This window comes from Pongo abelii, chromosome Y (genome assembly GCF_028885655.2).
Source record: "Pongo abelii isolate AG06213 chromosome Y, NHGRI_mPonAbe1-v2.0_pri, whole genome shotgun sequence".
In the NCBI taxonomy this organism is placed as follows: domain Eukaryota; kingdom Metazoa; phylum Chordata; class Mammalia; order Primates; family Hominidae; genus Pongo; species Pongo abelii.
Window position 1 is genome coordinate 67,295,687 of NC_072009.2, and position 72,089 is coordinate 67,367,775.

Here is a 72,089-nt window from a genome sequence, read left to right on the forward strand (position 1 = left end):
CACTCACCTCTGTCATCATCAGAATCCCACAAGCTCCCATAGACATCCACATAGACCATTGGAACAGACTAGTGTATTAGAAACTAAGTCCACATGCCTTCAGCCATCACATCTTTCACAAAGTTGACAAAAGCAAGCCATGGGAAAAATACTTTTTATTTAATAAATTATGCGGGGATAACTGGCTAGTCATATGCAGTAGAGTAAAACTAGACCCCCATATTTCAGCAAATACAAAAATTAGCTTAAGATGGATTAAAGAGTTAAATTGAATATCTCAAGCTATAAAATGCCTAGAAAATTACCTAGGAAAGACTTTTCTTGATAATGGCCTTGGCAAATAATTTATGGCTTAGTCCTCCAAAGCAATTGCAACTAAAACAAAAATTGACAAGTGGGATTTAATTAAACTGAAAAACTTTTGCATAACAAGAGAAAGTATAAAAGTAGTAAAGAGAAAACCCACAGAATGAAAGAAAATGTTCACAAACTACACATCTAACAGAGGTCTATTATTCAGAAACTATAAGGAACTTAAACAAATCAACAAGCAAGCAGCAAGTAACTCCATTAAAAATTGGGCAACAGCACATGAACAGACACTTCTCAAAAGAAGACATACACACAAGCACCCAACAAACATATGTAAAAGTGCTCATCATCACTATTTATTTGAGAAATGCAAATCAAAACCGAAATGAAATACCATTCCACACCAGACACAATGGCTTTTTTTTGAAATGTCAAAAGAAAAACACATTTCAGTGACGATTTAGAGAATAGAGAACACTCATACACTTTCTGAAGGAATGTAAATTAGTTCAGCCACTGTGGAAAGCAGGTTTGGAATTTCTTAAAGAACTGAGAGTTGAGCTACCATTCAACCCAGTAACCCCATTACTGGGTATATATCCGAAAGAAAATAAATATCTCCCAAAAAGACACATGTAGCCATATTTTTATCACAACACTATTCACAATCACAAAGACATAGACTTAACCCAGGCGTCCAGCAGTGGTGATCTGGATAAAGACTCATGAAATACTATACAGCCATAAAAAATTATGCCATTTGAAACAACATGGATGCATTGTTTCCAGCAAGCTAATGCAGAAGCAAAAACAAAATACCGCATTTTCTCTCTCATAAGTGGGAGCTAAATGCTGGGTACAGATGGTCATAATACAGAGGGGCAGGAGTGGCCGGGACTGGTGGCTCACGCCTGTAATCCCAACACTTTGGGAGGCCAAGGTGAGCGGATCACCCGACGTCAGTTGTTTGAGACCAGCTTGGCCAATGTGGTGAAACCCCGCCTCTAATGGAAACAGAAAAATTAACTGGGCATGGTGGCTGGCGCCTGTAATCCCAGCTACTCGGGGGTCTGAGGCGGAGAGTCGCTTGAATACGGGGGGCGGAGGTTGTAGTGAGCCAAGATCGCGCCACATCACTCCAGCCTGGGAGACGGAGCAAAACTCTGTCTCAAAAACCAACAAAGAAACAAACAAACAAAAAACAAAGAGGGAGGAGGGAGGGAATACAGATTGATTAAAACTATCGATTGGTTAGTGTCCTCTCTACATTGGTAATGAATTCATTCACTTAATTCAAAATTCATCCATTCAATTCATAATTCAGTTCCCCCTGAGAAAATAATATTCACTTGTCATTAAAATCTCTCTGTATCTTACTGATTTCAGATTGAAGTTAAATTTCACCTTAATAATAGAAACAAAAGAACTAGTTAAACTGACAAAAACTAGTAAACGTTTGTTCAAATTTACTGACAGAGTCGTGGGTTCTTCATATAATAGTAACATTCTACCAGTTTTAAGTAAAATAAATAAGGAAACAATCTTAATTCCATCGCCTACCGGGAGGGACGTGCCCCCGCTCCCAGGTGAGTGGGACCCTGCGCTCTGGGCGGGTTGCGCCGCAGCCTCTGGCACCTCTTGTTGGCAGCCTCCCCATTGCAGGCACAGGGCAGGCATTGGGGGGCGGGAAGCTAGCCAGGCCCAGGCGATTCCTTTGCCAGGGGCTGGGCAGGTGCAGAGAGGGGTGGAGCGGTGCTGCCCGGGGCGAGGGAGCCTCCAGCTCTGGACGGTTCGCCGCCTCTGCCTCAGGAGGGCGCTGCAGGAGCTGGGTGGGGAAGGGGAGGGACGAGGGGACGCAGGCCAGGCCACGTGGCCCCTTAGACCTGGTGATGCAGGAGAGGCTGTGGGAGACCAGAGAGGACCCGGAGCAGAAACCGGGAACTGATACCTCTGGCTGAATATTTGTCTTCTTGCGGAAGTTTGAAAGTCAGTTATTTCGTTAAAGTTTAATTTTATTATAAAAATAACAACTATTAAAAATTCCCTGTAGACACTGGAATGATAAATTTTGGTACAGTTTCAGCATAACAATCTTTGGAGATTTTAGATATTCTAATTATTCAAATTGCGGCCATGCTTCAAAATATATGCCGTATATTTTTATGGCATCCACCCCTGTGTCCCTGTGTCCCTGTGTCCCGCATCTGCCTCTGTGTCCCTGCTGGCTCAGGAAACGAGCTTCTTCCTCCTTCTGCAGACTCGGATCAAGCTGTCCTCCCTCCGGCGCCTGAGGCAGTCACGGGGACAGCCTGCCCTCGAATAGCCCGAGAAAGCCCGGCCTGTGCCCTGTGCTCGGCGTGCTGTCCTGGCTCGTACCCCTCAGAGCCCCTCACAAAGCAGTGTGACAGGTGTGGAAGGACCCAGCACCAGGCAGCGGTGAGCGGATGGATGCTCCAGGGATGTGGGGCTGCTGGCAGTCAAGAACCCAATGCCAAATTCCATGGCATAATTTTGGATATTTTTCCCTTATATTTTTGTGTAAGGCTTTCAGACTTACACATTTTGAGTTTTTAAAAAAATATAGAATAAACTACAATTCTGACTTCCATACTTTACCTGTTGATAGCAAGTCTTCATAAAGTTTTTTGTTAAAGGGGGCTATTCTCTCTCCATAGGTTGGCCTTTGCACCCTTGTTGAAGATCATTTTGACCATATATACAAGGCTTTTGTGGAGAGAGGTGTCTCTATTATTTACTATGTCCACAAGTCTTGATTTAATACATTTCTTTTTAGTTTTTCTCCTTTTTACTTTTTGAGACAGGTTCTCTGTCATCCATGCTGGTGTGCACTGGTGCGCCCATGGCTCACTGCAGCCTTGCTCTCCCAGGCTTAAACAATCCTCTCACCTCAGCCTCTGGAATAGCTGAGACTACAGGTTCATGTCACATTGCCAGGTTAATTTTAATTTTTATTTTAATAGCGATGGGTGTTCTCACTATGATGCCCAGTGTGGTTTGAACTCCTGGGTTCAAGGAATCCTCCTACCTCAGCCTCACAAAGAGCTGAGGTTACACGTGTAAGTCATAGAACCTGGCCTCAAAATACCACATTTGAAAAGCGTTCAACAGCACTGCAATTAGTTTTTGATTTAAAAATTGTGAGGGCTCCCCACTTGACATTCTTTTACAAGTTTAATTGCCTATTTTCAGTCTTGAGATTTCATAGGTTTTAGAATTTTGTATTTCTGCAAGTAAATATTGTTATGATTTATATAGTTATTGCATTTAATCTGTTGTTGATTTCATTAGTATAGACTAAAGAAAATTGTTTTCTAATTTATGAATATGGGACATCTTTTCAATTATCTAATCTATAAACATAGAATATCTTCCCCATTGTTTGTGACTTTTCTTCAGCAACATCTTACAACTTCTAGCATACTAGTCTTACATCTCTTTGCTTGTTTATTCCAAAGTATATTCTTCTTAATGCTGTTTTCAATGGAATTTTAAAAACTTGGATTGTACATTGTAATGAAGAGAAACACTTAATTTTGTATTCTGCAATTTTGCTAAATGCAACTATTAGCTCTAACAGGTATTGTTTTCAGCATATAGGATTTTTTATATCTAACATCATATCATAAGTCAGAGGTAATTTTACTTCTTCCTTTAGAATGTGGATCTTTTCTTTCTTTCGTTGCCTAGTTGTTTTGCCAGGACCTTCACTGCTATTTTTGAGTAGATGTGGCAACAGTGAATATCTTGCCTTATTATTAATCTTAGAGGATAAACTTTCCACACTTCAGAATTCAGTATAATATTAGTGATGATTGTTTCTGCTTTTTTGGTTTTGTTGTTGTTTTTGTTTTTTTGAGATAGGATCTTGCTCTGTCACCCAGGCTGGAGTGCAGTGGCATGATCTGGGCTCACTGCAACCTCCACCTCCCGAGTTCAAGCTGGTCTCATGCCTCAGCCTCCCTGATAGCTGGGACAGCAGGCATACACCACAACGTCCAGCTAATGTTAACATTTTTTGTAGAGAGAGGGATTCACCATGTTGGTCAGGCTGGTCTGGAACTCCTGACCTAAAATCATCTACCCTCCTCAGCCACCCAAACTTTTGAGACTATAGGCATGAGTTGTTGAACCCAGTTGGTGATGAGTTATTTACATATCTTTTGTTATGTTAGTTTCCTTTTATTTCTAGTTTATTGAGTGTTTTTTTATGTTGAAAAGATGATTAGTATTGTCAATTGACTTTTTTGCATTATTTGAGATGCTTGTGTGGTTTATATCTTTTAATCTGTTAATATGATAAATTAAATTGATTGATTTAAACTCTTATTCCAATATGGCCAAATAGGAAGAGCTCTGGTCTGCAGCTCCCAGTGTGATCAATGGAAGATGGGTGATTTCTGCATTTCCAACTGAGGTACCTGATTCATCTCATTGGGACTGGTTGGACAGTGAGTTCATCCCATGGAGGGTGAGCTGAAGCAGGGGAGGGCATCAACTCACCCAGTAAGTGCAAGGGGTTTGGGGGATTTTTCTTTCCTAGCCAAGGGAAGGCATGACAGACAGTACCTGGAAAAACAAGACACTCTCACCCAAATACTGCACTTTTCACACAGTCTTAGCACCTGGCAGACCAGGAGATTCTCTCCTGTGCCTGGTTCATTGGGTCCCACACCCATACAGCCTTGCTCACTGCTAGCACAGCAGTCTGAGATTAAGCTTCATGCTGCAGGTATGTGGAGCTGAATCCGCAATTTTTGAGGCTTCAGTAGGGAAACAAAGTGGCCAGGAAGCTTGAAAGCGTAGAGCCACTCACAGCTCAGCAAAGCCTACTGCCTTTATAAACTCCACCTCTGTGGGCAGGGCATAGCTGAATAAAAGGTAGCAGAAACTTCTGCAGACTTAAACATCCCATCTGACAGCTCTGAAGAGAGCAGTGGTTCTCCTGGCATGGTGTTTGAGCTCTGAGAATGGACATACTGACTCCTCAAGTGGGTCCCTGAACCCCATGTAGCCTAACTAGGAGACACCTCTTAGTAAGGGCCAACAGACACCTCATACAGGTGAGAGACCCACTTCACTGAAGCTTCCAGGGAAGGATCAAGCAGCAGAATTTGCTGTTCTGCAGCCTCCTCTGTTGATACCCAGGCAAACAGGGTCTGAAGTGGACCTCCAGCAAACTCCAACAGACCTGCAGCTGAGGGACCTGACTGTTAGAAGGAAAACTAACAAACAGAAAGGAATAGCAGCAGCATAAACAAAAAGGACTTCCACATCAAAACCTCATGTGTAGGTTACCAACATCAAAGACCAAAGGTAGATAAAACCACAAAGATGGGAAGAAACCAGAGCAGAAAAGCAGAAAATCCTAAAAACCAGAGCATTTCTTTTCCTCCAAAGGATTGCAGCTCCTCACCAGCAACGGAACAAAGCTGGAGGGAGAATGACTTTGACGAGTTGACAGAAGGAGGCTTCAGAAAGCTGGTAATAACAAACTTCTCCGAGCTAAAGGAGCATGTTTGAACACATCGCAAGGAAGCTAAAAACCTTAAAAAAAGGTCAGACAATGGCTAACTAGAATAAGCAGTGTAGAGAATACCTTAAATGACCTTATGGAGCTGATAACCATGGCACAAGAATTGTGTGACACATGCACAATCTTCAATAGCTGATTCAATCCAGTGGAAGAAAGGATATCAGTGATTGAAGATCAAATTAATAAAATAAAGTGAGAGGAAAAGTTTAGAGTAAAAAGAGTGAAAAGAAACGAACAAAGTCTCCAGGAAAAATGGGACTATGTGAAAACACCAAATCTAAGTTTGCTTGGTGTATCTAAATGTGACAGAGAGAACGGAACCAAGTTGGAAAGCGCTCCTTAGGATATTATTCAGGAGAATTTTCCCAACGTAGCAAGGCCGGCCAACCTTCAAATTCAGGAAATACAGAGAACACCACAAAGATACTTGGATAAGAGCAACCCCAAGATATTAATTGTTAAATTCACCATGGTTGAAATGAAGGAAAAAATGTTAATGGCAGCCAGAGAGAAAGGTCGGGTTATCCACAAGTGGAAACCCATCAGACTAACAGCAGATCTCTCAGCAGAAACCCTAGAAGCCAGAAGAGAGTGGGGACCAATATTCAACATTCTTAAGGAAAAGAATTTTCAGCCCAGAATTTCATATCCAGCTAAACTAAGCTTCATAAGTGAAGGAGAAATAAAATCCTTTACAGACAAGCAAGTTCTGAGAGATTTTGACATCACCTGGCCTGCCTTAAAAGAGCTCCTGAAGGAAGCACTAAGCATGGAAAGGAACTACTGGTACCAGCCACTGCCAAAAAAAAATGCCAAATTGTAAAGACCATCGATACTATGAAGAAGCTGCATCAATTAACGGGAAAAACAGTGAGTTAACATAACAATGACAGGATCAAATTCACACATAACATTATTGACCTGAAATGTAAATGGTCTAAATGCCTCAATAAAAAGACATAGACTGTCAAATTGGATAAAGAGTCAAGACCCATCAGAGTGCTGTATTCAGGAGACCCATCTCCCATGCAGAGACACACATAGGCTCAAAATAAAGGGATGGAGGAAGATCGACCAAGCAAATGGAAAGCAAAACAAATTAAAAATTAAAAAAAATCAGGGATTGCAATCTTAGTCTCTGATAAAACAGAATTTAAACCAACAAAGATCAAAAGACGCAAAGAAGGCCATCACATAATAGTAAAAGGATCAATTCAGCAAGAAGAGCTAACTACCCTAAATATATATGCACCCAGTATAGGAGCACCCAGATTCATAAAGTAAGTCCTCAGATACCTACAAACAGACTTAGACTCCCACACAATAATAATGGGAGATTTTAACACTCCACTGTCAATATTAGATAGATCAATAAGACAGAAGGATAACAAGGATATCCAGGACTTGAACTCAGCTCTGCAACAAGCTGACCTAATAGAAATCTACAGAACTCTCCACCCCATATCAACAGAATAAACATTCTTCTCAGCACCACATCGCACTTATTCTAAAATTGGTCACATAATTGGAAGTAAGCACTCCTCATCAAATGTAAAAGAATAGATGTCACAACAAACAGTCTCTCAGATCACAGTGCAATCAAATTAGAACTTAGAATTAAGAAACTCACTCAAAACGGCACAAATACATGGAAACAGAACAACCTGCTCCTGAATGGCTACTGGGGAAATAAGGAAATGAAGGCAAAAATAAAGATGTTCCTTGAAACCAGTGAGAACAAAGAGAAAAACACCAGAATCTCTGGGACACATCTAAAGCAGTGTGTAGAGGGAAATTTATAGTACTAAATGCCCACAAGAGAAAGGAGGAAAGATCTAAAATAAACAGCCCCACATCACAATAAAAAGAACTAGAGAAACAAAAGAAAACCCATTCAAAAGTAAGCAAAAGGCAAGAAAGATCAGAGCAGAACGAAAGGAGATAGAGACACAAAAAACCCTTAAAAAAATTCAATGAATTTAGAAGCTGATTTTTTGAAACTATCAACAAAATTGATAGACCACTAGCAAGACTAATAAAGAGGAAAAAAGACAAGAATCAAATAGACACAATAAAAAAAGATAAATGGTATATCATCACTGATCCCACAGAAATAAAAAATACCATCAGAGAATACTATAAACTCCTCTACACAAATAAACTAGAAAATCTAGAAGAAATGGATAAATTCCTGGACACATACACTCTCCCAAGATTAAACCAGGAAGAAGTTGAATCTCTGCATAGACCAATAACAGGCTCTAAAATTGAGGCAATAATTAATAGCATACCAACAAAAGAATATCCAGGACCAGATGGATTCACAGCTGAATCCTACCAGAGGTATAAAAAGGAGCTGGAACCATACCATTCCTTCTGAAACTATTCCAGTCATTAGAAAAATAGGAAATCCTCCCTAATTCATTTTATGGGACCAGTATCATCCTGATACTAAACCCTGGCAGAGACAAAACAAAAAAAAGAGAATTTTAGATCAATATCCTTGATGAACATCAATGAGAAAATCCTCAATAAAATACTGGCAAATGGAATCCAGCAACACAACAAAAAGCTTATGCACCATGATCAAGTAGTCTTCATCCCTGGAATGCAAAGCGGGTGCAACGTACACAAATTAATAAATTTAATCCATCACACAAACAAAATCAATGACAAAAACCACGTGACTATCTCCATAGATATAGAAAAGGCCTTGGACAAAATTCAACAGTCTTTCCTGCTAAAAACTCTCAAGAAACTACATATTGATGAAATGTATCTCAAAATAATAAGAGCTATTTATGACAAACCCACAGCCAATATCATACTAAATCAGTAAAACTGGAACCATTCTCTTTCAAAAATGACACAAGACAAGAATGATTTCTCTCATCTCTCCTATTCAAAATAGTGTTGCAAATTCTGGCCAGGGCAATCAGGCAAGAGAAAGAAACAGAGATATTCAATTAGGAAGTCAAATTATCTCGTTTGCAGATGACATGATTGTATATTTAGAAAACTTCATTGTCTCAGCCCAAAATCTCCTTAAGCTGATAAGCGACTTTAGCAAAGTCTCAAGATAAGAAATCAATATGCAAAAATCACGAGCATTTCTATACACCAATAACAGACAAACAGAGAGGCAAATCATGAGTCAACTCCCATTCACAATTGCTACAAAGAGAATAAAATACCTTGGAATATATCTTACAAGGGATGTGAAGGACCTCTTCAAGGAAAACTACAAATCACTGCTCAATGAAATAAAAGAGGACACAAACAAACGGAAGAACATTCCATGCTCATGGATAGAAAGAATCAATATTGTGAAAATGGTCATACTGCCCTAGGTAATTTACAGATTCAATGCCATCCCCATCAAGCTACCAATGACTCTCTTCACAGAATTGGAAAATACTACTTTAAAGTTCATATGGAACCAAAAAAGAGCCCATATCGCCAAGACAATCTAAGCAAAAAGAACAAAGCTGGAGGCATCATACTACCTGACTTCAATCTATACTTCAAGGCTACAGTGACCAAATAGCATGGTACTGATATCAAAACAGATCTATAGACCAATGGAACAGAACAGAGGCCTCAGAAATAACACCACACATCTACAACCATCTGATCTTTGACAAACCTGACAAAAACAAGCAATGGAGAAAGGATTCCCTATTTAATAAATTGTGCTGAGAAAACTGGCTAGCCATATGTAGAAAGCTGAAACTGGATTCCTTCCTTACACCTTATACACACATTAATTCAACAGGGATTAAAGACTTAAATGTTAGGCCTAAAACCATAAAAACCCTAGAAGAAATTCTAAGTTACACCATTCAGGATATAGGAATGGGCAAAGATTTCATGACTAAAACTCCAAAAGCAATGGCAACAAAAGCCAGAATAGACAAATCAGATCTAATTAAACTAAAGCGCTTCTGCACAGCAAGAGAAACTACCAACAGCGTGAACAGACAACCTACAGAATGGGAGAAAATTGTTGGCAATCTATCCATCTGACAAAAGGCTAATATCCAGAATCTTCAAAAAAAACTTAAACAAATTTACAAGAAAAAAACACCATCGAAAAGTGGGCAAAGGATATGGACAGACAATTCTCAAAAGAAGACATCTACGCAGCCAACAGACACATGAGAAAATGCTCATCATCATTGGTCATCAGAGAAATGCAAATCAAAACCACAATGATATACAATCTCATGCCAGTTATAATGGCGATTATTTGAAAGTCAGGAAACAACAGATGCTGGAGAGGATGTGGAAAAATAGGAAGGCTTTTACACTGTTGGTGGGATTTTAAATTAGTTCCACCATTGTGGAAGACAGTGTGGCCATTCCTCCAGGATCTAGAACTAGAAATACCATCTGACCCAGCGATCTCATCACTGGTATATACCCAAAGGATTATAAATCATGCCGCTATAAAGACATGCACACGTATGTTTATTGCAGCACTATTCACAATAGCAAAGACTTGGAACCAACCCAAATGTCCATCAATGATAGAACTGATTAAGAAAATTCAGCAAGTATCTACCATGGAATAGTACACAGCCATAAAAACGGATGAGTTTTTGTCCTTTGCGGGGACTTGGATGAAGCCGGAAACCATCATTTTCAGCAAACGATCACAAGGACAGATAACCAAACACCATATTTTCTCACTCATAGATGGGAATTTACCAATGAGAACACTTGGACACAAGGCAGGTAACATCACACAACGGGGCCTGTCAGGTGCTGGAAGGGCTAGAGGAGAGATAGCAGTAGGAGAAATATCTAATGTAAATGATAAGTTGATGGGTGCAGCAAAACAACATGGCACATGTAAACCTATGTAACAAACCCGCACGTTGTCCACATGTACCCTAGAACTTAAAGTATAATAAAAAAATAAAAAACAATTAGTTGATTTACATGTGTTGAACAATACTTACATTGGAGAGATAACTCCTTCTTCATCACGGTGTATAATCCTTGCAATATGTTATTGAATTTTGTGTTCTAATGTTCTGAGGAGAATTTTTACATCAATAGTCAAAAGGAAAATTGATTTGTAGTTGTATTTTTTTTTCCTTAGTGTCTTTGTGGGGTTCGGTGTTGTGTTAATGCTGGGCTCATACAATAAGTTGGAAATTGTTTTCTCTTTTTCATTTTTCTGAAGTAGTTTAAGAAGGGTTGGTGTTAACCCTGCTTTAACATTTTGAAAAAAATAATTTAATGAAGTGATCCGTGCCTGGGCTTTTTGAGGGGAGGTTGTTGTTACTACTTATATGCCTATTCAGATCTTTTTATGGTTTATTTTTAGTATAATCTATATTTCTAGACATTTGTCTATATCTCTTAGCTTATCACATTTTTTAGCGTATACTTGGAATTAAACTTTTATAATCTCTGCTTTTCCTACTTTTGTGGCATCAGTAGTAATAGCTCCTCTTTTATTTCTGAATTTAATTATTTGAGATAACTTCTTTTTTCTTTTAATCTGTCAGTTTTCTTAATCTTTTCAATAAAACCAAACTTTAATTAATTTTTCTATGGCTTTTAATTGTTATTTATTTATAACTGCTGAAATTTTATTGTTTACTTATGTTTGGTTACATTTACTGGTTGATTTAGATGGATTTTTTTAATGTACACATTTACTACTACAATTGAATACAAGCTTTAGATGCATTAAATAATTTTGTTATGCTTTGTCTCGTTATGTTGAAATTTTCTGTGTGATTTCTTCTTTAACCCATAATGTTGTTTAGGAGCATGTTACTTGATTTTTATGTATTTGCAAATTTTTAAATTTTTCTTCTGGTATTCACTTCTAGTTCCATTCCATTTTAGTTGTAAATGATATTTTGTATGATTTTAATTTTCTTGAATTGATTTTTTGTGGTCCGATTTGTGATATAGTCTCAAGAATGTTCCATGTGTGCAGCAGAAGCATGTTCATTCTGTTGTTGAGAAGACCCTTTCTAAAATTCTGCTGGATTTGGTTGAATAACTCCCTGCTCAATCCTCTGTCTTCATTTGGTCTGCCAGGTTGCCCTCTCCGTTATTAAAATCTCCTATCATTTTGGTGGTGGTCTCTATTCCTCCCTTTATTTTTATTTATAATTTTGTTTTTTACACAGACGAAGTGTTGCTATCTTGTCCAGGTTAGTCTCAACTCCTTGGCTCAAGCCATCCTCCTGCCTCAGCCCCCGCCAAGAGGCAGGGATTGCAAGCATGCGTGATCCACTGTACTCAGGCTATTTCTCCTTTTAATTCTGTAATTATTTGTGTTATGTGTATGGAATAGTTGCTGATACATGTGCACATTTTAATTATGATGTCTTCTTGGAGATTTATTTTTATTATATAATGTCCTTGTTTGTCTTTATGACAGTTTTTGCTTAAAGTCTAATCATCTAATGTAAGGGTGATCAACATTTTTATACTTTGGTTGCTATTTAGGATGATTTGGTTACCATATAGAATATAATTTTCCATCCCTGCATTTTCAATCCATGTTTATGCTTAAATAAACAGAATTTATTTGATTTTATATTTTTAGTTTTATAAACAGCTTATAAACAGAATTTATTTGATTTTATATTTTTATTTTTTCAGTGACCTTGTGTCTGTTATTGGAGAATTTAACATTGTTACCTATAAGGTTATTATTTGCAGTTAAGGAGTTACTATCGCCATTTTGTTAATTGTATTGTGTTTCTTTTGTAGTTCTTTTATTTATTTATTTTATTTCTTGTTGTCTTCCTTTTTGTCTAATTAATTTTTGTACTAATATGTTTTTATTTATTTTTCTTTTGTATACATTCTACATGTATTATCTTTGTGATTACTATACAGATTACATGAAACGTCTCAAAGTTATAACAATCTAGTTTAATCTGATGTTATCTCCAGTAGCATATAAAAACTCCAGTCTTTCACATGACTGTCTTTCCCAACACACACGTTGTTCTTGATGTCACAAATTAGGCCTTTTCATATGATGTATTCTTTAACATACATATAAAATATTTTTGTGTATTTTGTGTCAAATTCCATAAGGGAATTAAAATTACTTACCAACATCACAATAATACAGGATGCCATATTTCTCTATATATTTGCTTTACAGTAGAGTTTTATATTATTGTATGGCTTTTTGGTACTCTCATTTTTTAATTTCAAAGGACCTTCTGGTATTTCTTGAACAATCCTAGTGGTCATAAACTGCTTCGGCTTCAGTTTATCTGAAAAAATCTTAATTTCACTTTCATGTTTCAATGAGAGTTTTCCCATATATAATGTTCTTGGTTGGTAATTTTTCTCTTTTTTTTTTTTGAACTTGAATATGTCATCCCACAATCTGAACTGCAAAATATCTTTAAATACATCTGTTGACAGTATTAGCAGGCCTAAATTGTATGTGTTTAATCTTTTTTCTCTTGAAATTTTTGAAGTTTTTTCTATGAGATATTTAACAGTTTTATATTGTGTCTCACTTTGGTTTTCTTTAAATTTATGCTGGTCAAAGTCCACTAAAGTTCTTGAGTGTGTTTGTCCATTTCTTTTTTCAAATTTGAGCAGTTTTTGTCCGTTAATTTTGTTTATTTATTTATTTTGAGATGGATTCTCTGTCTGTTGCCCAGACTAGAGTTCAGTGGTGTGTTCTCAGCTCATTGCAACCTCTGCCACCCGGGCTAGAGTGATTCTCTTGCCTTAGCCTCGCAAGTAGCTGGGACCAAAAGTGAGTGCTACCAGGCTTGCCTAATTTTTGTATTTTTGTATTTTTTTTAGTAGAGATGGGGTTTCACTATATTGCCAGGTGGATGTGAACTCTTGACCTCAAGTGATCCACCTGCCTTGGCCTCCCAAACTGCTGGGATTACAGGTATGAGATACCGTGATTGGCATGTCTTTTTTTTTTTTTTAATAACACACTTGGGACCTGTTATTTATTTCTTCTTGCCTATTTCTCCCTTTTGAAACAGCAATGTCTGTCCTTTGCCTTTCCCACCTTTGTATTTCAAAAACACATAACATGTTAGATTTCATAGATCCACAGCTAAAGAAAAATCTTGCATTAGAATGAATTATACCTTGACTTTCACCCATATGAGGTTTGGGCAAGACTTTGAAGTTAGATTTTAAAGTTGATTCTGGAGTGAGTTTAGAATTATAGAGTCTAGTAGATGGAATGATTGTATTTTGTGTGGAATTAAAAATGAATTGGGGACATGAGGCATGGTTTTCATGTTTTTGTTTCCCTTAAAACTTTATGTTTAAAATTAATCCCCAAAGCAGCAGTATTGGGAGGTGTGGTCTTTCGGGATGTGTTTAGGTCAGGAATGCTCTATCCTCATAAATAGATTACTGCTCTTATTAAAAAGTTTGATGAAGAAAGTTTGATCAACTACACATTACAACTTCTCTCCACCTCATATTAATTCATAGAGTAAAAAAAAAAGACCCATGGATTGTCTACCTATCTCCAGTCATTCACCTTTTTATAAAACTTAACCTAACACTGTAACAAGTGTGCAGATACAAATGTTCATATGTCATTGTCCATGATCTTGTGTAATTTAACAGAAGATATAAAAATAAACTAAAAAATTCCAGGAAACATGGCACTTATAACTGTTCAGGAAATGTGAAGATAATAAAAGCACAAAAGGAGGGGGCTTCAGTGGCATCATTGCATATTTGATGTTTATGGGAAGTGAAGGAAAGAGCAGGCTAGGAGGATGGTACACATGGGATTGCTAGGGATGACTCAGGACTTTTTGATTGAGGTAACCATGATGGTCAGCACTGAGGAGAGTGGTGGTCTTGGTTGACATAATCACAGAGATTTTCTAAGAAGAGACTTTGTTGTCCTGTTTGTTTTTCCAGATATGCATTTACTTTTCTGATAAAGGACACATCTTCAAATAATAGTGCCATAAAAGTGCTTTTTATTCCATAGAATTGGAATCTCTGTCATGTTCCTTCCTGTCTTCTGGATTTTTGCCTGCTTTTTGGGTTGCAGGCCCAGGTCCTGTGACCAGAGCATCCGTAACTAGGACTTCATCTACATAGTGATGCTCCTACCATGACAAACTTGTTCTCTACAGACATAGATTGGCAAGATGTTCTCTAGAGTGGCCTCAAATAGAAGCCCACTGTCTATCTTAACATGACAATGAGCAGCTTCTTCCCATGCACCACCTGCTCTTTGAGCATACTACAAGCCATTGCCATTAATCCCAGAACGTACTGGTTGGTGAATTTCAAACTCACTCATTTTAGTTATACACTATGTGTTGTCTTCCTCTCATGGATTCTCAACTTCTGTATTAGTAGTGACTGGCTCTACCCCACTAAAGCTAAACCAAATGTAACCTGGGCAAGAATTATTTTTCTTATTTACTCATTTATTACCAAATTTACTCTTTTATTTAATATAACACTTGGGATAATATTTTCTTTTATTCTTCCATAAATGTGCTTCATATGGATATATCACACATTGTGTATAGTTTGACACAGTGTTAATATAGTTTCGATCTATTTGGATGTTTGTACATTTATTTTATCTCAATATTTGTTCTCAGGAAGAGTATTTTTCTTCATAATCTAAAGTTTCAACAAATTTTAAATGTATTTTACTGAGGTAAATATACTCAGTTTACATTGCTTTTTTGTATTAAGGCACATTTTTCCTCAATCCTGAAAATAACTTTTGAAATATATGTAATTTTAAATTTACATGTCTTTCCCTCAGAACTTTGAAGACCATAATCAACTGGAATCTTGATCTTATTCACATGTTGAGAAATAGGTTTGTTTTCATTGCTTTATAATTAATTTGAATTTTATCTTAGATGGCTTTATGTGATTTTCTCTATTTTGGTATTATGCTTTTAACTATTGTATTTCTTTTAATAGTTATGCCTTTAAGCTATTATAATTAATTATTTTAATAATTACATATTTTTATTCTCTATTTGACATTCACTCCATTTTATTTATTTAAACTGGGACTTAAACTACATGACTTATTCTAGATTTTTATGTATTTCAATTTTTCATATTGTTTATTTGTTTTAACCCTATTCGGACTTCTAAATATTCACTTCATCCTACATTCTAATTCATAATTCCTTTTTTCATTTATGCAATTTTTCTATTTATTCTATCCTTTACATTGAAAATTTTTTTTACATCTAACATTTTTACCGAATTATTTTCATAATCTACTTTATTTTTTTCTTACTTTTAAAGTTTTCCTCTACTATATTTAATCATTATAACTACTTATGTAATTTCTACACTATATATGCAGTTTGAGGATTTATTAAGAGCTAATTGTACAGCCGTGTTTGGATTAGTATTTTGTTTCTGAATAACTTTGGTCTTGATGACTCTTACTTGGTATATTTTAAAAAGAATAGTAGATTTCATTTTATTATAAATGACTGACCTCAAGTGATGGGGTCATTGAAGATTCTTGGTCGAGGTATTTTATTCCAGTGAAAAGATATCTGTAATGTGAACAATGTTCCCTTTGCAGACACCTGAAATGATTAAGTCAATGTATTTGTCTAAATTGTCATGATTAAAACACAGGGTGTACATATGAACCAGTAACTAATATGAGTTTTGGTGTTAATTTCCAAATCAACCAAAGAGGAGAGATACCACCTCCACTAACTACTCTAACCTATTTTTTCTAAACTTTTGAAAATGTAAGGATTCTACCTTTAGATAGCATAGTCAGATCCAAATACTCCTGCATCTATGCTGCTGTGACATGATATTCACCAATCAGACATGTTCAATTCTAACAACCTGTGCTTCCATTATTAGCAATTCCGAAAGGTAGCATCAACTTCTAGTCTAATTTTTATTCTACAGCTGTGCTTCTTTATTCTTTCCTGAAAAATTAATTGTGGAGGTACCTGCCTTTGAAGTTTCTCTGCATATATGGTTATTTGAGTTTGAAAAGATAAGATTATCTAAATTTTTGCCAGAAATTCTGATACCCACATTATATCTTTGAAATCATTGGTTGTCACACTCCTGCTGACATGTGCATTTAGGAGAACTATATAAATGTCAGTGCTTTGCAGTCTCTGAGGGGTTGAAATAAACAATACCGGCCATCTTGGCCACTGAGGCTCGCATGTAGCTTTTCATTCCCAGTCCAGGCATCTAGATTCAGGGGCACTTTGCTGAGGGGCTTTTGGTCGAGGCTTTCTTCAGAAACTTTTGTTCAGATCCCTGTTTCTGGAGAAGAAATGGAGCTTTGATACATTTTATACATTTTATACATAAGAATTTTATACATTCTTATTAATACTCCATGCTTTTTACTTTTGCTCATATCATACATTCTCCTCTACGCACTCCTGCCCCCTTTTGTACAAAATTGCAGGCGTGTTTTTAATGAGGGGGCCACCTCGGCAGTGAGACAGTGCCATGTTTGTGCTGATCCATCTGACCCTTTCCTGGTGCTTTTCTATGAGGAAAAAATGGAACAATGAGGAGTCGGTGCTTCATCTGATTTTGCCTGTTGCTTACCACAATCACAGAAAGGAAGACAAAAAGGCTTAACTATTACTTTGATGTGGGCCACTTGATTTAATTTCCAACTCTGAAATCAAGCAGTTTAGCTCTTCCCAGCTCAGCTCAACTCTTGAAATTTCAAGGAAGAAATTCTGTTTTTATTGGTCTAAATTTTGTGTCATTTATATAGAAAAAAAGGTAATAAAATTGCATCATATATTTAAAAATTGAATGCCTTCTGTTTGGACATTGTACTGAAGAGAAAATTTGTGTAGCCTACTGGAATTACTCACGGTGAAGCTCCAAGTACTAATAATCAGAAAAATTAAGGAATCAAAATATAACTATTTCTCATAGCATTTCTTTTTTTATAAACTTTCTATTTTATTGTTTGTAATTTAAAAACTTTGTAGAAAATAGTTTAAAATTTTCAAAGTTAATACAAATTTAGTTTTAGAATTTCTGTTTGCATAAGTGTTGTAAGTAGCTAATACTAATTAATTATAATCATCAACTATTATCTAAGCTGTACATTAAAAAATGTGTTAATATTTGCTACTGCCTAAAATATAATACATATTTACATAATCTAAGTTACTAAAAATAATATAATTTTGCATAGTAACATACACACAGATAAATAATCAACATACACAGGTCTTTTTAAATTTTATTATTATTATACTTTAAGTCTTAGGGTACATGTGCACATTGTGCAGGATATTTACATATGTATACATGTGCCATTTAGCATTAGGTATATCTCCTAAAGCTAACCCTCTCCACTATCCCCACCCCACAGCAGGCCCCAGAGTGTGATGTTCCCCTTCCTGTGTCCATGTGTTCTCATTGTTCAATTCCCATATATAAGTGAGAATATACGGTGTTTGGTTTTTTGTTCTTGCGATATTTTACTGAGAATGATGATTTCCAACTTCACCCATGTCCCTACAAAGGACATGAACTCATCACATAGTATTCCATGGTGTATATGTGTCACATTTTCCTAATCCAGTCTATCATTGTTGGACATTTGGGTTGGTTCCAAGTCTTTGCTATTGTGGATAGTGCCACAATAAACATACGTGTGCATGTGTCTTTATAGCAGCATGATTTATAGTCCTTTGGGTATATACCCAGTAACGGGACAGCTGGGTCAAATGGTGTTTCTAGTTCTAGATCCCTGAGGAATCGCCACACTGACTTTCACAATGGTTGAACTAGTTTACAGTCCCACCAACAGTGTAAAAGTGTTCCTATTTCTCCACATCCTCTCCAGCACCTGTTGTTTCCTGACATTTTAATGATCGCCATTCTAACTGGTGTGAGATGGTATCTCATTGTGGTTTTGATTTGCATTTCTCTGATGGCCAGTGATGATGACCATTTTTACATGTTTTTTTGGCTACATAAATGTCTTCTTTTGAGAAGTGTCTGTTCATGTCCTTTGCTCACTTTTTGATGGGGTTGTTTGTTTTTTTCTTGTAAATTTGTTGGAGTTCATTGTAGATTGTTGATATTGGCCCTTTGTCAAATGAGTAGGTTGTGAAAATTTTCTCCCATTTTGTAGGTGCCTGTTCACTCTGATGGTAGCTTCTTTTGCTGTGCAGAAGCTCTTTAGTTTAATTAGATCCCATTTGTCAATTTTGGCTTTAGTTGCCATTGCTTTTGGTGTTTTAGACATGAAGTCCTTGCCCATGCCTATGTCCTGAATGGTAATGCCTAGGTTTTCTTCTAGGGTTTTTATGGTTTTAGGTCTAAAGTTTAGGTCTTTAATCCATCTTGAATTAATTTTTGTATAAGGTGTAAGGAAGGGATGCAGTTTCAGCTTTCTACATATGGCTAGTAGGTGTTCCCAGCACCATTTATTGAATAGGGAATCCTTTCCCCATTGCTTTTCTCAGGTTTGTCAAAGATCAGATAGTTGTAGATATGTGGCATTATTTCTGAGGGCTCTGTTCTGTTCCATTGATCTATATCTCTGTTTTGGTACCAGTACCATGCTGTTTTGGTTACTGTAGCATTGTAGTATAGTTTGAAGTCAGGTAGCGTGATGCCTCCAGCTTTGCTCTTTTGGCTTAGGATTGACTTGGCGATGCAGGCTCTTTTTTGGTTCCATATGAACTTTAAAGTAGTTTTTTCCAATTCTGTGAAGAAAGTCATTGGTAGCTTGATGGGGATGGCATTGAATGTCTAAATTACTTTGGGCAGTATGGCCATTTTCACGATATTGATTCTTCCTACCCACGAGCATGGAATGTTCTTCCATTTCTTTGTATCCTCTTTTATTTCATTGAACAGTGGTTTGCAGTTCTTTTTGAAGAGGTCCTTCACATCCCTTGTAAGTTGGATTCCTAGGTATTTTATACTCTTTGAAGCAATTGTGAATGGGAGTTCACTCATGATTTGGCTCTCTGTTTGTCTGTTATTGGTGTATGAGAATGTTTGTGATTTTTTACATTGATTTTGTATCCTGAAACCTTGCTGAAATTGCTTATCAGATTAAGGAGATTTTGGGCTGAGACCGTGGTTTTTCCAGATACACAATCATGTCCTCTGCAAACAGGGACAATTTGACTTCCTCTTTTCCTAATTGAATACCCTTTTTTTCCTTCTCCTGCCTAATTGCCCTGGCCAGAATTTCCAACACTATGTTGAATAGGAGTGGTGAGAGAGGGCATCCCTGTCTTGTGCCAGTTTTCAAAGGGAATGCTTCCAGTTTTTGCCCATTCAGTTTGATAATGGCTGTGGGTTTGTCATAGATAGCTCTTATTAATTTGATATAAGTCCCATCAATACCTAACTTATTGAGAATTTTAGCATGAAGCGTTGTTGAATTTTGTCAAAGGTCTTTTCTGCATCAGTTGAAATAATCATGTGGTTTTTTTCTTTGGTTCTGTTTCTATGCTATATTACATTTATTGATTTGCGTATATTGAACCACCCTTGCATCCCAGGAATGAAGCATACTTGATCATGGTGGATAAGCTTTTTGATGTGCTGCCGGATTTGGTTTGCCAGTATTTTATTGAGGATTTTTGCATCAATGTTCATCAAAGATATTAGTCTAAAGTTCTCTTTTTTGGTTGTGTCTCTGTCTGGCTTTGTTATCAGGATGATGCTGGCCTCATAAAATGAATTAGATAGGATTCACTCTTTTTCTATTGATTGGAATAATTTCAGAAGGAAGTGTACCAGTTCCTCCTTGTACCTCTGGTAGAATTCGGCTCTGAATCCATCTGGTCCTGTACTCTTTTTCGTTGGTAAGGAATTGATTTTTGCCACAATTTCAAAGCCTGTTATTGGTCTATTCAGAGACACAACTTATTTCTGGTTTAGTCTTGGCAGAGTGCATGTGTCGAGGAATTTATCCATTTTTTCTAGATTTTCTAGTTTATTTGCATAGAGCTGTTTGTATTATTCTCTGTTGGTAGTTTGTATTTCTGTGGGTTCGGTGGTGATATCCCCTTTATCATTTTTTATTGCGTCTATTTGATTCTTCTCTGTTTTCTTCTTTTTTTGTCTTGCTAGTGGTCTATCAATTTTGTTGATCCTTTCAAAAAACCAGCTCCTGGATTCATTAATTTTTTGAAGGGTTTTTTGTGTCTCTATTTCCTTCAGTTCTGCTCTGATTTTAGTTACTTTTTGCCTTCTGCTAGCTTTCGAATGTGTTTGCTCTTGCTTTTCTAGTTCTTTTAATTGTGATGTTAGGATGTCAATTTTGGATCTTTCTTGCTTTTTCTTGTAGGCATTTAGTGCTATAAATTTCCCTATACACACTGCTTTGAATGTGTCCCAGAGATTCTGTTATGTTGTGTATTTATTTTTTTTAAGGCAGAGTCTTGCTCTGTCGCCCAGGCTGGAGTACAGTGCCTCGATCTCAGTTCACTGCAACCTCCACCTCCCTGGTTCAAGTGATTCTCCTGCCTCAGCCTCCGGATTAGCTGGAATTACAGGCGCCTGCTACCACACCCAGGTAATTTTTGTATTTTTAGTAGAGATGAGGTTTCACCATGTTGGCCAGGCTTGTCTCAAACTCCTGACCTCAAGTGATCCACCCGCCTCAGCCTCCCAAAATGCTGGGATTACAGTTGTGAGCCACCATGCCCTGCCTCTTTCTTGTATTTGATGATGAAAATCTGTTATTGACAGGCACCTGGCCTGTTTCTTGTATTTTATAATGAAAATCTGTTATTGACAGTAAGAGGATACGGGCTCAGGTTAACAACAGGGTGTTAGAAAAGTAGCAGTAAAATTTGGTTCTCAAAACATTTGATGTCTTATTCCTTTATTTGAACATGAGTTTTGCTAATAAAAGGCCAGCCATTTTAAAACTTTGATTTTATTGTCATGTTTTCATTTTGAAATTCATCTTGTTGTTTGTACGAATTGGCAGCCGTATGAGGGAAATTTCAGTTTTGCATATTTTCAAATTATTTTCATTTTTACATCAGAGATTTTGAACAGATGCTATACGAAAGTATTCATTTATTTATTCAACAAAATTTTGTGCTGGTTATGTTGGAAGCACTTAGTGAACTTCATGCTGTACGTGCCTCAGATACTTTTGTGAATGTAATGGCAACATCAAAACCTTTGCCCTTATACACCTTATAAACCTTTCATTTCAAGGCATGTTGATGAGTGGGCATCTGTTATAACATACTTTCATGGTCATTTAATTAACCATTATTTGGGTGTACCTTTTATTAAAACTGATTTTTAAAAAGTGGAAAATACTTAACACATCTTCATCTTGCCCTTTTCCTTAACATATGTAGATCAAGGGAGTCACTGAGAATCAGTTTTAGGGATAGTTATAAAAATCTTAATTTGCAACTGTAACTTTGTCCTCAATGTAATAACTGGAAAAATAATTTACGTTTCAAAGGCTTTAATCTTTGTATTTCTTTGAAAAGGAAACTTCACCGAGGTTCTTTAAAAATTCTTGCTATGTCCTAGAGTAGAGACTGATAAGACTCATGGATATGGTCCTCTAATGGAACTGTACCACCTCAGTTCTCTGAGTGTCGCCCTCCTGTGGTGAAAATTAAAGCTTATTTTCATTTCATGTCTAGGATGTAGTATGTCCTTGTTGGGAAAAAATGATGTTTCTTGAGAAATAAGTGCCTTCAGTATCACTGTGTGTCACTTAATAAATATGACTAATATCTACTTTCACCAGTTGCTGCAATTTGATCCTTAAACAGCCATCTTTAAATTATACTTTTTCTTTGGTTAAAGTAATTATAATAGACATTAATTATTTTTACATACTTTTCTTATGTGGACAGCCATTCTTAGAACTGAAACATTCATATGTTTATATTACAAGTACAATTATTATTTATTATTATTAATGTCAGTAGCCAAATGTAATCAACTCTCTTCTTTTTACTTCCTTTTTTGAATCAAAATGTTACACTTATACAAGCAAGAGCAACAGCTCTACATCTGTATCACTGGAGTGCCTAGAAGATACAACAGGACAATTTACAAAATCAAATTTCCAGGAAGTCTTTGCACACACCTCTAGTACAAAAGATGCTTCAGAGACTAGAGGGTCAGAGGGCAAAGAGAGGAAAATTCAACTCCCAGTTCAGGTCAAAAGGGAAGAAAGCCTGGTGTTGAAAGAAATCCAAGAATGATTGTGTCTGCAACTCACTCCTTTCTGTAAAGTTTTCATGGCATTTTACTTAAAATATTTACTCTTATGATGGTCAATAATATGAATAGTTATGCTTTGTAACAGATTTATTCTTTACTTATAATTAATGGATCGTTCTAAGTTATTATATGTTTAGTTGCTATAGTAAGATGATATGAAAGATTTGTTGCCTGTTAAATGTTTCTGGGATCTTTACTTTATTTCTATATTATGATCTGTGCTTCCAAAGTTGAGCTGTAATTTTATTGTTTATTCAAAAGTAGAATAAAGCTTAAGTTTTGGGAGACAAATAAAAGCTAGAGTTTTCTTTTCAGCTCTATTGAACAGTCATTTATTTCTATAAATGTTCTTTATGTAGCTTTCCTAGTTCCACATTTAAAAAGATAAATATGGGGATCTACACAGGTCTCAGTAAATAATAATTCTTGATTAATAATGCATTTATTATAAAGTTTGAAGTTTAAAGTAGAATTTTTCTCAGCCTACATATCTTTTATAGTCAGGCTGCTACAATTATGTAATACCCAGTTAAATTTCAATTTCAGATAAAAGAGAATAATATTTTAGTATAAGCATGTCCCAAATATTGCATGGGATATACTTACACTGAAAAAAGTATTTGTTTATCTGAAATTTAAAATTAACTGGGCATGATATATTTTCTGTGGCAACCTGTTTTATAGAGAACAGAGTAAGTCAGCTAAATTTTATAATACTTAACCCTAACCTGGTGTTCTAAGTCTTTCTTTTTGTAATTATTATTATTATTTGGGGTCAGGGTCGTGCTCCATCACCCAGGCTGGAGTGCAGTGGCACAATCACAGTGCCCTGTAGCCTTGAGCCTCTGTTCTCCAGTGATTCTGGCACCTCTGCCTTTGCCTCCGAAGTAGCTAGTACCACAGGTACGTGGGCCCAGCTAATTTTTTTTTTTCTCATAGAGACAGTGTCTCAGGCTGGTCTGGAACTTCTGGGCTCAAGGAATCCTCCCACCTCTGCCTTCACTTCCCAAATAGCGGAGACCACAGACACATGCCACCACCATACCCAGCTTACTTTTTATCAGGTTGGTGCAAGAGTAATTGTGGGTTTTGCCATTGAAAGTAATGGCAAAACCCGCAATTACTTTTTGCACCACCCTAATAATTTTTTGTGGAGACAGTGTCTTGCCCTGTTGTCTAGGCTGGTTTCCAACTCCTGGGCTCCAGTGACCCTTCTGCCTTGGCCTCTAAAATTCTGGAATTACAGATGGGAGCCACTGCACCAAGCTACTTTGTATAATTGTTAACATAAACATAAATGTTTTGAGAAAGAGAAATGTCAAAATCATTGGAGGAAAATATATTGTAAAGTATACAATAGAAAAAATCAAACAAAATACAATAAATACAACAAAAAATTATCAAAATTTTCAGAGGAACAAAACAAAATCTAGTTTTACAATCTTCAGAATTCAATCCCATTATATCAAACATATAAAGAAACATATTCAAAGAAAAAGGCAATCAATAGCGACTGACCTCGAGATGACCCAGATGTTGGAATTAGTGTGGATTTTCAAAGTAGCTATTGTAATTCTTATTAAAATCAAAACCCCAAAAACCCTTAAAATAAATGGATAGGAAATCACAGCAGGGTAGAAGAAACTACAATAATAACAAAGGCTCAAGTGGAATTTCTAGAAGAGAGAAAGTTTTCAAAATTAAAAAATAATAATCAGTTGTGTTGAGGAGCAGCTTGGAGGTGGTAAAGGGTCAATGAACCTTAAAATACAATTGAAATGATTCAATCTGAAAAATGTGAGCAGTCATAGGTTGGGGTGAGGGAGCTTTTCCTTTGGTTAGTGTTTTTAGGTAATCTTGGTTTTGATAAGATTACTAGACTGATCCGTCAGGGGCTTGCTAAGCCAGAGTTTATCTTGGTTTCAGTAGTGCTTTAAACAAAACTCATATCCTTGTGTACAAGATGGAAGAAGAGTGGACCAGACGACAATATTTAGATGCAGTCATTCTTAACTTCCGTTGCTCTCCCAGTGGTCTAGCTGGGGTTTGTAAAAAGTGGAATGGGAGGAATAGGGAAGGAGCCCCCACCTACCCTCTCCCATGGTCCACTTGTCTTCCTTCACTAGTGGATAAAGTCCACGGGAACAGGCAAATTATTTTAAATCTGTATCTTCTGTTGTCAAGATCTGTAATCAGTTCTGCTCGCTGGACTGGGGACAGGAACCAAGGGAACATGGGGGTGAACGAGTTAACATGGACTCTAGGAACACACTGTGCCTACATGCAGAATGTTTGTGACAGGAAAGCCAGTCAGCAGGCAGATGGTCTCAGATACCAAGCTAGTGTTGGGAAGCAAGATTCAGTCTCTTGAAGGCGGTGTTCCTCATTGTGTGGTTTGTATCACTTGCTTCAGAATGACCTGGAGTACTTGTTAAAATGCAAACTTTGAGCCCAATCCTAGACCTCCTAAGCCTGCATCTCTACGGATGGATCTCAGTAGTCGATATTGGAAACGTGCAGGTCCCTAGGAGATGCTTATGCATATATATTTGAACTGTTGTGTTTAAGGGTTAGGGAGCTGACAGAAGCAAGGAATAGACCAAGCCCTTGGGTGGGAAGGCTCCATAACCTTGGCACTGTTAGCATTCTTGGCGGAACAGGATTATGCCACATGCTTTGCAGCATCCCTAGCCTCTACCCTCTAACACCGTATTCCAGTTGTGAAAACCAAAAATGTCCCCTGGGAGGCAAAATAGTCACCAGTTGGGAACCGGAACCTCTGCTTTGTGGGATCAGAGTGGTTACTTTGTTCCCAATCCAAGGATCAGAACACAAGATGAGAGAAAGTCCAGCTATTGGAAGTGGAGTGCCAAGTTGAAGCTAGACCTACAACAAAAGCTCCAAAAGCTCCTTTATAGGGCTGATCCCATGCCTCAGCTACCTAGCTTGTACAGATGCCATGTAACTCTAGATTTGGTGACAGAAGGAATTTAAAGGCTAGAACTAGATAGGGTCTTTCAGGTTAGGCCAGCACACAACGTGGACTTTTGACATCATCCAGATGCTTGAACCAACCTCAGTCCTGAGGCAGAATTTCCCGTGGCATCTGATACACGGCCTGGATTTGGAGCTCTCACTGGAATTAGATGCCATGGGAATATTGTGTTTAGGAACTCTGAAAGAGACAGGCTTCAACAAAGCAGACCTAAGCAACACGTAGCATCTGAACTTCTTTATTAGCTTCCATTTCAGCCCACGAGGACAAAAGCATCACATACATATCCACTGTGGCAAACCTGTCCTCAGTAGGGATTTTCCCCAGTACTACTCTCGCCTCTGTCCTGAGCCCACTTGCTTCTTTGTAATGTTTCCACTGTCTGTCCCACTCCCTAATAGATGATTTTTCCTCTCTGCCCAGCCCCCTAGTTCTGATATTTGGATTGTCTGTGATCTGGGTAGTACTTAGGAGGTAGAATCAAAGCCTTGTTGATTGGATTGGGAGTTTCTCACTTCCTATTAAAGGCACTGATTAAGCATCTATTGTATAAAGTAAAGTAAGATTATGATCCAGTAAGAAAGATTCCACAAGTAGCGCAGGAAGAATTGGTTTCTAGTACACTTCATGCTTCAGGACAGGAAATCCAGAAAAAAATTCTGTGGTACGTTAAATGTGTACTGTAAGTTTCATTTCCATATGAAAAACTGTAGTTAGCTAAAAAGTACATCCATGAAGAATCCTGATTAAACTTGCTTAATCCTGGTTAAACTAGCTACTAGCTAAACAACAATTTCACAACAACTCAAGAACTCTGTAAAAGCATTTCCTATGAATATTTTATTCAGAAAAAAACACAAAAAGATAAGGCAGAAACAAAAGTCCCAGTCATTTGCAGTATCTGTCCGTTTCAATTTGGCTCTCCTGTTAAAACAAAGAAAAATAGTAAAATTAATCTATGTAAAACATGCCATATATATTCAACTGCTAATAAATATAAAAAGCTTTAAAAATGTGTGCTCAATTTTGGTTACTGTGTTACCACAACACTTATATTAAAATATGTATACTTTTAAATTTGGTTTCTATAAAAAATGGATTCTAATCTTATAAAAGTTATTTCCTAATATTCAATAAATGTTGTCTAAGGGCTTTTTCAATCCAAATAGCAATTTTAATTATTCCAGAATTTAATGGTGCTCTAAATTTCCATTTAACAGGGTGAGAATGCTGTATTATTACAAGTGATAAAAGTTACAGGACATAGAGGTTATTCCGTTTTAGAGTCCACATCCTGATTATATTTTATAACCTCTTCTTGATTTCTTACAACTACATACATATTCATTTACTCAGCTGAAAAAAAATTCTTAACATTATTTACCAACTTTAGGTATGAACTCTACCAGCTAGTTAACAGGAAATATGTAATTAAACATTGCCTTTATCAAGTAATGTAAAAAAAGGGTAAGAGTAACTTTGGAACATATGACTTGAATGAGCGGCTGGTGATTATCCAAATCTGGCACTTAATTGATTTATACTTGTACACTCACAGCTAAACATCTCTGTTTTTCTACGTTGTAACTCTAGGACATTACTTGTCTACATAGGAAGAGTAATAAATATTAATAATGTGCTATGATAAACATCCTGTACTCTTCCAAATCTTACAAAAAAACTGCTTCAATTTCACTTGTTTAGCTTTTATACTTAGTTTTTTAATTGATCTATGCTTATTTTAAGGAACCTGAACTACTGTAACAGAATCCACATAATTTTTATATTAGTCAAACTGCTTCTCTCTAACTCTGGTTGTAATAGTTATAAAAAGATAATGATAAATTTATGAAGTAGATACAGTCAAACCTGAATTTCTTAAAGTATATACTTAGAATCGGTTACAATTTTTAGATATTCTTTCTTGACAGTCTTTTCCCAAACTCATGATATCCTCTCTAGGTAATATTGCCACACTCATAAATTAGAAATAAAGACAAAAATGTGAAAACTACAGTAATTTAAGAGAATACAGGTTTTCTACATGCCATTTCTATTGGCTACTGAAAATAGTGGAAATAAGTAAATAAATAGCTACCTGTCCAGAAGCATCTCATGCAAAAATCCATCTTTCTGAGCCTTTTTAAGAATTTTACTGTCTTCTTTAATTATTTTAACTTTGTGGTCTTGGAAGCTCTGAAATTTCTTTCTCCAAAGAAAATGTCTTCATTGAAAAATACCTCAAACTCTGATTATACATATTTACTATTAAATTTATAAATACTGTTAATTTCTTTTTCACTTATTAAAAAGTCTAATTATAGGCCAGGCACAGTGGGTCACACCTGCAATCCCAGCACTTTGGGAGGCCAAGGCAGGCAGATCACTCGAGGTCAGGAGTTCGAGAACAGCCTGGCCAACATGGTGAAACCCCATCTCCACTAAAAATACAAAAATTAGCAGAGCATAGTGGCGTGCGCCTGTAGTCCCAGCTACTCGGGAGGCTGAGAAAGGAGAATCACATGAACGTGGGAGGCGGAGGTTGCAATGAGCTGAGATCGTGGCACTGCACTCCAGTCTGGGGGACAGAGTGAGACTCCTTATTGAGGAAGAAAAAAAAAGTCTAACTGTATTTTTTTTAATAAGCTGGGGATTCTGAACAACAAAGACGACCTTCATGACCTCTCAAGAGCAGGGCCACTCATTGACTGGGTACCACAAGGCCCCACTTCTATTAGGGCATGCTGGCTGGAGTCCCCTGTGTCCTGGCCATAGCACAGACTTTGACTGGCATCATGCCCATTCTATGAATGAATAGAGAGATTGACTAACCCGAGTGACTAGCTTTGGGAGCTGGTAGGATGATTAGGAAAACTGAACCCTCCAGAAAAAAAAGCATTTAGCTCAGTGCTCTGTCCTAGAGGCTACATTGTGTTGCCTCTTCTTGTCCATCAGTTTTCATTTTTTCAGACAGGGTCTTGCTCTGTCACCCAGGCTGGAATGCAGTGGTGATCAGAGCTTACTGCAGCCTTGAACTCCTGGGCTCAAACAATCCTCCTGTCTCAGCCTCCCAAGTGGCTGGGCCTAGAGGCATGCACCACCATCCCCAGCTAATTAGGTAATTTATTTTGAAAGCACTTTGAGAAGCACTTCACTGTTAAATGTGTAGGTCTAAAAGGAAAAGCATACATACACATAATTGATTTCACATTGTTTTACATTTCCTTTGTCTTCTTCTGGAATGTCATCTTTTTTCTTGGTTTCTCTTTCAGCGCAGGATCTAATCTAGATATTGGAAAAGAGAATCCAATGGGTTATATGTTTATCTTCCACCTTCCCCACTTTACATATCACATAAGAACATCCGAGATGATTTCTTATGCAGAAGAAAAAATTAACTGAGCAACAATATTCAGAAAAAGACCGGTTCTGGCTATGTGTTTTTACTTCATATATATAATCTATATGAGTAAGTGCTATCACATGCTTCCTCCTCAGCCCTTGTGTCAGAAACACTACAGACAAAATTATTTCAGAAACATTTTATACATCAGATCCTGCTAGGCAATAAAGCAATCATTAATTTAATTTTGTCCTCCAAGTGAATACACTAGGATCAAATTATCCCTAGTAGACAAGTGTCATTTGGTCAGATTGAAAGCTCAATAGCTATTTTACATTGCACAGGCTATTACCAAACTATTAAAACTTTTAACATTACACAACTTGTTTTTAATTAATTGGAACCCACCTCTTTTAGTAGCTTCTTATGTCCTCCTAAGTTGGATAGATGTTTACTATCACATGTCATAAGTTAATTAATCTGCATTCAACAATTAGGATCACCCACAGAACAGGCAATGGGCAATGGTAAGGATTCATGTCTCCTAAGGGATCTCTGTGGCCAGAGTCCAGTTTCAGAGCTGCTTAGAAAGTGATGACAAATAACATGTTTGTGCCAATGACATCTTTGTGACAGTTTTGATTTGAGGGGTCCCAGACCTCAAAACATTCCCTGCTAGGGCCTGTAACACAATGCTACCTTTAGTAAGAGGGATCCGTGTTCTGGTAGATAAGGCAAGGTCCTAAAGGTGAAGGGCTGACAGAGATTAATTAGGACAGCCTGCAATTAAATGGTATGAAAAGAGTCCTAAATAATCACTGTTCAGAGCTTCCAAGTACTTGAGTAACCAAAGAGACCCAGAAAACTTTGTATTTCATCTGAAAATTGCTTTAAATAGTGAAAAATGCAATCTTTGTGTATCTTTGTGTCTTTGTATAAGTGCAAAGCACTGCACATATATTTGCAATTGTTGCCTTCAATAACACTTTTGTGATGATATCCAGATGAAAAAAATTTAAACATGATACAATAAAATATAAATAAATTAAATTAAATGCAAGTCACAAACCCATCTGCATTTCCTCAATGACCTGTTTCCTGAGAAGCAATGTGCTATGAAATACTGAGAGTGGCCTCTGGAGTCAGCTGAGCCTGGGTACACATCCTGTCTTACCACACCTTGAAATCACTGTGATTTCCATGAACTGACTGACAAAAACCACGAGGATGTAAGGAGGGTCAGAGGCTGTCTTCCTGTCTGTAAGGCTGAGGTCACATCCACCTGACAGGAGCATTATGGAAATTCAAGACTACAACGCATGTGCCGGATGCATGCAGTGAAAAAATATAGCATTTCACTTCTCTAACTGCAAGAAAATATCTACATTTTTGATTGAAATTGTTTGAGCTTCAGATTTGAAATTATCTGAAATCAAGACTATTCTAAAAAGAAAATCAAACATATGACCGGAAATCTAACATGAAGCACGTACAGAGAATTGAGAGATGCTTTTAAATTACACTGGCAGTAAAGAAAAATGTAACATAAATTTTTATGCTCTAATTATAAGAATGAAGGGCATTTTAGAAAAGGCATTTGCCACCTCTCTTAGAGCCTTCCACTCTGGCCCCCACAATGCCAGCAAATCTAGGTCAGACTGGATGCAACTTGTGATTCCCAACAGAGACAAACAAATCAAGGTTCACGATGCTCAGTACTGCGTTGGAATGCCAAGACACAGAAAAACCATGTGTCAAGAAGGGGGGAGTTATTCTTTAGACACATCCTGGTATATGTTTATCATTAAAGATCAGTGGCTTTTGTGAGTCTAAGAAATTAAGCCTTAAATGTTTTCATCAAATTCCAGTTAACTACCTGATTTATCTAGGTTATATTCACAGTATTATTTAGAATTTCACCTTGATATGAAGATGTCTGTTTAACTTTTACAATGATGTAAAACAAACAGTAGGATTAGGGAGGGCACAGGCCACTGGTGCAATGGATAACGTGTCTAACTACGGATGAGGGAATTTAGCCTGGAATAAGGAACTTTTATTTCCAGCTTAGTGAGGCACACACATTTTAAAAATAAAAATCATGTTTCATGTGATTCATGTTTCTCCTAATGCAAAGAAGACAGGTACTATTAATAAAAATATTTTTAAAATGTAAGGGCTAAGGCCCCAGAAGTTCTGCTATGATTTTTTGTTTCATAGAGTGATTATCATCACAGAAGCTCAAGCATTACATAAATACAAACGCTTATACCCCGACCTGGTAATTCTGCTTCTGGAAATTTATCTTCAGGTCCACCTGCACATCTACAAATTGATGCATATTCAATGTTATGTACTGCAGCACTGTTTATAAGAGCAAAAGACTGGAAACAGCCTAAATTTCCATCTATAAAAGACTTCATAAATTAAGGTACATCCCTAAAATGGAATATTATGTGGCTTTTAAAAAACAGAGAGAAAAAGAAAAGCAAGAAAAAGAGAAAATTTTGTACATTCAAACTAATAATAGAAAACTCTCCAAGATACAATTTTAAGGAAAAAAAATCAGAAGTTGAGAAGACTATAGAGGAGGCTGCCTTTAGTGTAAAAATATTGAAAATTATAAATGTATTCATATGTTTATAAAGAAATTTTAGAAGGCTATAAAAAAACAAAACAAAGGGAAAGAGGAACAGGAGCTAGGACACAGGTGAGTAAGAAGCATGGCAGGCATATGTCTTCATCTTCATATGCTTTTATTTAAAAATGTTGGATCACGTGTACATGTTATCTATTTTAAAAATTAGATTTTAAAATACAAGCAAGAAAACAAGAAAATGAAAGCTTAAAAAGAGCATGTGGAACTACCAGAAAAAAATACTAATCCATGGAGATAATGGCAAGTCAGCTCCTAGATGAACTGATTTCTCTACAACATTGTATAAACAAGCCATCAACTATGTGACTTATAATTAAAAATGAGTCTATTTGAAATAGCACATTAAAAAAGCTATTAACTAAACCTTTAATGTGACAGTAAATGATGATTTAACATTTTAAAGAGATACAGTCACATCGCATGTGTGAATGCAGTCATCCGTATAAAATGTCATCATTACCTTGATCATTTCTTCTTCTCCTGCTGTTTTACTTTTTGCTTCTATGTCTCCTGCTTCATTGCATCTAATAAAGCAGCTATTTGAGGCCAATAAAGCCATTTTCCCCTAAGTGAAACAAAATAACAAAATAGCCATGAGGATACTTCTTGTAGAAGAAACATTAAGTGTTTAGACTGAATTAATTTTTCCTCCCTGATTTAAAAATCACAGAAAAGAACTTAAGAGAAGAACGTAAAAAATATAATACAAGAACATATAGAAAAGGAAACCAAAATCACCTTTCATTTTACTATTCAAAGATTACCACAATAAACATTTGTATTGTATCTTCCTAGTAGGACTAAATTCTAATTAGATGAGGTAGGATTGCTTCCTTTCTAAAAGATCTACTGAAGATAAAACTGTTTAGTTCTGTTTGGAAAAATTAACTTTAAAGACAAGAACATAATTATGAATGCATACTCTATTAAAATATTAGCATTTTAAGTAAAATTTATTTTTTTCGGAATTAGAAAACATGAAAAGGTATATACAATGCCTTTGGTGTTTTGAATTTAAGAATCAATGACTGAGGGACTTTTGTGTGTGAAAATAAATATTCATATACTGTTTTAGTTGTTTAATGTTTGATGTATTCACTGCTTTCTATTAAACAAAATTTTAAAAACTGATTTTCTTGTGTATCTAAATCTGGGTTATAAATATGGTTAGCTTAACTCCCGTAACAAATAAAATGTTTATTTATAACTTGTATTTGATTGATTCTTTTGGAAAACTTGGAATACCATAATATTTAGACAAAATATTTATAAATATAATGATTACAAAATATGTTAACCTTATATCACATCCAGTTAAAAACGTGCTGATAACATGGATTTAATATCTTAGTCAAGTCACAAGGGCTGGGTGGTCTCTCATCTGGATGGCTCCTGGTGAGCCCTGGAACATGGCGGTTCACATCGCATGGTGTGGTCCAGGTGATTTAAACCTCTGCCACAGATTATTCAGCTGAGTCCTTTTTGCAATAGAGTTTAAAGATCCTCTTTCATTTAAATTTAAATATTTGAAACTTAGTGTCATTCCTAAAAATAAAATGAAATGAACTTTCCTAAAGTGTTGTATTATTAGTACTATCTAAGTCATCATCCTGGCCTTATGAAATATTGGCATTTTCTACTGGTGTAACTTTTATTAGAAGTATCTCATCATAACTAGTAGGATCATCTCAAAGGGGTTGCAACACATTACAGGTAATGAAATCAATGTAGTGTTTCCTGAACGGTATTGGGTGGGTGGGGGGGAAAAGGAATACACACAGACACACAGAGAAAGGGGTAAAAGAGAATAAGAAATATCAAGGTGCATAACACATGGATAAGTAAGTATTGTTAAGTACAACTCTTGCTTCAGTTATACATATGTGTGTGCTGGGCTGCAATGTAAAAATGCATTTCTCAATGGATTAGGTCAAAACAGTTTTCAAGTCACTGACTTAAGATTTTATCCTAGGGGATGAGGAACTTAGTCTAAGTGATTACCTCTTTCTGGTAGGATGTTTGTTTAATCTGTCATCTTAGAAAACACTGCTGACTTCCTATTTTCAGTTCATTATTGTATACTACCAAAGCTGCTACTCAAAGGCTGAGCTTATCTTCTATTTGCTTGTTCTGTGTGGTGCCCACTGGTCCTTACTTTTTCTGATATAGTTATCTACTTTTTAAAGACAGTTTAGCACTCACGTATTTTTGTTCAATCTTTACTTCTCACACAAACAGAAAAGAGAAATTATGTATTCTGTATCAACAAAGATTTAACAAAACATCCATATACTACAACTGTCTACTTACTAAAATTAAGAATTAGTATATTATCTTTTTTCTTCTTATATTAAAACTATCTTTTCATAAACTATTGTAAGCTTATGAACTGAAAGTCTTTTAGAGATAATTTACTTCAATGAATTATTATTATTTATATTTTATACGCAAATTGTCACAACTTGGTCTTAGCTAGCTCCACAGTTCGCTTACAGTCTGTAAAGTTTCTGAAAGCATCCATGATTTCTGCTACAAAGAAGATACTTAGGATCTATTCTGTTTTCCTACTCTGAGACCTAAAATTGACTGGTTCTTCAATGGAAATGAGATCCATATCTAGGCACTAAGGGTATACAGAAATAATTGTGGGCAAAAGTACTAATGCTATTTTTGTTGCACTATATTTTCAGATCTCTTTAAGGCTCTATGTTCTTACTGATTTATTACAGTTTAATGTATTATACTATTGCATCCTACTTTTTCTTTTTAAATATATTATGATTGACTGTTACAGACTTTCTGTTAAACTGACAGGAAGTTTTTATAAACAATAACAGCACTTACATTTTGAAAGACTGGTTCCCATTGTTCTCTTGGTCCAATTGCATCTGAACGCTCAACAACAAGTTCATCTGATTTTATACCAAGATATTTTCCATAGCCAGATTTCAGGGCAATTCTATACATTAATATGATAGATAAAAGTTAAAAACTGAGAGAAAATTAATTATAGAACATCATAACAGGACATGTGTATGTGTGTGGGTGTGTACATATCTAAAATTTCAGACTGGACATATTCCAAGTGTTCAAAAGATGCATGTGGCTGAGTGGTGACTCACTCCTGTAATCTCTGTGCTTTGGGAAGCCAATGGGAGAACTGCTTGAGGCAAGAAGTTCAAGATCAGCCTGGACAACAGAGTGAGACTCCATCTCTACAAAAAATTTAAAAAGTTAGCTGGGCATGGTGGTGTGCACAGTTTTAAATTTAGTTTTATATTTTGCTTTTTAAATATAAACATTGTACCTTATATATTATGTAACAAATATTTTCAAAATTTATCATTCTTCAATTATACCTCTTTAGTTATAATGTTCAATAATAAATTACTAAAACTTACTTTTTCTCTTATCGTAAATAGTTCTATTTACATCTATTCTTTACATAAAACTGATTTATCCTTAGAAAAAATTCCCGGAAATAATTGGATTGAAGGGTATAAATTATAAAGTTCTTATGTCATCAAACTCTTTTCCAGAAAATGCTGCTTCCATTTACATTCTTACCTCAAATTAACACAGTATGTTTTGTCTCATGGATTTTTTTTTTAAACATTGTGACTCTAAAAAAATACTTGAAAACCTGATATGGAAAAAAAAAACAGTATCCTATTAATTTGCATTTTAGTAGTTAACTAGAATAACAATTATTTTTCTTTTCCTTTCCTTTTTAGTTTTTAGATTATCTGGTAATGTCCCTTGTCCATTTTTCTATTCAGATCTGATTGTTCGCAATTTTTCTACTGGGGTCTTCAGTGCTATGAATACTATACAAGATACATATGAAGAGTAAAACCTCACTGCCTATTAAGGTTGTTGCAAATATTTTCCTCATTTGTCAGTTAATTTTCTTTATAATCCTTTTTTGTTTATAATTGTAAAGCAGTTTAAAACTATTGAATTTTTTCTTCCTCTGCTTTTATTCTTTGTCTTTCACCCTACTTATCAGACTTTCAAAGAAAGTATAGAAATAATCATCTTAATGTGATTTTTAAAAATTATGATTTCTTTCACCTTACCAAGAATCTCCTCGGATGTCAGAATTGACTTTTACTCCTTTATACGTTAATGATTATATAACGGAAATCATCATCATGTTGATGTAACCAATTACTAAAATATGTAAATTCACTTTCAGTATCTTTTACCCAAAGAATCATTCTATACTTCTGCACAAAGTGAGAATAAAAAAGGTTATTTTATAAAATGACTGGAAAAATAGTGAGTAAAAATATTCTTTTGGTCGTTACGATGCTGTAACATTCTCTGCTGGTTTCAACAATATTCCTTTTTTTAGTCTTCCTGTTTGTCTTTAGACTTCCAAACAGTGAGTTTAAATATCATAGCAACAATGAACCAGGTTTTGTACTATTTGATTTATTTTTTAATCTATCTTATTTGCTGTGTGAAATTATTAATCTGCATTTTTTAACTTACACATCTTTTTTCCAGCCTAGCATTATATACTGATAGGAAATCTATTAAAAGTAGATCACAAAATCTACTTTTCAAAAAAGCTATTTTGTTTTTTATATCAAAATTACCATGGGCTTAAGACAGATACTAAAATTTTTAATGAATACAATTAAATTTTTAAAATAACTCCTTACTAATTATATTACAACATAAGCTCACCTGGAATCAGATAATTTGACAGACATAAACTGCTCTGCAGGACTAGGGCCCTCATCAATTATTGGAGAAAAAACATTTGAAAATAAATTTGACATTTGCTGTAAATATAAAGACATTATTTTGCTTTAAAAAATGTGGTTATTTTCTTCTGCAATTAAATGTAAGAATATTCAGATATACTGATGTCACTGTAATACTGTATCTTTGGAATCAAGATCTATTTTACCTTCTTTTAACCACAGTGCTAATTTTATGCACTGAGTAAGACAAGGTGATATAAAGCTTATTTAATAACTTTCGAGATAGCTTCCCTTTATGCTTTAAAATACAGTCATAAATAAGCACTTATTTAAAAAGCTAAATGCTTTCATTTATTCAATGGATGGCTTTGCTGACCAAATGATACTGCTTTTTATCTTCTAATTACTTTGTAGCTCATCAGTGCTTCCCCTAACGGGCTAAAGAAAATGAGGAAACTTCAAATTGTTAAATGCACCCAGGTTAGTTTTGGTAACAGGTCTGAATAAAAAAGAAATTCAAACATGTTTGACTCAAATAGGTTATCTTTTTTCTTTCCACTTACTATTTTAATTATTCATGTTGTTTTGATTTCCAAAGATACTCTTCTGGAACTACACGGAATGTTTTCAAATGCTTATATTAGAAAGAGGGACTTGCCAATGGCTGGTAAATATTAAGGAATTAAAAAATAATGGAAGAGTCAAATGCAATGGTTCCATTCCTTTGGAAAATGTTTGAGACTAGTTAGAGTTTGGCCTAAGTGAATGAATGTCCTAAAATCTACACTAGTGGCAGGATCTTCCCTTCCAGACACAAACCTTCTTTGTGTGGAGCTCCCAGGGTAAAAAGACCATTGTCGAGTGCATGTATATAGGTTCCCTCATCCATTTCAATGGCTATGGTTCCTGAAATTTCACCAAACTTTGTTACTGTCCACCAGATTCCTAAAAAATAAAATTGATATTTCAACTTTATATTTTAGTTTTGACACAGAGTTCTTTGTTATTATAACTTAGTTTAAAAAACTTTTTATTTTCAGTCGTAAGAAATCATACAAAGATCTCACATATCCTTTACTCGCTTTGTCTCAATGATGACATCTTGCATAAGTATCATACACTGTTAGAATCAGGAAACTGACATTGATATAATCCATGAAGCTTATTCAGATTTCACCAGTTTTACATGTATATGTTTGCATGTATGTGCACAGATTCATGCAACTACCAGCACAGTCAGAATTAGGTTTTTAAAATACAAAATAGCAACATACAGCCAGCCATGGGGGTGCATGCCTGTAATCCCAGCTACTCAGGGAGCTGGGAAAGAGAATCACTTGAGCCCAGGAGTTCAAGGTTAGAGTGAGCTATGATCATGCCACTGTACTCTAGCCTGAGTGACAGAGCAAGGCCCTGTCTCAAAAAAAGACCAAAACAAAAGACAACATGTAAAACATACAAATTGATATATGGAGAACGGTCTCTCTCATGATAGACCCCAGCCATCTATTCATGCCTGCTTTCCAGAGGCAATGCCTATCATAATGTTTCTTAAAAATGCCTCTACAGGAAGACTTTCTAGCATAGATATCTTTTTTTTTTTTTTTGAGACGGAGTCTCGCTCTTTCGCCCAGGCTGGAGTGCAGTGACGCGACCTTGGCTTACTGCGATCTCTGTCTCCCCGGTTCAAACAATTATCTGCCTCAGATTCCCGAGTAGCTTGGGTTACAAGAGCCTGCCACCATGCCCAAATAATTTTTTTTGTATTTTCAGTAGAGACGGGGTTTCATCACATTGGCCAGGCTGGTCTTGAACTCCTGACCTCGTGATCCACCCGCCTCTGCCTCCCAAAGTGCTGGGATTACAGGTGTGAGCCACGGCGCCCGGCCAGTAATCTTAACTATGATTTTAGATTGAAAGCAAAATGAGCAGAATCTGTGTCTATGTATACTAATTTCCAATTTGCCAATAGAAATGTTAGACTCTAGCAAAAGTTATTTTAACAGTTGTTATAAAAGTTCATATCTTAATGTTAAAAAATATCCTCAAACCTCCTCCTAAATTGTACTTTAACTAGAGTAGAAATGAGTCAATCATCAACTGGATATGACATATTAAGGAATTCTTGTTAATTTTACAAGGTCTGATAATGACATAGTATAATGTATAAAAATCAAGAACAAAACAGGTGATGAGAGAAATACATATCACGTTAAGAAATGTACATTTATGTACTTATGGGTAAAATGACATAATATCTGTGATTTTACTTAAAATTTTCCAGGAAAAAATGTGTGTGGGTGATTAAGCAAATGAAACGAGATTGGCAAAATATTGATAATTAATGCTGGGGCCTGGGCACATGGGGACTCATTATATACTTCTATGTGTGGATTAGTTTGGATATTTCCATAATAAAAAGGTTTTAAAGATTCAGTTAATTCCACTGCACAAAATTTTCTATTCAACTAAACATTTCATGATTTTCATAATCAATTTTAAAATACATAAAATTTTAGCTAAAATGAATTTGGACCCTTATCTAATACCAAATACAAAAAGTAACTTAAAATAGACCAAAGACCTAAGTGTAAGAGCTAAAGTTAGAAAACTTTTAGAAGAAAATGGGAAAAGCTTCACGACAATGAATTTGGCAATGATTTCTTATATAGAACATCAAAGGCACAGGCAACAAAAGAAAAGATAGACAAACTGGACTTCATCAGAATTAAAAACTTTTGTGCATCAAGAACCACTGTCAACAGAGTAAAAGGCAACCCAGAGAATGAAGAAAATATTTGTAAACTACATATATTATAAGGAATTAATATCCAGACTATATAGAGAACTCCAAAAAGTCAAACACCACAATTCAAAACTGGGCAAAGGATATACACAGACATTGCTCCAAAGATGATATACAAATGGCCAATAAGCACTCGAAAAGACGCTCAACATCACTAGTCACTAGGGAAATATAAATCAAACCATAATGCAATACCACTTCACACCCATTATAATGCTATTATCAAAACAAACAAAAAACAAAAACAGAAACCAAGAAAACCAGAAAAACAACTGTTGGGCAGGATGTGGAGAAACTGAAACCCTCTGCAATGCTGGTGGGAAGGTAAAATGGTGCATGCATTTAAATGCCACTGAAGTGTACACGTAAAAATAGAGAAACTGGCAAATTCTATATTCTGTGTATTTTACCTCCACACACACACAAAACCAATGGAGAAAAAGAAAATTAATCAAAATTAAAATTTCAGCTAAAGACAGTTAGAAAGCAATAAAACTAATGACAATTTAGATGATTGAGTTATAGCTACAATTGTTTTCAGTAAAAGAAATAATGCTTTATTCAGAATCATTATGAACAGTGTTATTAGCAAGTCTTTCTTATAAATGTAATAGTCAATAATTTTAAATTAGTTTTATTTTGTATGTTCTATGCCACATTCACCAAGTACACTTAATATTAAATGAAATCATTTAAATATAATATCTCATTAATGTTTTGCCAATGAAGAAGAAATTTCTGGCAGACAAGCCCCTCAAAATTTTCACACTCTGTCCAAGTAGGGAAATGATACAATAACATTACTTACAATATTGTCAACTGAAAAAGAAATTACTTTGAGCAGATGCCAGCATTTTTCTCAATGAGATTTCAAAGAATAAGAAAGCTAAACACACTATCATCAAGAATTAAATGTGAGCATTCTGCCTACTTTCTGCAAGTGGCCTACATTCAACCTTTGGAGGTATGCTTATATGTTTAACGACTAAAGTAACACAACATAATACTTAACAGTGCCACTCGGGGTTTTAGCTGTGAAAAAGCAGTGGATCCTAAGAACAGTGGGCACTGAAGTTGCCTGTCTCTATGTCAGGTTACAGCTCAAGCTGTGTATATGCTGCAGATGCCCAAGCTGAATTTAAGAGAATCTGCTCTAAAACATTATTTGCTATTTAGACACATGCTTAAAGTTATTTCCTTTTAAACCATAGGCAGATGGTGAAATACTCCCGCTTTGTTGTCTCACAATGCATAATAAAGCTTTTCACATACTTTCACATAGTTTAGAATGTTTACATATGTCTGCCATGCCTGTAATCTAGCACTTTGAGAGGTGGAAGCAGGGGAATCACTTAAGCCCAGGAGTTCAAAATCAGCCTAGGTAAGAAAAGGAGACTCCCATCTTTACAAAAAAATTAAGAAATTAGCTGGGTATGTTGGTACAAGACTGTGGTCCCAGCTACTCGGGAGTCCGAGGTGAGAGGATTGCTTGAATCTATGAGGTTGAGCGTGCACTGAGCCATGATCATGTCACTGCACTCCAGCCTGAGCAACAAAGCAAGAGCCTGTCTCAAAAAAAAAAAAAAAAAAGGCATGATGCACCAGTGTCATGGCTGATAAGGTACTACCAGGGCACCCTCATTCTAGCATCAATGCTGTGTGACAGCTCACCTCGCCTTCTGACTAACCCAGTGCTTCTGTGCTAAAGGCCCCTTTAAATCTCTGCCTTCATTATTTGCTTGGCACAAAGGAAAGATATATCTTAGATTTGGAAATGGAATTTTCTTCCTCAATCTTACTGTAGTCTAAGTACCCTTCACAGACCTTCTATTAACCCATAGCTTACTTAGCTTTAGCTCCTGGGTAAATCAAATCTGTGTATTGCAAACTACGATGTTGGAAATTCAATTGCTTCTGAATCTAGCAGAACCCAGTGAAACTCTTTGCTTATAGACATGCTCATTTTTATTAATCTATTTATCAACTGAGACTGAATTTATAAGGAAGACTTAACAATCCTAAATGTGTACACATGACAGCTTCAAAATACTTTAAGCAAAAACTGCTCAAGTACACAGATCTAGAATTACAGCTTGAGATTTTAACATCACTCTCACTACATTGTAGGATGAGTAAAAAATCAGTAAGGACACAGAAGATGTGCATAGTCACAAGCTCCACCAGTTGACCTAACTGACATCTAAATAACACTGAACCGCCGGGCGCCAGGGCTCACGTCTATAATCCCAGCACTTTGGGAGGCTGAGGCAGGCGAATCGCCTGAGGTCAGGAGCTTGAGACCAGCTTGGCTAACGTGGTGAGACCCCGCCTCTATTAAAAATATAAAAAAAATTAGCCAGGCGTGCTGGCAGGTGCCTGTAATTCCAGCTCCTCCGGAGGCTGAGGCAGGAGAATCACTTGAACTTGGGAGGCGGAGGCTGCAGTGAGCCGAGATCGTGCCACTGCACTCTAGCCTGCTGGGCAACAGAGCGCGACTTCATCTCTAAAAAAAAAAAAAAAACAAAAAAACCCTGAACCAACATCTGCAGAATACACTTTCTTTTCAAGTGTATATGGAAATTCACTAAGAAAGTATGTTCTCCAACTATACTATAAATGAATTAGAAATCAGCAACAATAACATACCTATAATATCTCTATGTAGTAGAAATTAAAAACAATACACTTTTAAATAACTCAAGTGTCCGTGAAAAGAAAAATCACAAGGAAAACTAGATGATATTTTGAATGGAATGAAAATGAAAGCAAAACGTGTTGACTATAACTAAAACTAAAGTGGAATGAAGAGATCTAACTTCCTTCTTAAGAAGCAATAAAACAAGAGCAAAGTAAACTGAAAATAAGTTAAAGGGAGGAAAAAAAAGAATGAAAATAAAATGAAATAGAAAATGAAAAAAAGAGAAAACAAGTAATACAGAAACAGGCTTGTCCAACCTGTGGGCTGCATGTGGCCCAGGCCAGCTTTGAATGCAGCCCAACACAAATTCATAAACTTTCTTGAAACATTATGAGATTTTTTTGCTTTTTCTTTTTTTTTTTTGGCTTGTCAGCTATCGTTATTGTATTCTATGTGTGGCCCAAGACAGTTCTTCTCCTTCCATTGTGGTCCAGGGAAGCTAAAAGATTGAATACCCCTGTACTAAAAGATCATTAATCATCTAAAATAAGTGATCTTATAAAGAATTGATAAACCTCCAGCTAGACTGACCGATCCAGGAAAAAACACAAAAAACACAAATTACCAATATAAAGAGACTGCAATACAGATTAGATTCTACAGGCATTAAAAGGATATTAAAGGAATATTCTGAAAAATTTTATTCCAATAAATCCAACAACTTGGATTAAAGGAAATTTTCCTAAAAGACACAAATTACCAAAACTGACAACAGAAAAATCTGAAAATATCTCTTAAAAAATCCTAATTCTCCCACAAAAAACTAAAACCAAACCAAACAAAACCCTCTAGGTTCAGATGACTTCACTGGTAAATCCTATCAAACATGTAAAGAAGAAATCATACCCATCTTATGCAGCTATTTCCAAAAACAGGGAAGGAGACAGCACTTTCCATCTAATTTTATGACACCCAATATCACCTTGACACCAAAATCAAATAAAGACATTACAAGAAAAGGATACAAAAGTCCAATATCTCCCATCAACACCAATATAGAAATCTTAAAAAAAAAAAAAACCTAGAAATCAAATCTAGCAATATCCCAAAGGACAATGCACCACAACCAAGTGGGGTTTATCTCAGGGATGTAAAGTTAGTTTAAAAGTTGAAAATGAAACCAATGTAATTCATAGGCAGAATGAAGAAAGTTGTATAATCGTCTCAACAGATACAGAAAGAGAAATTGACAGCATTAAACATTATTATGATAAAAACTCCCAAGAAACAAAGTTTAAAAGGAATGTCCTCATCTTGATAAAGGTTTTCTCTGGAGACCCTACAGACATCATACCATATGGTGGACTACTAAAAGCTTTCTGCCTAAGCTTGGAAACAATGCAATTATGTCCATTCTCGCGACTTCTGTTCAACACTATGGAAGTCCTGAACAGTATAATAAACCAATAAAAAGCAAGACAAGACATAAGGATTAGAAAGAAAGAAGTAAAACGATAGTCACAGGAAACATAATTGCAAATTTCTTAGTTTTCTGTATAAACAAACCTCTAGAAGTAATAAGTGAAACAGAATTATCAGACTACAAATTCACTATACAAAAATCAATTGTAGATCTATGTACTAACAGCAAAAAACTGGAAAACCAAATTCAAAAGTTCTATTGACAGTAGTGTAAAATTATAAAATACTTAAGAATAAATTTTTAAACAGGCATCAAGACTGCTGCATTGAAAATTATGAAATATTGAGGCCCAATATTAAGATGTTGATTCTCCCCCAAATGATCTGGACTCAATACAATTCTCTGAGAAAATCCAACAGACTTCACTGTAGAAATTAATAAACTAATAGTTAGTAAGTACAAAGTTGGAGGTCTCACACTACCTGATCTCAAGACTTCATGAAATTATAGCAATCAAGAGAAATATACCAACAGAAAAACAGACAATCGACAGAACAGAGTCCAGAAATAGACTAATATGTAGAAAGTTAATTGATTTTTTATGAAGATACGAAACTGGGTTAATGGAAAAAGGAAACACCAGTGGTGCTGGCATAAATGGTTATCAAGATGTTAAAAAAAAAAAAGTAAATCTTGAAACCAAACTCACACCATGCCAAAAATTAATTTGAGATTAATGACAGATTTAATGTAAAAACTAAAACTATAATGCCTCTAAAAGACAATGTACAATATTTTCCTGACTTTGGGGTAAGCAAAGATGTCTTAGATCAAAGAGATAAGGCAGTGACCATAAAAGAAAAAAAAATAAACTAAGCTTTATAAAAATTAAAAGCTTCTGACCATCCTGGCTAACATGGTGAAACCATGTCGCTACTAAAAACACAAAAAATTAGCTGGGTGTGGTGGCAGATGCCGATAGTCCCAGCTATTTGGGAGGCTGAGGCAGGAGAATGGCATGAACCTGGGAGGTGGAGCTTGCAGTGCAGCCTGGGCGACAGAGCGAGACTCCATCACCAAAAAAAAAAAAAGAAAAAAAAAAGCTGTCCATCCGAAAACCACCATTAAGAAACTGAAAAGGTAAAACTCAGACTGGGAGAAAAGACTGAAAACACCATGAACTCTTGGCAAGGATGTAACTGGAGCACTAATTCATTCTTGGTGGGAGGGTAAAATGGCAGAAACACTTTAGAAAATTTTTGGCAGTTTCTTCCATAGTTAAACATTCACCTATCCTTTGACACAGCAATTCCACATCTACATACCTACCCTAGATATTTACCCTAATTTTAGAATTGTTGATTTGCCATTTCAAAAGCAATGATTCTTTCAGAACATTAGCTTTATACCATTCCATATTTTATATATTTTTTAAGCAACCATAATTTATGAAGATTCAAAATGCAACTTGCCAAGTTTTAAAAGAAAAAAAAAAAGTATGGAAACAACCAAATGGAAAATAGGCTGGTTAAGTGTGTTTGGGTCAGTTTATTTCTAGTATCATTTACAGGCTACTCTGATATTGTATTTAAAAAATTCATTCATTTCAGAGTTCACAAAATAATGATTTTTCCTGTGAAGATACTTCATTTAAGAGACAACTGACTTCTATAACTAAAATGTATACATGTTCAAAGACAACAACTTGTAAAATATATTTGGTTGATTAACATTTACATTAAGACTTTAAAATTATGTATCAGAATCTCCGGCTACTAAGCAGTCTAATGGTGCCTACTAAGTCAGAGAGTTGTAATTCCTCTCTCCTGTGCTCTGTTCTGACAATGAAGTAAAGGCATCAGTAGCATCTACTGTGCTAAAGAATAAATGGAATTTACAACTGTAGGTAATATTTAAGGACTTTAAGACAAATATGAATACATCATAAATTTCTAACTAGGAAAATGTTTTCAACGAGATCTCAAGAAATGTTAACTTTTTTCAGAATAGAGCACTGAAAACTGACTCACCAACAATATCAAGCTGGGTTTCTTCATCTTCTCTTTTTCTCTTCTTACCTTTGCTCTTTTTCTTCTTACTACAAGACGTAATTTATATAGATGAGTTTAGGTATATTGATTTGTGTGATAAATAAATATCGTAAGATTGAAACTTGGAAGTCTTTTAAGCTGTTTCATTTATAAATTATTGATTTAGGAAGACTTACATTGCTATGCCCTCTTAAACACAGTACTGAGAATTTGCTTCAGGCTTTGTACATATTATGTTAAAGTTCAAAGCAGATTGTAGAGCCACACTGCCAGATTTTAAATCCTGATTCTGTCACTTCTTAGCTCTGTAATTTTTGGAAAAGGTACTGAATCTCTCTGTGAGTCAGTTTCCCCACTTAAAAAATTAGGATAATAACTTAACTCTCAAGGCTGTTGTGAGAATTAAGAGGTAATATGCATCTTCACACATTGCTGGTGGAAATGTAAAATGGTGCAGCATCTACAGGAAACAGTTTGTGGTTCCTCAAAAAGTTAGAGTTACCATATGACCCAGCAATTTTACTCCTAAGTATGTATACCGAAGGGAAATGAAAACATACGCCCACAAAAATATTATGTAAGATTATTCACACTAGCATTAGTCACAATAGTCAAAAAGGGGAAACAAGAAACAAACAAAATATTCATCAACTGATGAATGGATGAACAAAATGTTACATCCATACAATGGACTACTACCGCAGCCATAAAAAGGAACAAGTGCTACAACAATGATGGACCTCAAAAATGTTATAAGTGAAAGAAGCCATATACAAAAGGCCACATGTTGCATGATTTCTTAGGAAATATTCAGAATAGGCAATTTCACATAGATAGCAGACTAGTGGTTGCCAAGGACTAGGAGAGGGAGAGGATGGGATGTGACTGCTTTAATGGGTAGGAAGAGATTTCCTTCTGAGATGATGAAAATGCTCAGCAACTAGACAGTGGTGAACCTCTTGAATATATACTAAAAACCACTGACTGTACAAAAGGGTGAATTTTGTAATTATGAATTACATCGCAAAAAAAAAAATAAAAAACCAAGAGCGATTTGAAAAAAGTTAATGTGCAAAGTGCCTACAACAATTTCTTGGCACATTGAAAGTGCTATATAAGCATTAATTATGATCATTACGATAATCTTAAGACACTCTTGTCTGCATTTTCATCATAAAGTTTTCAGAAGATAACTCAACACTCCTCACAGGAAATTCACAGAGTAAAAATCTCTCATTCATTCAGGATATACCTGCCACTTATTCTGGCATCTTCATGAGCCCAGACTCCTCGAGAGGGTTCTCAAGGGCAGTGGCTTCAGCTCACTCCTTGATACTTTCTTTCCATCTCACCTAAAAATATCAAAACCTCTGTTTATCACGGAGACCAGGAGGAAATGCTCAATATTTGTATGCACAGTCAACCTCGGGCAAATCTGCCAGTTAAAAAAGAAGCGGGGATATGAGTGCACAGGTATTTTTCTCCTAAAGAGCTAATAAATTACCACTACGACCTCCTCCTCACATTTGGCTCAATTTATTTACTGCATATATGTTCTCTCATTTAATCCTCACAGACTTCTAAAGGTATAAAAAATGGTCTGAAAGTATAAATGTGTAAACGGAGGGTCAAAGATATTTGATCTCTTAATGAGTAAATGGAAGTTCAGACATATTAACCAATTTGACACAAATTACAAAATTAGTAAATGACAGAGTGCAGGTTCGAGCCCATATCCCTATCAAAGTCCATATACACTTCAACCACTGTGTGATTCATCCTGGTTTCACTCTACATATTAGCTTAGAAAAAATTAATCAATAATTTTTCCAGGAAGAGACAATGGAGAAAATAATCATCCCTAACAAAGGAAGTTATTATCATGAACTACGAGACCAGACTAACGCAGACCCACCAGGCAGAGGCCTGGAGAGATGCCTCAGGGGACCCAAACTCGTGGGTACGGGTCCACGGGTCACCCGCCCGTCTATCCTGTTTCCAGGGTCGTCCGCGCGGGAGGCTGCTCCTCTCTGCACAGGCGCCAGGAACTGCGGTCCTGCCTCCGTCCAGCCTGGAGAGGGGCCAGGGCGAAGCCTGGGAGGCCACAAAACCAGCTCTCCGGGCCACGACTTCTACCGGATTCGCGGGGGTGGAGTGCGTCCGAAAAGAACTGAGGAGGCTCCCGCCGGAGCTGCAGGACCCACCTCTTCGCCTTGGTTCCCTTGAGCACAAGCTTGGTCGACTTCACATAAGAGTACTCGGCCATGGCTCCGGGAGGCTCCTGCACGGAGAGGCTGAAGCCGGCTCAGGACGAGTATGTGACCCGGAGCAGCACGAGGGCGGGGAGGAACAGAAGTGGAGGCGAAGTAAACACTCCTTGACAGCGTACATCTGTCCAGAACCCACCTTTGTCTTGATCGAAACGCTGAATGGCTGAGATTTCCACTTCCGCGTTTCTTCTGGAGAGCTACGGCGGTCGCAGAGGGCCGAAAGGTGTCCGCACGCAGCTGCTCCCTGGCTCCCTCTCGAGGAGCCCCTGAGGATTCGCGCCCCACCCAGGGGAGGAAAGCCCGCCAGAGGCGCCGGTGCTGGCTGTGGTGGGGCTGCCAGGCGCGCTGTGGAACCGCCTCCCGCTAGAGCTGCGGGCTGGCGACGGTCCCCGCGGGGGCGGGAAGCGGCTCAGGCTGCCCTCGCCGGCCTGCGGTGGCGCGGCTGGAAGCGCGGGCCACTGGTGCGCGGGTCACTCGGGGCTGTGCCTCGCGCGACTGTGTGTGCAGGAAACAAGCAGGAAATACCCTAAAATAGAATGAAGCGCCATGTTGAGGGCCGCAGACGTCGCGAGTGCTGTGAGAATGTGGGCTGAAGTGGAGTTATGGTGGCGCGTGTTACAGGCTCAGGGGTCAGGAAGAAGCCTAATCGTGGAGGCGGCATCTGAGGAGGGTCTTGAACGCTGGGCAGGCTTTTGCCCGATAGAGATGGAGGAAGCTAGTTCTGTCTGATGGAGGAAACAGGGCGGAGGCCTGGAGGGAGCCATGCAGCACTGGTGTGAGGAGCCGCGAGCAGGCCAGGCCTGTAAAGCAGAGTGATGGGAACCAGGATAGAGAAGGCAAGTCGGGGTCCTGTGGTCGCTGAAGAATTTGAATGAAATCAGTAAACAGGTGAGAGGGATCCATCGCAAGAGCATGGGATGAAACGAGGAGTAGTCCACAGTGATTCCTCTGCAGAGGTGGGTATTATTCATCGCGTATGTGACACCAAAACCACCCCACTCAAGCTGTGGCTCTTTCCCTAAAGTAGAAAACAGAGACCAGTTGGGTTCCAAGCATCCACGAAGATCTTATTAAATTCGTGATCCCTGGTGGCACCTTGGAGTCAGGATTGGCTCATCTCAAACCTGACTCAGAAACAAAACCATCTCAATGTGCAGAGATGAGCGGCCTTACCACTATCATAACGTATTTTCTGGTGTTTTCACAGTGCTGCACTTCCTAATCCCCATTCCACCGCAATCCACATGCTGTGATGCCCAGAGGCATTAGCAAACGAGACACACAGGGGCTCCTCACGTTTGCTTTCCATGGTCTTGATGAAAATCTGTTTCCTCATCTCATACAATGTGGTTAGAAATAGTATCATTTAGGGTTGAAGAATTAAATGGTACAAATTATATAGGGTGCTTATTACAACCTACATGGAAAATGACTAGGATATGTTAGCTATGCTCATCACCAACATCGTTATATGACGGTAATAATCAGATAGTCAAGAAGGCTGACACCAAGAAAATGGATACATGCTCTGAGGGAATGAATGTGGAGAGATCAGAAGATCAAGAACAAAGCCGTACAACATGTCTGCAGTAAAGGGATAGAGAAAAGAAAGGCTATAAAAGAAGGAATGAAACAGAGTTAGAGTAAAATTATAAAATCAAAGCTAAGGAGAATTTCCAGAAAGAGTAATATCATTTAATATCATAGAAGTTTAGGAGCACAAGATGGAAAAAAGGCCTCTGAGTAACTGACATTGAGGCAGTCTAGGGAAGCACCATTTCCAATAGAGAAGTAGACAGAAAGTCAGCTTGAAGCAGGGACTAGGTGAAGAAGCTGTTGGCTGGTCGCATGGGGAAATAAATAAGGGATGGCATATGCCATATTTCTGGATTTCTTTCTTTCTTGCCCAGCCTCTATATATGCATACAGTTTGGTGAACACTTACAAAAAATAAAAATGAAACCAATTTCGTTTGTAGACTCAAATACAATGCTTTGTGTTAGAATTAAGATAAATTCATGCCTCTCCCTTCTATTGTCACCGTCAGTTTTGAAATTAAATATCAGCTTTTCTTCTTCATTAAAATCATTTTCAACTCCTCCCAGGTGTTGGTGGTTTGGGGGAGTTACATAAGCAGTCAGGTCTTGATGAGTAGAGGAGGAGGGAACAAACACTTTCAGCAAAGGCAGAATTCTGAAATTCTGCTCTTATTTTTCTCAGGAACTTTCCTATGTTTGTGAGGTTATTCAGTCATAAAGATCCTAGTGAAATTTTTTTCAAGCTTGACTAATCGTAATCACTGTGGACGTTTGTTTAAAATGTGTATTCCCAGGCCTCTCACCTGCTGATTCTGATTCAGGAGATCACAGATGGGACTCAGAATACATGTGTTTGGCAAGTATCACAAGTGGTTCTTATGGTCAGGCAAATTTGGGAATCTAACCAGGAATTTATGTTTTTATGACTGGCAGCTAGAAAAGATTCCTAGAGTCTTTGCTTTTTGAAAATAAAATATTTCTTTTTTTAAAGGAAAATTGTATGACTAGGTACAACATTTATACATGTGGCACATGTACTATACTGTGTACTTTTGTCATATTTACAGTTAAAGATGTGTAAGAACACTGAGAAAAATTATATATTAAATGCAAAGAGGGGTAAGTCAGGGTGGGGTAGAAATGGGAAGGGTGTGCTTATTGTTGCTAAAAGGTAGAAAAGCCAGAATGATAGCCATCTAAGGTTGCAAATAGCACATGGTAAGTTGAGAGAGCTTCATAATCATGTCTGAAAGCTTCTTTGATATACTGAGTTGAAAACAGTGGCTTTGGACAAGATTTGAGGAAGAAACCAACTATGCTTTAAACTGCTCATTTAAAAGACTTTAATTAAAGGAAAATCTTTGCATTTACTTGAGCTAATTTAACTTCAGGACTTGAACAAATTACTAGCCCTTAACCTCTTAAAAATTCTCTTTCATTTCAAATGAAAGTTTAAGGTGGCCTTTATGTTCGATTGGCATAGTTGTGTGAAGACTTAACAGCAAGGTACTGTACATTTCTAAATGTTTACTTCTTAATTTTGCTGGAAGAAATATACTACTCAATTTATTATTTTTAAATCAAAGTAAAACAATTTATTTTGACAAGCAGCACTGTATTTTCCCAGTTTTCTGGTGGCAAAGATTAGGCTTAACATCATTAATCATCAGAGAAATGCAAATCAAAACCAAAACGAGATACCATCCTACACCAGTCAGAATAGCTACTATTAAAAAATTGAAAAACAACAGATCTTGGGAGGCTGTAGAGAAAAGGGAACATTTACACATATTTGGTGTTAATGTAAATTAGTTCAGCCACCGTTGAAAGCAGTTTGGAAATTTCTCAAAGAATTTAAAATAGAATTACCGTTCAAGCCAACAATTGCGTTACTGGTATATGCCCAAAGAAAATCAGTTATTCTACCAAAAAGACATATATACTTGCAAGTTCATTGCAGCACTATTCACAGTAGCAAAGACATGGAGTCAGCCTAGGTGCCCATGAACAGTGGATTGCATCAATACAATGTGGTACATCTGCACTGTATTATTAGGCCCTTCTTGAATTGCTATGAAGAAATACCTGAGGCTGGGTAATTTATAAGGAAAAGAGATTTAATTGGCTCATTGCTCTGCAGGCTGTACAGGAAACATGGTGACGGCATCTGCATGATGCCTGTGGAGTCTCCAGGGAGCTTTTACTCATGATGGAAGGCGAAGAGGGAGTAGGCACATCGCATGGCCAGAGCAGGAGCAAGAGAGAATGGGATTGGGGGTAAGTACCACACACCCTTACACAACCAGATCTTGAAAGAATTCACTATCACAACGACGGCATCAGGCCATGAGAGATCCACCCCCATGATCCAAGCACCTCCTACCAGGCCTCACCTCCAACACTGAGTATCACATTTCACGATGAGATTTATAGGGGCCACCTTCCAAACCATTTCACACACCATGGAATACTATGCCACCATAAAAATAATAAAATCATGTCCTTTGAAGCAACATGGATGTAGGTGAAGGCCATTATCCTAAATGAATTAATGCAGGAATACAAAGCGAAATACCACATGATCTGACTTATAAGTGGGAGCTAAACACTGGGTACTCATGGACATAAAGATGGAAAGAATAAACACCGGGACTAACAGAGGGGAGAAGGAGGAAGGCAAGGTTTGACAAACTAACTACTGGGTACTATGCTCATGTATTAATCTGTTCTCACACTGCTATATAGAACTACGTGAGGTTTATAAAAAAAAGAGTTTTAACTGACTCACAGTTCCACAGGCTGTACAGGAAGCATGGCTGGGAGGCTTCAGGAAACTTATAATCATGGCAGAAGGTGAAGCGGGAAGCAAGGCACGTTCTACCATGGCGGCAGGAGAGCAAGTGAGCCAGGGTGGATGTGCCATATGTCTAAGCCATCAGATCTCATGAGAACTCACCATCTAAGAATAGAAAGGGGGAAATCTGCCCTCATGAGCTAATCACCTCCCACCAGGTCATTCCCCCTACATTGGGAATTACAATTCAACATGAGATTTGGGTGGGGCACAGAGTCAAACCATATCAAATCAGCATCTGGATGATGGGATCATTCATACCCCAAAACTCAGCATTATGAGATATACCCATGTAACAAACTGGCACATGTACCCCTGAATGTAAAATACAAGTTAAAATTATTTTCAAAATAAATTAATTAATGAATAAATAAATATGATTAAATTAAATTAAAATTTTGAATTAAAAAATTTGAGAGTGATTTCAGCTTGACAGTTATGTAAGTTATGTAAATGGAAACAGTGAGTTCTGTAGGGTTCGGATCATTTGCACTATCTGTACTAAGTTGATGTCCAGTTGTTTGGATGAAAAGAAAACAGGAGAAACATATAGATCTAACAGGGAAAACAATGGACAAGTTTTTATGATAGCAAAAAGAATGGAGGAAATAGGACTGAGGTTATAGTGATTGATAGATATTAATAGATGACTAAGTCAAAAGCCACTGGTTCAGAAAATATTGATTAATTTTGTTTTATTCCAGTCAGACAAAAAAACCTATAACCTGCCTCTAGAGAAAACCCTTTTAGCCCTGTAATTATCTTTATTGCAAACACCGTTCCATTCGTTAAGTAGTGTATAGGGTGATTAATAAGTGAATTATTCACAGAATTAAGACAGAAGTTTTGAGTATTTCAGGATATTAATAGTATAATCAATGAACAAAAATAAAATTTGACTAGAGGTGTGATCACCATGAATGCCATGTTGGTATCTTGTTAGATTTGGCAACCTAAAGTTGACAAATTTATTAACAAAATAAACGTTCCTTGATGATTAATTTACATTTAGTAGACACGCTCTTTCTTCTTTCTTCCCTTTCTTATTCATTCATTCATTCATTCCTACAGAGCAGTGACTTCCATTCTAAGATTCCCGGAATCCTAAGGAATTCTTGAATGTCATCATAGGGAGCCAGGTGTGAGGATTCCCAAAAGTTGTGTTTAATACTTGAAAAATCTCGAAAAGTTATATATTTACATCAGAAAAAGCTATACAGATTTTAAGTTATATATATATATGGTTGAATACTTTTTATTTCTCTCCAGAACTGAGTCATTAGGATTAATAATGTTGACTATTTCATACTGACCTAATGGGTAGCCTTTACATATCATTGATTACTTATTAGTAAAATAAGAAACCCCCCCCAAATTACAAAATAAACATATTTGGTGGATTTTTCTTAAAGGCTTTTGAAACATAAAATCAGAGGAGAGGATTAAAAGTAATCCTTGATTGTTAAAAAGGCAGGGAACTACTAACTTAGAAAATTGTATGAAAACAGCATGATATATACATGGCCCTCAGCCCAGCTGCCTGTTTTAATAAAGTTTTATTGGAGCACATCCATGGATCTATGGTGATTTCCTGCTACAATGGTAGAGTTGAATGGTTGCTATAGACACCCTATGGTTTGCAAAGCCTAAAATATTTATCATCTTGTCCTTTATAGCAAAAGTGAACCCAGTTTTAGAACATTCACTTTACAATTTGAGATACAGTGGATGCTGCCTTAACTGACCTCCACTTAACTGATTTGCAATCAGCACTTTCTGGCACCCCTGTACAACTTATTGACTGATGTCCACTGCAAACTGAAAGTCTTTGAGCTACTTTTAATGCCTGTACATTTCTCCTTCCATCACAGAAATTGTATGGTTTCTAAGAAGAAACTGTGTTCATTCCCAAATATGTTTACGCCATTTGTTCTTGTTCTTTTAGTTATGCAATTTAATTAAATATTATGTTGAGAGGCTGAGACGGGCGGATCACTAGATCAGGAAATCGAGACCATCCTGGCTAACACGGTGAAACCCCGTCTCTACTGAAAATACAAAAAAATTAGCTGTGCATGGTGGCGGGCGCCTGTACTCCCAGCTACTGGGGAGGCTGAGGCGGGAGAATGGCATGAACCCGGGAGGCGGAGCTTGCGGTGAGCAGAGATCGCACCACTGCACGCCAGCCTGGGTGACAGAGTGAGACTCCGTCTCAAAATAAATAAAAAAATAAAAAAATAAATATTATGTAAACTGAGAAAATAAGAGTAGTATTGTTGTTTCTCTGAGAAATAAACTAAATGTGTTGGAAAAATGAGAAACTCAAACAGTTTCTGTCAGCTTAACTGTTGGCAAGACAACTAGAAACAAATGGGAAAAATTGTGTAATCTAGGATTGCAGATTGCTTTACCCCAGTTGTCTTCACAGAAAGTGAACAAGAAATCAATGACAACGTATCATTGGCATAGTTCCCACAAGAAACTCCACTCTGAATCCGTGCAAGGCTTTGACCTTGTCATCAAAATACTGGCAAATTTATTTACACATGTCTTTTAAATTAAAGTTAGGTTTTAAGGACTTACATCTAATACTTCTTATGATTCCTCCATCTAACTTAAATTTGTGATTCATCTGTTTATTACTGGCCCCAATCTGATTGAATAAGGGGGTTTCTACCGTTTTTGCTAACCAAAAGTTTACTTTGATGAAGATGGAATCATAAATACAATAATTCATGTTTAAAGAATTAGAATGGTAATGGTTAAAACAATTTAGTATGCCTAAAAATCACTTGAAAAGCTTACTAACAATGTAAATTCTTGTGCCTTAGGCCTGAGATTTTGATTCAATAGATTTAGCATGGGGCATAGGAATCTGTATTTTTAGGAATGATAAAGGAAAATAGCTTAAAATAGGGTAAATTATGACTTACAAATATAAAATGAACACTTGTCTTAGATTTTTGTTTAACTCATTTATTTAATGAGGGAGCCAGTAAGATGTTATACTGTTTTATGGAAAATTAAAAGAGCCACACATATCTAGGCACTAAGGAACACTGAAAAAAATCTGCTTGATAGGTTCAAAACTGACTTCTTGATGGAAGATGGAAAAAGGAAAATTAATTATACTTCCACCAAAATCAATCATTTGCCTGTCTATAGACAAGAATATTTGCATTACTATCAGTAATCTACAACTAACGGAATTGCAAATAACAGGGAAAACAAAAGGCACAGAGACCCCATAGAAACAGATAACCCAGTTATTCTAGACAAGGCTGAGATTTCCATTAAAGACACTCAGTGGTAATTTTATTGGTCCATCTTAAAATCTTTCCATTTTCTCCTGAAACAAACTGCTCAAGCAATTCAAATACAATGAATGTGGTAAGTGGGTCACACCTGGAGAAATCATTTTCTAATCTATAATAAAGACTGTTGAATTACTCCATTCACTGGAAAGAATAAAATATTACCACATAAATTCGTATTATGATAATGGCCCACTATGAATGCTTTGGTGTTCTTGATTTTCTTAAGATTTATTAATATTTCTGAAGTAACTACTAAATGCCAAGCAATATATTTTCTAATTTAATCTTTCATTGAGTTTTACTTTCACTTCAATTGAGCTACTCACTTTCATGGCTATAAACTTAATTTTCAATAACATAAAAATTGATTTCTAATGTTATAAACTTTAATGTTCCACTCTGTGACCTGCTCTTTCAGACTCTCACTTCCTTACTGCCAATTCACCTTCTATTCTGTCTCTTCCAGTGCCCCAGTATTTTGACTCCTCCATTTTCTTTTTTCTTTTCTTTTATTAAGTGGATACATGATAATTTCACATGTTGATGGGGTACAGTGTGGTATTTTGATACATGAAACATCGTTAAAAACCTCTCCTCCCTATCTTTCCCAATCTGGTAAACACTCTTCTACTCTCTATTAGATCAGTGTTTTTAGATTTCACATATGAATGAGATCATGTGATATTTGTCTTTCCGTGGTTAGCTTATTTCACTTACCACAGTGTCCTCTGTGCTCATTCATGTTGTCACAAGTGACAGGATTTTTCCGTTTTTTTATGGCCAAATGTGCATATGATATAGTTTGGATATTTGTCCTGACCCATATCTCATGTTATATTGTAATCCCCGCTGTTAGAGATGGGGCCTGGTAGGGGGTGTTTGGGTCATGGTGGTGGATCTCTCATGGCTTGGTGCTATCCTCATGATAGTGAATGAGTTTTCAAGCTTCCTGACTAGTCAAGCAGATGTTGGCACTATGTTCCCTGTACGGCCCATGGAGCCAATTAAGTCTCTTTTCTTATAAATTATCCAATCTCAGGTATTTCTTTATAGCAATGCAAGAATGGCCAAATACAGCATATACGCCACATTTTCTTCATTCACTCATTGATGGACACTTAGGTTTATTCTAGGCAATTGTTAATAGTGCTGTAATAAACATGAGAGTCCAGAAATGTCTTTGACATACTGATTTAATATTCTTTGAATATACACCCAGTAGTGGGATTGCTGGATTATGTGGTAAGTCTTTTTTTAATGTTTTTGGAAGTTATATTGTTTTCCATAACAATTGCTCCAATTTACATTTCCACCAACAGTGTTTGAACATTCCTCTTTCTTCACATCCTTGCCAGCATTTGTTATTTTTTGACTTTTTCATAAAAAGCATTCTAAACAGGCTGAGATGATATCTCACTGTGGGTTTGACTTGCATTTCTCTGATTATTAGTGATGGTGAGCATTTTTTCATATACCTGTTGGTGATTTTTTTGTCTTATTTGGAGAAACCTCTATTCAGCTCTCTTGACTATTTTCTAATCCAATTATTTACATTTTTGCTATTGAGTTGTTTGAGTTTTCTATAAATTTGGGATATTAACCCCTTATCAAGTGAATAGTTTGCAGATATTTTCTTCCATTTTGTAGGTTGTCTTTTCACTCTTGTGATTGTTTCCTATACAGTGCAGAAGTTTTTGTTTGGTGTAATCCCATTTGTTTATTTTTGCTTTTGTTGTGCATGTCTTTTGATGTCTTTTCTAAAAAGTCCTTGCTCAGACCAATGACATATAACATTTCACCTATGTTTTCTTCTACTTGTTTCATAGTTTGGGGTCTTACATTTAAATATTTAATTTATTTTGAGTTGACTTTTGTATATGATGAGAGATATTGGTCTACTTTCATTCTTTTGTGTGTGGATATGCACTTTTCCCAGCACCATTTGTTGAAAAGTCTGTCTTTTCCCCATTGAATGTTTGCATCTTTGTCAAAAATAGGTTGCATGTAAATGTGTGGATTTATGCCTGGGTTCTCTATTTTTGTTCCACTGGTCTACATACCTGTTTTTATGCCAATACCATGCTTTTAGTTAGGATAGCTTTGTAATACATTTTGAAATTAGATAGTGTAATATCTCTAGCATTGCTCTTTTTGCTTAAGATTTATTTGGCTATTTGGGGTGTTTTGTAGTTTCACATGGATTTTAAGATCTTTTTTAATATCTGTGAAGAATGAAATTGGAAATTTGATAGACATTATATTGGATTTATAGGTTGATTTGGGTAGTATGGTCATTTCAACAATATTAATTCTTCTAGTCCATGAACAAGGGATATCTTTCTATTTATTTTAATTTTTAATTGCTTTTATCAATGTTTAATAATTTTCATCTTTCCATGGATTAATTTACTTGTGGGTATTTAGTTTTTTTAATAGCTATTTTAAATGGGATTACTTTCTTGATTCCTTTTTCAGATAGTCTGCTATTGGTGTATAGAGATGTTACTGATTTTTTATGTTGTTTTGTATCCTGAAACCTTATTGTATTCATTTACTATTTCTGATTCTCAGTGGTATATTTAGGATTTTTTACATATATGATCATGTCATCTGCAAAGAGGGACAATTTGACTTTTTTTTTTTTTTTTTGCAATTTGTATGCCTTTTATTTCTTTCTCTTACCTAATTGTTCTGACTAGGACTTCCAGTACTATGTTGAAAAAAGTGATTAAAGTGAATATCCTTGTCTTGTTCCAGATCCTAGAGGGAAAGTTTTCAAGTTTTCACCATTCAGTATAATGTTGCCTGTGGGTTATCACATATGGTCTTTATTTTATTAGGTTCTTTTATAACTAATTTGTTAAAAGATTTGATCATAAAAGGATGTCTAATTTTGTCAAATGCTTTTTCTGCATCTATTGAAATGATTATATGTTTTTTATCCTTCATTGTTTAATGTGATGTATCACATTTTATTGATTTACATGTATTAGACTATCCTTACCTCCCCGGGTAAATACCACTTGATTATGGTGAATAATCTTTTTAATGTGCTTTTTAATTTTCATTGCTAGAACTGCTGGTTTTGAATGTATGCATCTATGTTTATCAATGATATTAGCCTGGAGTTTTCTTTTATTTGATGTTCTTGTTTCATTTTGGAATCAGGAAATGCTGTCTTCGTAGAACGAGTTTGGAAGAGTTCCCTCCTTTCATTTTTTTGAAATAGTTTGTAAATAATTTGTATAAGTTTTTTAAATGTTTTGTAGAATTTGTCAGCAAAAACCACCAAGTTGTGAACTTTTCTTTCTTCCTCTATTATTTTAGAGAAAGAGTCTCACTCTGTCACTGAGGCTGGCATACACTGGTGCAGCCATAGCTGACTGCAGCCTCAAACTCCTGGTCTTAAGTGATCCTCCTGCCTCAGCCTCCTGAGTACAAGTACACACCACTATACCTGGGGAATTTTTATTTTTATTTTTAGAGATGGAGTCTCGTTGTGTTGCCCAGGCTAATCTTGAACTCCTGGCCTCTAGTAATTCTCCTGCCTTGGGCTCCTAAACTGTGAGATTACAGGTGTGAGCTACTGTGTGAAGTCTTTTGGATTTTCCTTGACTGAGAGCCTAAATCGTTCCTTCAATCTCATTATTTGTCATTGGTGTGTTCACATTTTCTATTTCTTGTTTCTTCAACTTGGATGGGTTATATGTGTATAGAGCATACGTATTTCTTCTAAGTTTTTCAATTTATTGGCGTATAATTGTTTGTAGTACTTACCCATGATTGCTTATATTTCTCTAGAGTCTATCATAGTATATCCATTTTCATCTCTGATTTTATGTGAATTTTCTCTTTTTTTCTTAGTCTGACAAAACATTTGTCAATTTTACCTTTTCAAAAAAGATTCCTTCATTTAATTAGTCGTTTGTATTTTTTGTCTTCATTTTGTATATTTGTGCTCTGATCTTTATATTCTTTTGCTAATTTGGGTCTTAGTTTGTTCTTGATTTTGTAGTTCCTTGAAATGTATTGTTAGATGGTTTATTCATTATCTTTCTTCTTTATTGATGTAGAAATGTATTTCTATAAGCTTCCCTCTAAGAACTGTTTTGCTGTATTTCATAAGTTTCATATGTCCTGATTTCATTTTTATTTGTCTTAAGACATTTTTAAAATTAAATTTTTTTTCATTGACCCATTGGTTGTTTAGGGATAAGTTGTTTAATTTGTATGTATTTGCACAATATCTGAAGTTCCTCCTGTTGTTTATTTCTAGCTTTATTCCATATGGTCAAAAAAAACACGTGATATGATTTGATTTTTTGATTAGCTAAGACTTGTTTTATGGTCTAACATATCTATCATGGACAATATTCCATATGCAGATGAAAACATAGTGAATTATGCAATTGTTGGATGAAATGTTATATAAATAACTGTTAAATTCTTTTGATCTAGAGTGCAGTTTATATGTTTCTTTGTTGAGATTCTCTCTCAATGATCTGTTCATTGCTGAAAATGGGATGTCGATGTTTCTTACTATTATTGTACAGTTTTTTGTCTCTCCTTTTGGATCTATTACTGTTTGCTTTATATATTTAGGTTCTCTGATGTTGAATGCATTATATGTTTACAATTATTGTATTCTCTTGTTGTACTGACCCCTTTATTATTACATAATGGCCTTGTTTGTCTATGTTTACAGTTTTTTTACTTGAAGTCTATTTTATTTGATATAAATATAACTACTTCTGCATTCTTTTGATTTCCATTGTCATAAAATATATTTTTCCATCTGATCATTTTCAATTTATGTGTATTTACAGGTGATGAGAGTCTCTTGTAAAAAGAACATAGTTAGGCCTTGTTTGTAATCCATTTACCCATTCTCTGTCTTCTTACTGGATAATTTAATCTATTTACATTCAGGTAATTATTGATAGATAAGGACTTGTACTGCCATATACTGTTTTCTTGTTGTCTTTTAGTATTTTTGTACCTTTTTGAATTTTCTCTGTGTGTTTTTGTTTCTTGTTCTTTTATTTTTAGTGTATCTAATAAAAATGTTTGCCTTTTGGTTACTATGAGGCATGCGAAGAATATTTTATAGTTTCAATAGGTAATTTTGAATGGATAACAACAATTTTGATAACAAGAAATAGAGAAAAGAAATCACTCTGCTCTTTAACTCAATCACTCCCCCATATTGTGCTTTTTTGATGTCTTAATTTACATCTTTTATATCACTTATCCCTTAACAAATTATTGTAGTTGTTATTATTTTTGTTTTGTATTTTAACCTTCTTACTAAAAACATGTAAGAGGTTTACATTCAATTATTACTGTATTAGAGCATCCTGAATTTGTCTGAATATTTATTTTTACCTACAGATTTATACCTTCCAATTTTTTATATTACATATTAGTGCCCTTTTCTTTCAGTTTGAAGACTGTTCTTTAACATTTCTTTTAAGGCAGGTATGGTTACAATTAATTCCTTCATCTTTTGTTTGTCTTAGAATGTTTTAACCTCTCCTTCATTTCTAAATGAGAGCTGTGCTGGATACTGTATTCATGGTTGACAGTTTTGTTCTTCAGCACTTGATTCTATTATCCTACTCTCTCCTGGCACATATTGTTTCTGCTGAGAAGTCTGCTGCCAGGCACATTGGAATTCTCCTATATGTTATATGCTTCCTGTTTCTTAGTGCTTTCAGGACCTACTCTTTGTTTTTGACGTTTGAAAGTTTAATTATAATATGTCTTATGGTTGTCTTATTCAGATTAAATCAGATTAGTGAGCTTTGGCCATCCTAAACATCTTAATCCTTCTCCCAGTTTAAAAAGTTGTCTATTATTTCTCTGAATAAGCTTCTAACTCCTTTTCATTCTTAGTTCCACTTTAACACTGTAGATTTTTTTTTTTATGGTATCCCATGGATCTCATAAGTTTTCTTTGTTTCTTCTGATTTTTTTCTCTTTTCTACTCTGACAGTGTATTTTCAAAGAGCCTGTCTTTGAGCTCAATGTTTTTTTTTCTTCTACTTGATCACTTCTGCTCTTGATGCCCTCTAGTGCATTTTTCAGTTAGTTCACTGAACTTTCCACCTCCAGGATTTCCATTTGATTTTTTCCCATTATTTTAAATTCTTTGTTGAATTTCTCATAAATTTACATATTGTTTCTCTGTACTTTGTTGAAGTTCACAGATTTTTTTTTTTAAAGCAGCTATTTGAAATTTTGTCTGCCACATCACTCATTTGCATGTCTGTAGGTTCAGTTGTTGACACCTTGTTTTCTCCATTTGGGGAGGCTGTTTTTCCTATGCTATTCTTATTTTTTGTAGATGTACATCTCTTTGTACACATTGATGAATTAAATATTTATTTCAATCTTCTCAGTCTGGGCTTGATTTTGACTGTTTCTCAGTGTGCTTGTTTAGAAATTCTGTGTGGATTTCCATTATATTCCATTTTAGCATTAGGAGGTGCCCAAAGCAAAGGTTAGACATAAGTCTTGCAATGGGGCTTCACCACTGATGCAATGTAACTGGATGGGCCCATGGGTGATCCACAGAAAGGCTGCTGTCTGTGGGGGGAGAACAAGTCAGGCCATCAAATCTGGACAGTCTGTGTATCATGTTTCCCACAGCGTGGTGCCCATAAACAACCTGTCTGGTATAATGTTTGCTCTGGTAGGAATAGCTAGCCACTGCTAAGTTTCATATAGTAAATATTGCTAACCCAATCCTTTCTCTATGTCCCTAGCATGCCTCTGGTGGTTCAGCTCTGTTGACACTCATGGTGCTGCTTGTGGGCTGATGCAGGAGTAAGTCTACTGTGAAGGCACTCAGTATGGTGGAAAAAAATATTCAACTTCTGCTCACTTTATTCAGTGTAAGAACTGTGAGTTCAGGAGGACTTTCTGCATATGATACCATAATGGCCTGGGGGAGGAGTATCACAGTCACAGAGTACTGGTTCCCTTACTGTCCAAGCATGGTTTTACTCCTCTTTGCAGTCCAAAGGGGCTTCATAGACTAACACATGTATTCAGGGTTCATTACCTCTTGTAAAGGTAATTTCATATGTGGATATCTGTTCATATGATTACTGGAGAGATCTACTCCACTACCTTGCTCTGCCCAAATGCTTCCCCTTTCCAACAAGAGTTTGCCACCTCCTAGTTTTCTTTTTTCTTAACCAAACTAAGTTTAGCCTTTTAATCCTTTACCCTCCTCCACTTCTAATGCCATTACTTTTTTGTACGCTTATTGTATTTTCCATGCTATATGACTTTCAGCTTGTTATTTACAGTATATAAGTTTTAATATCCTGTAAAATGTGGTTAATAATAGCATCCATTTGATAGGGATGTTAAAGATATTAAATGACATTGTCCTTGTTAAATAACTTTTTGAGATATATTGAGATGTTTCTGTACTTCCTTGTTCTGGCCTTCTTGTTGAACCAGAGGACTCTATCGCCATGAAAAGCAATAAAACTGTGATATAGAAATTAAAAGTGAATAGGAACTTATTTAAAAATAATCATTCTCCTTTTCAATGCAAAAATAAGAACTAGAAACTTTTAATAAGGCAATAGTCCAAAGAAATAACTTATGGAAGAGGACATGGGTTTTTTAATCCTAAAGGGTTCTTTTATATATTCAAGGGTTGAGATTGGCAGCCTTGAATCCTACTAAAATTTCAATGTAAGTTTTAGAGAGGGAGGAAAGAATCAAAGAAAAAATTGCACTGGAAAAAGTTAAATAAGTAAGGAAGATATTATTCAAGGTATTGCAATAAGGGAGAGAGGCCAGACCTAGTCTGAACTCAGCTCCTCTGATGCAAAGGGCAGTGGAGTTTTTGAAAGTGAGGGTCAGGGGGCGATCATAGGCCACCTGTCTTTGCTAACTGTCTTTTCTCAAAGGAAAAATAAACTTCCTTTTATCTTTATGATATAAGGTAATTTTTACAACTTGGAGCAAGATTAGGCTCTTATTCTCTCATAGAGACTGGGAAATAAGGTATTATCTTTCTGGAGGATTACATTTGAAAGGATGGCTCCCAGATCCTTGAAAAAGGAAATTTTCTGCTTACAAGTTACACATCCCACTTCTACCTGCATTTCACTGGCCAAGCAGGTCACATGTCTAAATCTGACCCTTCCTTCAATAGAACAGAAGTGTATAATCTTCTAGGAAAGGGCCACTGCGGTAAGAAGACCAGATAATGGGAGAATGGTAATATAATCTACCACAATGACCACAGTGAAAACGTTAGTAATCCTCAGGGTTAAACCAAGTCTTCTTGAACACTTAGGTTGATTCTAGGCTATTGTGAATAGTGGAATAATAAAAAATAAAGAGAATAGCCCATTTATGATTTGCAGAGAAGCTAAACAATTCACAGTAACTTATGGCCTAGACAATTTTATTTCTTGATCAACACAGCTCTTTATAGATGCCTGTGGTTCAAAACTGCGAATTACTAATCATCTTCAAAAAGAAGGGAACCTCTGCAAGGCAACCTGTGGGGGAGTTTAGGATTGTTCTGAGGCAGTGAGAGCCATTGAGATTCACATGTAAGAGGGTAGAGAAAGGGAATCCACATGTTTTGATCCCTCCATGTGCTGGATATAACTTGGTCTTCATTACATTGCACCACCTTTGGTGTCAGAGAGAACTGGATTTGAATCCCAGTTCCATCAATCATTATGATTTGATGGTGAATGTGTTTTTAACTTGTCTGAGCCTCAGTTTGCTGATCTATAAAAGATGGGATTGTTATGAGACTTGCATAAGGTAAGTGTGTAAAAATCTGGGAATAATCTCTGTAATTTAAAAGACGGGGTTGTGATGAGGCTTCAATAAGGTAAGTGTGTAAAAATCTGGACACAATGTTACTAAGTTTGTAGGTTTTCAATATATAGAGAAGGAGGATTATTTTTCTCTCCTTTAATTTTTAGAACAAGTTTCTAAAATTGGTATTATTCATATTTTTGAGATAATCAAGGGATCAGTAAGTTTAAATAAATCACCATGGTCACAAAGCAGTTCACAATCTATTGACTGGATAATTGCTAGTGAAACGTTGCAATGATGATCACATTGAAAATCTTGTGTTAGGTCGTGGTTTTCTCTTGCATGAGCCTCTTCATTTGTTGAAACCATAGGTTTGCTCTATCAAAGTGATCATAAGAATAATATAATGTACTTAGTGTATAAATTTTAGAAAATTTCCTTTTTAGTCCTGTTAATTTGATTGAATATGTGCATTTTGAATTATGAATATAAATATGAATATGCATGACATATGAAATATGCCTTGACATCACAGAGTAACCTTATGTCGTGGCAATGTTTTCTTCTGAAAGCACCTGCAGAAATGTATCTTCTTTCTAGTTTCCAAAAAACTCAGAGGCCATGGGGGAAGAGGGGACTTTGGCAGTCAGATAGTGCATGAGGTACATTAGGATATAGTAATTTCATCATAATTCATATTCATAATTCACAGTGAGGAAACCTGAAAGTTGCTACCAGCTACCAACAAATGAAAGGTGGGGCGGGGTCGCTAGGGGGCGCGGCTTTGTGAGCCAGTGCCTGGACTCCCACGTCACAAATGGAAGGCCAGTGTGTGGAGGGAACTCAAGGCCTGATTGGTTCTTACTAAGCAGGACACGATCTGGTTGGCAGGGCAACCGGCCTTCAGTTGGTAGCCTTCAGTGGGTGCCTTAAGTTGGTGGCATTTGGTTCCCTTTCCTGGGGAGAGGTGGCAGGTGCTCAGCTCTGCAGATGTGGGGGCAAGCGAAGGCCGAAGCTGCCTTGAGAAAAGCAGATGTGCCCCATGGGGACCACCATGACAGGTCGCATGTGCAACAAAGCCAGCCCCTGGCAGGGCCAGCCCAGGGTATCTGCGGGGCCGTCCTGTGGCTCTGACATCTATGAGTGGGTGGTCAGCAAAGGCACAGGCACCAGCAGAGAGGAGCAGAGACGACCAGAACATCCTGTCCCCCAATGCCAGCCCCAAGTGGGGCCAGCTTAGGGTGCGGTGGGCAGAGCCATCCTGCAGCTCTGAGATCCACGAGGTGGAGGTGGGAGTAGTGCCAGGCTCCACTGTGTTGGAGCTCATGCAATTTGAGCCCAATTTGATTCTGGAGCCATGACCTGAAGCACATTGGCGATCAGAAGACGCCCAAAAGTAGGGAGGCGACAGATACCGCTTGGCCTCAGGAGCTCCTCTGGCCGTTGCTGAACCAAGGTTCCCCCAGAGACATCCACAGCCTGGGGCTCCTCCCTTCTTCACCTAGTTCCTTTCCTAGGACCGGGCCCCAATCATGAGGACTGGCTCTGCCTGGCGTCTCCATCCCTTCGTCTTTCCCTATTGCATCCAGCCGGTTTCTTTTCCCCTTCCTACCCATATGCCCATTTCTGGGCCCTCTTCTTCTTCCTAGAGGCTGGCCAAAAACTAAGTTTCCGAAGTACAAAATGGATGCTACAGATTTCGTTGCTGTAGAGGAAATGTCTGACAGCTCTTGTATTTAAACTTAAGTAGCTACACTGGGACTCACAAATTCATATCTTGAGTTCTAGACCAGAGCTCTCTACCCTAAAGCAACGGCAAGGGGTTAGAGGTACTCTTCTTGATTCTAATAATAAAAAATGATTTTTTTGTAGGGACAAGGTCTCACTGTGTTGCCCAAGCTGGTCTCAAACCCCTGGCCTCAAGTGATTCACTCACCTTGGCCTCCCACACTGCTGGGATGACAGGCAAGAGCCACCACACCTTGTCATTGGAGGTGCTCTTGCTTTGTGTGTTTCAGCTGGTCTTCAGGCGCAGCTGTCAGTAAGATGCTCCTGCAGTATAGTTCTAAGTCTTTCTGCACAGATTCAGTGGATCCTGTGATTTTTTTTACATGGAATATCCCCTTTATTTTTTGCAGAAAAGCTAGACAATTCACAGTAACCTATGGCCTAGAAAATTTTATTTCTTGATCAACACAACTCTTTATAGTTGCTTGTGGTCCAAAAATGCAGATTCCTAATCATCCCCATGAATAAGGGGTTCATTGCAAGGCAACTTGGGAGGGAGTTTAGGATTGCTCTGAGGCAGTGAAAGCTATTGAAATTCCCACATGAGGGGGCAGAAAAGGGAATCCACATGTTTTGATCCCTCCATGTTCTGGGTGTAACTTGGTCCTCATTAAATTGCACAATTTTTGGCATCAGAGAGAACCAGATTTGAATCCCAGTTCCATCCCTCATTATGATTTGATGGTGAATGTGTTTTTAACTCGTCTGAGCCTCAGTTTGCTGATCTATAAAAGAAGTGATTGTTATAGGGCTTCCATAACGTACATGTGTAAAAATCATGGCAAAGTGCTTGTAATTTAAAAGAGAGGGTTGTTAGGAGACTTCTATCAGGTAAGTACGTAAAAACCTGGACACAATGTCTGTAATTTTGTAAGTGTTCAATATATGGAGAAGGAGGATTATTTTTCTTTCATTTAACTTTTAGAGCAACTTTATAAAATTGGCGATACTCATATATTTTAGATAATCAAAGCAAGGATCAGAAAGACTAAATAAATCACCATAGTCACAAAGCAGTTCACAATACATTTACTGGATAATTTCTAGATAATGTAGCAATGATGATCACATTGAAAATCTTGTATTATGTGGTGGTTTTCTCTTACATAAATTTCTTGGAATTTAGTAAGATAAGTTGCAGCTCAAAAAGCAGATCCGTAGAATATTTTATTCCAGAGATGGTAGTGGGGGCCAAAGTATTGCATGAGTTTTGTTGGGAACAACGTGTAGGCTGAGAATCTAAGCAAACTTCACTTGGTGGTTTTCAGTTGGTGGGCAGTGGCAGAAGGAGGAAGAGCTCTGTCGGTCCTCTCTTCCCCAAGTCACAGCCCTCAGGCTTGTTGCATCCAGGCCCTTCTAAGTTAAACCAGGCAGGTTGACAGTTTTATTTAGCATTTAGCAGACAAGTCAGCTCAGGGAAGGCGGGTGAGGTGGGGTGTGGGCTGATAGTACAGTGCCGCCCTTTGACCCAGGGCTGCCCGTGCCCATGGGGCTATTCCATATATTATATATTATATATATAATATATATGTATATAAGCCTGTTGGTTCGTCAAAACCATGGATTCTAAGTTGCTTATCAACGTGATCATTAGAAAAATGTGATGTACTTAGTGTGTAAATTTTAGAACGTTTCTTCTGTTGGTCTTGTTAATACTCAATTCTTTTCTAAAACACCTAGCCCAAATCTCCATAGGTTTTCATCGAATTATATTATAATTTGGATTTTCTGATCTGCCTATCTTCCAAATAACTAAATCCTTAAAATTAATTTTCTATTGCTGCCATAACAAATTACCACAACTTTGTGGCTTAAATAAGACTTACGACCCTATAGTTCTGTAGGGCAAACCTCTGACCGTGGTCTTACTGGGCTTAAGTCAAGGTGTTATCAGGGCTGCATTGCTTTCTGGAGGCTCTATAGAGAATCCATTTCCTTTTCCAACTTTTAGATGCTCTCCCTATTCCTTGGATCATGGGACCATCCCTCCATCTTCAAAGCCAGTAATGTGGGATGTCTGTGACCATTGTTCTGTAGTCATATCACCTTCTGACTGTAGCTAGGAAAGGTTCCCTGATTTTATAGACACATGCAATTAGATTGGCCCCCAAGATAATCAAGGCTAATCCCCCTAACTCAAAGGTTAATCACATCTCCAAAGTCCCTTTTGCCTCATGTAAATATGGTCACAGTTTCCAGGGACTAGAACATCTTTATGGGGTCATTATTTTGACTGTCACAAAAGCAAAGTCTTGGACTTATGCATATCTAGATTTTCTTTGCTTAATTTCAGAGCCTAGAACACATTAGACTCTAAATAAATGTGAATGAGTGATAAATATTATATTTACAGATTGCTGCCACATTGCAATTCTGTCCTCCCACTGGTGGTGGAATCCTATGTACTTTTTACCATCTCCATTTTGCATTCAGACTGAACATGGCTATGTTATTCCTTTCACCTGGGTGATTTGAAACCATCTTTCTATTTCTATTTGTAGAGATCTTATCTATCAAGCCCTTCTCAAATGCCACTTCAAAAAACTTTTTCTAATCCCCAATTGTCTTAGTCAATTTATGCTCTTACAACAAAATAACACAGACTAGGCAATTTATTAAAACCAGACATTTATCTGTCACAGTTCTGGAGACTAGGAAGTCCAAGATCCAGGCGCTGGCAGGTCTGATGTCTGGTAATGCTGTTCTCTCTGTTCAAGATGGTGTCTTGATGCTGCATCTTCCAGAGACAAGGAACACTGTGTCCTCACATGGTGGAAGGCGGGAGGGCAAGAGGGATGAACTCCCTCCATGGAGCCGTTTCATGAGGGCTCCTAAACCCATTCCTGAGATAGGAGTCCTGATGGCCTAATCACTTACTGTAGGCTCCACCTCAACACTATCACATTGTCAACGCTGAATCTCGGAGGAAGCACAGTGAAACCGCAGCACCAATCAAGTATGATCTTCCTCTCCTCGGAAACCCTCTCATATGTTTAGACCTCCCATGCACTTTTACACATTTTGTCTCATGGTTTCTTCCTGTACAAATAAGGTGCTATAAATGGATAGCTATAGTTTTGGGTTTCATTTCAACAAAACACCCTTCCTAGGTTTTGAACCCCAAGAGAAATATGAGGACAGGCCTCACCTTCCATTACAAAAGCTGAAAGGGAGTGCATGATCCTTTTTCCAGTTTCTTGGCCACTTACGTGTGGGCACATATCTAGGCCCAGCCAATTGATGTCTCTTTATTAGAACTTGGAACCCGATGAAATGATGCAAAAGAACTGAAAGAATCAGAGATGATTCTGAGAAATTGAGCAGAAATGCAAGTCCTGGAATGTGGCAGCAAGTGCCTAGATTCAGCAGAGCCCAGATACATGGTGACAAGTGTCAAATGGCAACATCCTAGTGGTGACATCTCAAGATCTGCTTCCATCGAATGAACTTGGCTGTGCTGAGTTTCCCTCAGTTCTTACCATGCTTCTCCAGCATCTTCAATTATTTTGTGAACTCTTCAGTGTCGTTTCATTGAATTCCTATTTTGCTTGTCTAGAATTTGTTATTTTCAGTGAAAAATATAAACCAATTATCCCCTCACATTAAAACACACTCCACTTAGGCATCTACTGTGATCTCACTGGAGAGAAGTGTGGAAGTTATTTTTATATATATATATATATATTTTTTTTTTACCACAAGGCACTAAACTGTAACATTTTATTTAATCATTTATATTAAAATCAACAGAATACAACAGTAAATTACATTGCCCAAATCATAAGGGCTTATATTCAACACTTAACTTCACGTCAGGGAAAACATGAAAGAAGTGTTGCAGTCAACTCTTCATCTGTCTGACATGTGCCACTGTATGTATCTGACTTGCTTTCCTTGCTTTTGTTTTTTTTGTTTTTATTTATTTATTTATTTTTTATTTTTATTTTTATTATTATTATTATTATACTTTAGGTTTTATGGTACATGTGCGCAATGTACAGGTAAGTTACATATGTATACATGTGCCATGCTGGTGCTCTGCACCCACTAACTTGTCATCTAGCATTAGGTATATCTCCCAATGCTATCCTTCCCTCGTTCCCCCACCCCACAACAGTCCCCGAAGTGTGATGTTCCCCTTCCTGTGTCCATGTGTTCTCATTGTTCAATTCCCACGTATGAGTGAGAATATGCGGTGTTTGGTTTTTTGCTCTTGCGATAGTTTACTGAGAATGATGATTTCCAATTTCATCCATGTCCCTACAAAGGAAATGAACTCATCATTTTTTATGGCTGCATAGTATTCCATGGTGTATATGTGCCACATTTTCTTAATCCAGTCTATCGTTGTTGGACATTTGGGTTGGTTCCAAGTCTTTGCTATTGTGAATAATGCCGCAATAAGCATACGTGTGCATGTGTCTTTATAGCAGCATGATTTATAGTCCTTTGGGTATATACCCAGTAATGGGATGGCTGGGTTGAATGGAATTTCTAGTTCTAGATCCCTGAGGAATCGCCACACTGACTTCCACAAGGGTTGAACTAGTTTACAGTCCCACCAACAGTGTAAAAGTGTTCCTATTTCTCCACATCCTCTCCAGCACCTGTTGTTTCCTGACTTTTTAATGACTGCCATTCTAAATGGTGTGAGATGGTATCTCATTGTGGTTTTGATTTGCATTTCTCTGATGGCCAGTGATGGTGAGCATTTTTTTCATGTGTTTTTTGGCTGCATAAATGTCTTCTTTTGAGAAGTGTCTGTTCATGTCCTTCGTTGTTGGAGTTCATTGTAGATTCTGGATATTAGCCCTTTGTCAGATGAGTAGGTTGTGAAAATTTTCTCCCATTTTGTAGGTTGCCTGTTCACTCTGATGGTAGTTTCTTTTGCTGTGCAGAAGCTCTTTAGTTTAATTAGATCCCATTTGTCAATTTTGGCTTTTGTTGCCATTGCTTTTGGTGTTTTAGACATGAAGTCCTTGCCCATGCCTATGTCCTGAATGGTAATGCCTAGGTTTTCTTCTAGGGATTTTATGGTTTTAGGTCTAATGTTTAAGTCTTTAATCCATCTTGAATTGATTTTTGTATAAGGTGTAAGGAAGGGATCCAGTTCCTGCTTTCTCCATATGGCTAGCCAGTTTTCCCAGCATCATTTACTAAATAGAGAATCCTTTCCCCATTTCTTGTTTTTCTCAGGTTTGTCAAAGATCAGATAGTTGTAGATATGTGGCGTTATTTCTCAGGGCTCTGTTCTGTTCTATTGATCAATATCTCTGTTTTGGTACCAGTACCATGCTGTTTTGGTGACTGTAGCCTTGTAGTATAGTTTGAAGTCAGGTAGTTTGATGCTCCAGCTTTGTTCTTTTGGCTTAGGATTGACTTGGTGATGCGGGCTCTTTTTTGGTTCCATATGAACTTTAAAGTAGTTTTTCCCAATTCTGTGAAGAAAGTCATTGGTAGCTTGATGTGGATGGCATTGAATCTGTAAATTAACTTGAGCAGTATGGCCATTTTCATGATATTGATTCTTCCTACCCATGAGCATGGAATGTTCTTCCATTTGTTTTTATCTTCTTTTATTTCCTTGAGCAGTGGTTTGTAGTTCTCCTTGAAGAGGTCCTTCACATCCTTTGTAGTTGGATTCCTAGGTATTTTTTTTCTCTTTGAAGCAACTGTGAATGTGAGTTCACTCATGATTTGGCTCTCTGTTTTTCTGTTATTGGTGTATAAGAATGCTTGTTATTTTTGTACATGGGTTTTGTGTCCTGAGACTTTGCTGAAGTTGCTTATCA

General features: G+C 36.6%; 1 protein-coding gene and 2 pseudogenes across 1 annotated transcript; 1 reads left to right on the top strand and 2 right to left on the bottom strand.

Moving 5' to 3' along the window:
* PONPYGV1R-PS1806 (vomeronasal 1 receptor ponPygV1R-ps1806 pseudogene) lies at positions 14,797–15,322 on the top strand (annotated as a pseudogene).
* Positions 26,979–35,051, bottom strand: LOC129053346 (protein FRG1-like; annotated as a pseudogene).
* An 8-nt stretch (positions 35,052–35,059) lies between these two features.
* Positions 35,060–48,116, bottom strand: LOC129053347 (uncharacterized). The gene is made up of 5 exons (XM_054545381.1): positions 48,049–48,116; positions 47,641–47,967; positions 45,705–45,772; positions 37,627–37,752; positions 35,060–35,307 (listed from the first exon to the last, which is right to left on the bottom strand). Exons 1-5 carry the CDS (start codon positions 48,114–48,116, stop codon positions 35,150–35,152), a joined length of 747 nt encoding a protein of 248 aa, XP_054401356.1. The 3' UTR covers positions 35,060–35,149.
* Positions 48,117–72,089: the final 23,973 nt, after the last annotated feature.

What these genes read in the sequence shown, in the direction of transcription:
- LOC129053347 (XM_054545381.1), bottom strand. Translation starts at nt 48,116, where the DNA reads ATGTACGCTGTCAAGGAGTGTTTACTTCGCCTCCACTTCTGTTCCTCC. An exon ending in CCGCCCTCGTGCTGCTCCGG is followed by an intron (nt 47,968 to 48,048) that starts GTCACATACTCG and finishes TCTTATGTGAAG; the next exon opens with TCGACCAAGCTTGTGCTCAA. An exon ending in AACCCAGCTTGATATTGTTG is followed by an intron (nt 37,753 to 45,704) that starts GTGAGTCAGTTT and finishes TTTATTTTTTAG; the next exon opens with GAATCTGGTGGACAGTAACA.